The 71928-nt window shown below is 42.3% G+C and overlaps 4 protein-coding genes across 7 annotated transcripts; 2 read left to right on the top strand and 2 right to left on the bottom strand.

The window, feature by feature from the left end:
* The first annotated feature begins 9258 nt into the window (after positions 1-9258).
* On the top strand, positions 9259-19634 carry LOC143336670 (uncharacterized). Its single transcript, XM_076756935.1, has 11 exons — positions 9259-9519; positions 10517-10639; positions 10882-11051; positions 13634-13689; positions 13824-13962; positions 14192-14319; positions 16556-16691; positions 17352-17529; positions 17745-17828; positions 18431-18728; positions 18820-19634. Exons 1-11 carry the CDS (start codon positions 9259-9261, stop codon positions 19632-19634), a joined length of 2388 nt encoding a protein of 795 aa, XP_076613050.1.
* A 9943-nt stretch (positions 19635-29577) lies between these two features.
* On the bottom strand, positions 29578-39000 carry selenoi (selenoprotein I). Its single transcript, XM_076756792.1, has 10 exons — positions 38814-39000; positions 36675-36743; positions 36070-36178; positions 34644-34718; positions 32757-33019; positions 32155-32263; positions 32026-32074; positions 31755-31935; positions 31491-31667; positions 29578-31306 (listed from the first exon to the last, which is right to left on the bottom strand). Exons 1-10 carry the CDS (start codon positions 38868-38870, stop codon positions 31199-31201), a joined length of 1197 nt encoding a protein of 398 aa, XP_076612907.1. The 5' UTR covers positions 38871-39000; the 3' UTR covers positions 29578-31198.
* A 297-nt stretch (positions 39001-39297) lies between these two features.
* ost4 (oligosaccharyltransferase complex subunit 4 (non-catalytic)) lies at positions 39298-40315 on the top strand. Of its 2 annotated transcripts, XR_013078534.1 has the most exons (3): positions 39298-39392; positions 39831-39968; positions 40153-40315. XR_013078534.1 is itself a non-coding variant. In XM_076756741.1 (2 exons), the coding sequence occupies exon 1, from the start codon at positions 39832-39834 to the stop codon at positions 39943-39945; it is 114 nt and encodes a 37-aa protein (XP_076612856.1). In that variant the 3' UTR covers positions 39946-39968; positions 40153-40315. The 2 variants fall into 2 exon arrangements, 1 of the variants encoding a protein (XP_076612856.1); XM_076756741.1 differs by lacking the exon at positions 39298-39392 and having other exon boundaries at positions 39832-39968.
* A 73-nt stretch (positions 40316-40388) lies between these two features.
* Positions 40389-53686, bottom strand: agbl5 (AGBL carboxypeptidase 5). 3 transcript variants are annotated; one of them, XM_076756406.1, is made up of 17 exons: positions 53595-53686; positions 51940-52226; positions 51684-51855; positions 51383-51546; positions 51045-51222; positions 50520-50698; positions 48839-49370; positions 48457-48626; positions 48048-48183; positions 47699-47916; positions 47391-47593; positions 46538-46714; positions 43170-43312; positions 42981-43033; positions 42549-42735; positions 42142-42282; positions 40389-42019 (listed from the first exon to the last, which is right to left on the bottom strand). In XM_076756406.1, the coding sequence occupies exons 2-17, from the start codon at positions 52152-52154 to the stop codon at positions 41942-41944; spliced, it is 2946 nt and encodes a 981-aa protein (XP_076612521.1). In that variant the 5' UTR covers positions 52155-52226; positions 53595-53686; the 3' UTR covers positions 40389-41941. The 3 variants fall into 3 exon arrangements, with proteins under 3 accessions (XP_076612521.1, XP_076612519.1, XP_076612522.1); XM_076756404.1 differs by having other exon boundaries at positions 42142-42275; positions 42542-42735; XM_076756407.1 differs by lacking the exon at positions 46538-46714 and having other exon boundaries at positions 42142-42275; positions 42542-42735.
* Between the last annotated feature and the right edge of the window lie 18242 nt (positions 53687-71928).

Consider the following 71928-nt stretch of genomic DNA (forward strand, 5'->3'; position numbering starts at 1 on the left):
ATCAACATGAACTGATTTTGGCACTGAATGAAATGTAGGCCTGTATGTTGGTAAAAAACTTTACAGGCCCTGTCTTTGTTAACAGTTTGGAGTCCCAGGGACGCAGTTTTCCTTTGAGGACAGTTTTGTTTATTAGATTAAAAAATATAATTTGGTAGGTTCTGCTTCATTGCTGTGACAAACTTCACATGGTTGATGTTTCTCACTTTGTTGCTGCAGCGGTGAATGATCGAGACATTCATGGCTTGCAGAAAAGGAGAGACTCTCCCATCCAGTCCAGGATGGTGACCCACAGTCTGCCTCACGCTTTCCTCCACACGTCTTAATGTATCGATCACAAATTACAATATTATGCCTTCAGCATCACAACAACTTTACATTTTCCATTTGCTTTTGTGTCATTTTTATTCTTATTTTTTCATTTGAAATAATAAATACATGATACATACAGTGAAAAGTTGGTTTAGTATCTATTTAGTTGTGGTTACAGTCCACTTATTGAAATATTTAAACTAATCCTGCCTATATGGGGTGTGTCAGTAATGCCTGTTTTGTGTGACCAGCAAATTCTAATTACCTTTGGAAGGGAACAGTAAGTACTAGAAGGTAAAATGACAGCTGTTTTTGTTCTCTAAATAAATCTCTGCTTTATTTCTGGTGGAGATACCGCCTGTTAGAGTGGATAAGATGTCATGTCAGTGAGAATATTTTAAGCATTTCTATGCATTAAGCATCTAAAGGGCTTTATCCAATTATTGTTATAGAGTGAATCATGTTCAAGGGGAGTTCCACTCTGGGTCTATCGTGTATTTGAAGAAAAAGGAGCTCACAGCCAGCTCTGTACATATCGTCAGCCAGACATATAGCCCTAAACTACTGCACATGCTCCAGCTTCCGACTTTACACACACTAATTAGTTATGGCTCAATCTGGTAAATGAGTTTAATGTTACTTTGCAGTGGAATTTCCCTTTAAGGCTTTAAGTCACATGCGGCGGTCCCTTGCATGTGGCGTGGTCACTGCCAGAGAGCATCTCTCTCAGAGCGGAACCCTAATGCTTCACAGACTTTAGACTGACACAAGCCTGATAAAGTCCTTACCCTCTGCTATTCACAAATGTCTTGCTGTAACCGACTTCATAAAATTTTATCTCTACACTGGCTTCATCATAATTTGTCTCCTGTGATAACATGATCAGAGTCTTATCATGTGTTCTGGTGTCAGTCTCTAGGCTGCTGCCGTTACTTTGCCTTCTCATTGGAGACTAACCAAAGAAAACAAAGAAAATGGCATGGCTGCTATTGTGACAGCTACTGTATGCAACTGCGTCAGTGCTCGTTAAGTAGGAATATGACACGATAGCTAATGTTCCTAACGATTAAGTAAACTTAGACTAAGTAACTAGTCTAGAAGAAAGAAACATTCAGATGCTGCCTGTTCGCTAAGTTATGGCTCTGAGTGACTTTTCATAATAAACTGTGGATAAAAACATCATTCTAAAAAGTCCATGATCAAAAAAGCTGATTGGTAGCAGCTAGTAGGCTAGTCATGCTGCTGCCAACATTTAACAAGGCTGTATTACAGCCATCTACTGGAAAGCGCTCGGCCTTCCCTGCATGTGACGCAAGGGCACAGCAAAAACGCCTCAAAAGAATCCACATAAATAGGTGCTAAGATGACTTACAAATGATGAAAAATGAGGTACAAATATAGATTTCCAGATAAACATTTGTTTGTGAATATTTCTGAGGCTGTTTCAATCCCATATACTGTCCCTGCAGTATACCAGCCTCAGCAGAATCTGCAACACCCCTGCATTATTTCCTCCAGCAGTGACTTCTCAGAAAGCTTTATTTAACTAGCAGAAGGATCAGTGGAAAAGGATCTGATTGTATTTCTAAGTTATAGTCCATGAATCATGCGTATATGAGAACAGAAGGGTTGGAAATATTAAGACATCAGACAGTATGGAGCTGAATATTTTCTTTGTTATTCTAGGCGCCAGGGCTTGCTCCTGGAGGAAGCGGTGGGCATTGTGGTCAGTAGCTGAGTACAGTATGGAATAGACCCAGCGTGTGTGTGTATGTGTGTGTGTGTCCTGAGTGGTGATCGGAGGTGTGGCCATCAGTCTGTCAGGCTTCTTTCTCTCTGTCGTCTCGCTCCTCCTCCCCTTCCCTCACTTTCTACAGCGCTGCACTCTGCAAACGTCCAATTAAAGTAATAAACCACACAGGCCATCCAGCCCCAAAACACAGACTCGCATACATTTCCCAAGCAAACACAAACATGTTGCACACACACACACACATTTGTGCGCACAGGTAAACACACATGCACAAAAAAACACAGCCACAGTTGCCAGTCCCCCTCCTCGCTCTTCCCGCCTGCCCTGGTTAAATATCCCGGTTATTAAACAGAAATGTGCAGCAGATTTCTGAGGCTCTGTGTGCGACACATCTGGCCTGGGCCTTCAGGAAACGACTGGTTCACTTCACTCTTGTCATCACCTTCCAACACGTTTCTTTCACATTTCAATTTGGGAGCGGCGCAGCAGGCAGCTCCATTCACACACACAAACGCACATCTGCACGCACACATGCACGGGCACACACGCGCAGGCACAGAAACACACTGACGCACATCTGCACACACACGGTCCACATTAGCGACAGTGGGAGTGCACTTTTTGGTGTTACAACGCTCTGTTTTCAGCCTCTCAGCTCAAAGGGGTGGGCTCTTTTTCATCCCTTTCTTTCTGTGGGCCTATTTTTCTTCACCCCCTCTCTCTCTCTATCTGTGTGTGTGTCTCTCTCTCTCGCTCGTCAGTGTTTTGTTGACAGTAGAAAACCTCTAAACCACCCGTGACACAAACTCCCATTTCAGGCTTGGTCAGGATTGTGTGGGATTAGCAGAGTGTGATGGACTGAAGCTCTGGGAAAGACATTTTTTATGGATACGTATTGTGAGTTTGTGTGTGTGTTCGCGTGTGTGAGAGTGTGTGTGTTTGATCTTCAATACTCTGCACACAGTGAACATTCACGCAGCACAAAAGGACTTTCACAGCCAGTGAAGCTGAAAACAAAAAGTCAGCTTTTGGTCAAGAACTCAACACCAACAGACAGTTACATAAGAGTTTAGTCATCATTCAGGTTAGCTATCTTCACATTTTACAGATTTTTAAGGCTGATTTTGATTTTCTTTAATTTGAGGATATTGTTTCTAAACTATTTTAGGCAAAACAATGGATTTAAACTGAAGGGATTCAGTTTTTTGCCGTCACAGGTGGGGTTGCACGGCGTGAATTCAGATTAATCTCCTCATTGTTTCTAAAATCCCAGATACGGCCCGGATTACAGTGTTCATCTTCAGCATTACTGCTGTTTCAAAAACATCACTCGGTTGATATACCTCAATGTGTTTCAGCCACAGCTCTTGTGCATTAGAAATGTTGGAAAAGTGATGCTGCAGACACGTTTATCTGATACTTGAAACACTTGAAAAACTCCACGCTGTGTCTAGACTTGAGTTAAGAATTCAAGACAGCCTTAAATCAAAGCAATACTCCTCGTGTTATTTAATTTTTTTGCCCTTTCTTTATTTCAGTTTTTCTTGGCACGTGATGTTTTCATAAAACACACTTCCCATAACTGTTTAGAGAAGCAGTTCAGCACCGTTTCTGCTTGAATTCGGTGTTGAAGGAACCTGATCTCATTGAAATGTTTCTGTGGGCAGCAGTGCTTTGGTCTGTATGCTGTATGCTTGTATAATGTGGAAGACACACAGCTTAAAGTCTTAGAGTGCAGCATGTTGTTTGTCTGTTTAGAACCCATGGAGAACCATTTCCAATCAGCATCACTGAAGCAGAGACCACAGAACATGAGAGGTCTCAACCACAGCAACACGCAGGCGCTGCCTGATGACATGCTAAGCATGCTACGCCGCGCTGACTGATGATGACACGGTGAAGTGACGGCGGGTGTCCCTGACAGATGATGACACGTCAAAGAGTCTGTGGCAGCCAATGAAGTCATCAAGGATTGACAGCCAGCCCCCTCCCCCCACCCCCACCCCACCCCTCCTAATGTCATAACAGGATGAGTGATAATGCAGGAGCAGACAGTGACATCATCTCTACAAGGTCCAATCCTGGAAGGAAGCATTATTTTTTAATATCAGTTCATCAAAAGCATATGACCTGAGCACTCACACTCCTTTTTTCTCTACTCTGACCTTTGTCAGTGTTCTTTACCATTATCAGTTATTCTCCCCACTTTGTAATTCTGCCGCTAGTCCATCCATATGCGTCCTCTCATGCTGTTACACAACACCAGCCTGTGCTATTTACTCCACTGCAGGAGTTATGTTGTGATGACGTGACTCACTCTGCCTCAAGCTGCATTGCTGACTTCAGTTAATTATTTCCTATATTTCCCCAAATCCTTTTCGACAACAACAACCGTTACACAATGAGTGTTAACGTGTCACACACTTGTTTTGCTCCGCTGTGGGTTACGTATGCAGGTGGTGAGAGTGAGGCCTTGTGAGGCCAGAGAGCTACACTGGACAGTTTCCTTGAATTTGAACGAGGCTTTTTGCTGTGGGACTGATACCAAACCTTCCTTGAATGTGTCGCTTAATTAGTCATTTTATAGGATAACTGGAGAAATGTGTGTTCCTCAGAGACACGCAGAAAGAAACAGAGAGCAGAGGAGGGGGGAGTCGGATTATGGCCCCTTTTCTATTCATCTGCTGATAAATTCTTTCCTTTAGTCGAGCTGTTGGATTTAAGAGCGGTGTCCTTGCATCAGTCTGTAATGTCCACTGGAGGGCAGACAGGGACTAATACTAATGTCTGCCTGAGCTGGACAATGACATATTGTAAACATGTCTTAATATTTCAGCTGGGTCATGTTGGACTTGCAGTTTCAAAACCAACTCGATTCCTTTTGAACATGTGGGTCAGTGCTTCTCAACACGTGTTTCCCAGAAAACACCATCAAAACTACTACGACAGGATAAATCATCACCTGGCCCATGTTTTACAACACATCCGTAGCTACTTTGACTCGATCGAGGAAAAGCGATCACTTTATAGACAAAGACATTCATGCAGCTGTGGCTGGCTTGTGATCATTTCATTTAATGTTTTCATCATAAATCTGACCGTTCAGCTTGTTTCTACCCATTAATATCTGCTGTGTGGCCCCTTTCTCTTCGCTTCTTATGTAATGAGTAATGCATCTGACCACAACGGATTCTAATTTGCCAGATTACACACATAGAATTTATAACCGCACGTATATGTATTTATGAGTTCAAGATTTGCATAATGGCCAGAATGTTTGTCACTGACTGCCTTAAATGCAGTAGTTAGGTCATCTTTCTTTCTTTCTTTCGTTCTTTCTTTCTTTCTTTCTTTCTGTATGACAATGCCACTCCTTACAATAGATTTGTCACATTAAAGCTGTGGTTACCAACACCCTGGGCCATGGAGCATTTGCTAATGAGCCCCAAGAAAACTATATGATTTGTCAAGAGGGCAGAATAATAATACTGCAATGCTATAGACTTATATTTTTTTCCAATTATGACTTAGGTCATCCGTACTGTCCAGTATCACCATCTTTCAGCATTCAATGGTACATTAAGTGTGTGTGAGGCTACTCAGAGGGTCTATAGTAAGTAACAGTGAAATGCAGAACACATCCGATCTGCAGCCACACTGTCAACATAGAAACGTAACTTTGCATTTGCAGCAGCAACGTCCAAGTGTCTACCGTAAAATGTTTGAAGACGGGGTAAGAAAAGGTCAATTCTAAGAGAGTCAGTGCTGCTGTCAAGAGTTATAACTCTCATTAAACACTCCAACGGGCTACAAAGTACGACTGTGAAGCACTTCATGCTGTGCCACCAAAAAGATCTCCTTCTAGCATTTAGCTTCATACTCTTTTTTTTTATTTTTTATTTTTTTATGTGTAAGCGCAGATGGAGAAATGAAAGACGCAGAGTAGAAGACAGAGAGAGTGAGAGAGATGGTGAGAGGGTGGGGGTCGCCTGCGTCTGTTCTAGTGTGGTTTTGGGGAGTTATTTGGTGTTAAAATATGCCTTAATGGTTGCTGGGGATCCATTTATTACAGGCAGGAAGCAGAAGGGGGTTTCTCTTCTCATTTAATGTGACCGCCGAGAAGGTCGCCAAGTCCTACAGGCAAGCCAGCATTCCTCTGCGCCAACGCAACACACACACACACACACACACACACACACACACGCACACACTCGACTATGTATACATGCATAATTATACTGTAAGGCATGTAAATGAAGCTTATGTATGCACGTGTGTGCAGATGCAAAGACACAATCTGCAGAGCGTACACACGTCGCAGAGCTTTTCGAAACAGCTTACAAATACGTGTATGCATAAAAGCACTCACACAAATAGACTGTGGTCTCTGGCAGTGAGAATGACCTTTTCTGAACCATGGAAACACACATTAACGCACACACACACACACACACACACACACACACACACACACACACACACACACACACACACGAAAAGCCTCTGCAAAACATTTAAGCATGGCAGTGCCGAGGTTATATAAAAAGCCTCTTGAGGTCTTATTAATTCACATTTGTTTTTCAGTTGTGAAGCTCGGTTTCACTCCTTCTCACTCATCCCGTCTCTCTCTATACTTGTTTGTTTCTCACTCACTTCCTGTCCCCCATCCGTCACTTTGTCAGGCATGGACGCTTCACGCTCTCTCTCTGTCACACTTTCTTTCTTTCTTCCTCTGTATCCGTCCAATACAGAGCCAGATACAGCTTGACACCCTTTCCCCGGTATTAGGGAGGGTGTGTTAACACCTCCTCCCACACACACGCCAGGGCCTTAAGACCCGTTTATGAAGTGTAGGGCTCCTGGCGTATAAGCGCACACACACACGAAGAAGAAGAAAAGAGAGATTAAGATGTGAGATTTGATGTGTGTAGGAAAATTACTGATTTTCTTGAAGGGGTTTGGTTTAGTGTTTCACAGCATTTTGGATTGTACTGATGTGAAACCACTAATGGTGAACTGCTTTATGTTTGGTGGCTCATTTCAGAATATTCTGGAAAAACTGTTGACACCAGTGATGGTAATAGTTACAGTAACGGTGATTTTTAGATTTATGTGTCTTTTTAATCATATCTGTTTGGATCTGAATTGGTCAGCGCTGCTGATTGTATCTCATAAAGAGTTTTTGAAATGTTGGCGTGGTCACCTAAAGGGAGGAAAGTGGTCGACAAAGTGTTTTAATTGTGATTACACTGACTTTAACGGCGCCTGAGTGCACATAAAGGCTAGCAAAACTGTCATGGCTGCCGCAACTGTGTGTGTGTGCTCTGAATGCCAAATCAAATTATACAGTATCAACGTGTTTCAAACAAAATAAGGTAACTCTAGAAGCTTCACTTGGCTACTACAGTCGCTCAGTTAAAGGTTGTGTAAGGGTGTGTGTGTGTGTGTTTGAGAGTGTGTGAGTGTATTGGATTACATGGCGGATATAAGGCTCTATCCCTCCTTTCATCAGCTGAGTGAGGAGGAATCAAGCAGCAACACACTGCAATCTGACCCTGACGTGCGCACACACACACACATACACACACACACACACACACACACACACACACACATACACACACACACACACACACTTTAATACACACAGTAGCAGAAAAGCAGACATACTTCAATGCTGGCCATCACTCATCAGCACAAAACCTCACTGCTGCTTCTGTCATGACACATGCCTCTGGGGCTCTGATCCCTCTTTCCAGTTTTATATCACATCATTGATATCACTTGAAAAACTTCTAACTCCACGTTGGTTTTTTACCTGAAATTATGACCATTATCGCGTAAACTCAGCATTCAAGTAAAATCATGGAAACCATAACTGGCTTTGAAGCAGATTTCCTGGCAATACAGCAGCACATATCTGCCCTGCTGAGGGCTTGTTAAGAAAGACACTGAATCCCCAAGCTGCAGGGGTGCTGATCTGTCGTTGACCCAGACCTCTGACCTCTCCGGGCTAAACAAAGGATAATTACCTTTTAGAGGTCAGAATCAGAATCAGAATCAGAATCAGAAAAAGCTTTATTGCCAAGAATGCTTTTACACATACGAGGAATTTTTTCTGGTGAAATTGGTGCATGACACATCTACTAAAATATGACACATCTACTAAAATAAGAGCATAAAAAATAACAATTTAAATATATATACAGAAGTCTGTTATTGTTAGAAACACAGTACTGTTTTTCAGAAAGAAGTCCCAGTGATGGAGGCAGTAGCTGTAGGGGTAGCATTAGGGAAAGTTTTTGCATTATAACTTAATTGCTCCCGTTATTAAGCCATATTAAGCCATATTTTAATGTGTATATCAACCACTGTATGAAATAATAAAAAATAAATAGGTGCACATTTTGGGAAATGTTGAGAGTTATATTAGAAGAAGATTGATGTCACTCCAACGTGAAGCTACATGCACAACAAAAGGATGGTTATCTTAAGATTAACTAACATGAAGACTGGAAAGACTCTCATCTAATCATCCCCCTCCCCTGTCCTTCTTTACCAGTCCGAATGAGTGTGTCATAACAACCCCGATCTGTCGTCACAGTGAAGGAATGACCGGATTCTGTCAGCAAGAAACTGAAATTAACAGAATTAGAAACTAAGAATTCAAAGGGAACCCAGGAAAGCAAGGTAAGAAAGTTTGAATGGTTACTGTGTAACTGTGAGTATCCTGTGTGTACCTTTAGTGTGTGCAAAGGGGGGGTAATTACGGTGTAGAATGTCCTCCTCATCACTGGAGCTGACCTAAGAACACAACAGTTAATCATCCACTAACCGGCAGAGAGAGACGGAGGGAGAGAAGGTGAGAGGAGCCAGTGCTGCATGCTGCACAGTTGGACTGGAATAGAGACGCTTTGAGGCACTTTGTTTCTTAAAAGGTAAAATACCAAAGAAGAAAAGAGGAATCTTCCCTGCAGACACAGCGGAATAAAGGATATTCGTACCCAAGAGTGGAAGGACAATAATCTGCAGCAGAGGACAAACACCTGCTCCTGAAGAGGGATATTTTAGCAGCATTTTCCCTTCTTCAGCCAACCAATGTGTGCATGTGTGTTCAATGTGGACTGTCCCGCTTTCGGTTTTGATCGTGTGCTTGTGAGAGGCAGCCACATGGGGCCCGGGCCCCGTCCGGGATGCCAGCTGCAGCAGTGAAGCCCGCTCCAGAGGACATGGTGGCGGAAGGAGGGGGCGAAGGAGAGCGCGGCCTGTCCCAGTGGGAGGCCTCGGGGCTGGGCCGGGAGCGGCTGCCTCTGCCCTCCCTGAAGGTCCCCAGGGAGCTGCTGAGGAGCTTCCCCCACTCCAAACGGGTGGGCTCCTATCTGGTGGGGAAAATGATCAACAAGGGGTCGTTTGCCAAAGTGATGGAGGGGCTACACATTGGCACAGGGGAAAAGGTTGGTGCTTCCTCCCTGGTTTGAGAAAAAATGAGCAGACATGAAGTGAGACTGTATGGGAGGCACACTGACTAAGGAAAATATCACACACACATACAAGATTATGATTACATGTTTACAACTTGTGCCTTGTGGACTTCTAACTGATAATTATACTCAGTTGGGTTCGAAGAAGGCAGTGGCCTATTATTATTCTTGTTATGTGTACAAAAACACAGTCGGCCTCATCTGTAATTACTTCATTTCATAACCATGACTCTTAAAGGGATTTTACAGGAACAAGCTTTCCGTTTCTGCTCAGCATAACTGGAATTCTAGAAAAACAAAATGCTGAAAAATCCAATGAGATGTAGTCATGATTACAAAAATGCAATTCTGATCTGTGTTCTCATTAATGTTATGAATATTATGCAAATAAAACTAACACATGTTCAGGCAAATTATACATAATGTTGCCCATAAGCTAAAACACAACCATGCTAATGTTGGTATATATTACTTATCTCATTCTTTATCTGCCTCTGATGCTGTGGCCCTAAATGTGTGCGTGTGCGTGTGTGAGAGAGAGAAAGTAAATGTATGTGTAACTTTCTTTCATCGGTCACTGAGTCTCTGACCCCGGCTCATATGTCCCTGACCTGGTTGCCATAGCAATGACCAAACTCATCTCTGTGGGTGTTTGCTCCTCTTAACCCTTGTTACCCTCTGCAGGTACAACACCTGTGGAGGTCAAGTCTGCAAATGTTTAAACACACACTGTTGTAGACCACAGGATGGTTTTTAGGCAAAGCAGACTCTTAATAAATGAGACAAAATGGTTCTCATTTGACTTTACCTCGATCAGTAAAGATAAAACTATTGTTCAGGGTTCAATACTACCTATTAAAAGTGGTTCAGAGGTTACCAGGCTGGTGAGCACTCTCAGTAAATGTCACCAATGCAACAAATATTAGTTGAGTCCTGTTTTACAGGTGTGTGTTTTTGTGCGTGTGTTTAGGTGGCCATAAAGGTGATTGACAAGAAGAAAGCACGGCAGGACTCCTACGTGCTGAAGAACATGAAGAGAGAACCTCGAATTCATCAGATGGTCCGACATCCTCACATTGTGGTCCTGCTAGAGGTCGAGCAATGATATATTAACACACATGTTCATGTTCTTACTTCAACGCTCACACACGAACCATCAGACATGCATACACAGTCCACATAAAGTGATGGAGTCTCACAACACTACACCTGCTCAGATTTAGGCCCATTAACAAGCGGTATGCTCACTGTAGACTGTAACTAACAGGTTATCATATATCTGCTGCTGTTGAATAAACTTGCTAATGAATACACACATGAATAACTGTGTGTCAGACTTTGGAGACAGAGAACAGCTACTACATGGCCATGGAGCTCTGTGCCGGAGGAGACCTGATGGACAGGATCTGTGAGAGGAAGAGGCTGGAGGAGAGGGAGGTGCGGCGCTACACCCGTCAGATCCTCTCTGCAGTGGAACACCTGCACAAACACGGCATCGTGCACAGGTGAGACTACACACACACACATCCTGCAGTATGTCTGCAGTACTCTTTCTCTCAGGAATCTTCTAACTAATGCTCCTCTCTGTTTAGTCTCCTTTGTGATTGATATATATTCAATCATTTTTTAAACTCTACACAGGATCCATGCCTAATCTTTTGCCCTTGTGCAGCGACCTTATAAAAAAAACAAAAAACATACAGAATAGTTTATATATAATTGACATCCTGCCTATTTTAAGTCTGATTTAATGGTTGAACTCACTGCTGTACCAAACTTTCTACAAGGAGAAAAGAGCAGATCAGGTTTTGGTCTCTGAATGACCTGCTGCCTGTGAAATAACATAGAATTGTACCTTTTTGTTGGTTTGTCATCCAGAAAGTAGTGGATACGGATGGAGTCCGAAGTAATACAGCATATTGTTTTTTTCAAGCATAAATTTCAAACCATTTGCCAACTTCTCAAATGTGAAGCTTTGTTTGTGTGTTACCATTGCATATCATTGTTTCAGTGTTACTTTACTGAGCTACTTGAAGACAGAACTGTGTGCTGTGGTACCTGGTGATGCTCATTGTCATTACAGACTAAATGAATAACTGCATCATTGAGTAAATAGTAAATATAAGTAGGTTATCTGATAATAACAAATGTTGAACTGTTCCTTCATAATCTGTCGGTCAGTGAAGTTTTAAGTTGCACCTGGGCTAAAATTGGTTGAAAGATGAAAGTTTTTAGACATCCAGGCAACATGTAATCATTGTCAAGTCAAGTCAAAGTTTATTATAGCTTATGGTTTATTATAGTTTAGGGCAGACTATGCTGAAAGCTGATGTGAAAGATGTGTGTTGAGTTTACTTCTGACTGGAGTTAGCCTCTTGAATATGGACACGAAGATGATTCTGAAGAAGAGACAAACTGTCCGTACATCATTTAAATGGATATGGATCAAGTCCTTAAGCTGTTGAAACAATAGAAGCCTAGATACCAAAAAAAAGTTATAAAATGATCCAAACTATGATTGCTGGGCTGGTGTAAGAGTCAACCAAACAAGAACATGTGATGCAGAAAGTCTTTCCCAATTAGAGATTTGGCAAAAACAATTAAGTGTAATTAAGAAAACGTTGTCTCAACATGTCACTGACCAGTGTGGCGAGAGAGCCAAACCTACCTGCACACAGTAGCTGTTGCATGGTGGATTTTAAGGTCAGACTTTGTAGATTCACACACACATGCATACACACACAGAGTAGTTTGCAGGGCATTAACAGCCTACAGAGGAGGAAACACTGCAAGAAAGGCAATATGGCACAGAGCAGTGTGGGAGCTGAGTGTTATTTTAGTGGCATTTTAGTATGTGTAGGTGTTGGAGACCCAATACCCACACACACACACAGACACACACACACACAGACACACATACATACACATTTGCTCCACAGCCACACACAATATGCACAGCGCTGGGCTTTGGTTTAAGACCTTGGCTCCTCTGAAGGTGGGAATGTGATTACCAGGCAATGACCTCATCATCCTGCGCCGGCGCCATGATTCACACATCATCACAACATCATGGACTTCCTCTCTAATGAAGTCCCTCAACGATGTCGCTCTCAACCCTTCAATAGCACCTCTCTCTGTCACCCACACACACACCCACGTGCTCACACACATGCACACACTCACTCGCACTCACACTCTGCACCACAGTCCCACACAGAGATGATTAAACTGGAAATAAATGGAAAATTTGCACTTAAATGCACCTCATGCCACCCACATCCAGTAGGTTTACCGCATACATTTTCTCCTTTATGACAATGTCTGCTCTCACTCTCTCTTGCTCTTTTTCCCTCTTTCCTCCCTCCATCTGTCTTTGAACTTTTCTAGGGTCTTTTGGATTTTTGAGAAGCGGAGTGTCTGTTGGTTAGATGAAGGCAGATGAAAGGAACATGGCTGATTCCCAGGCTATAGTTTATAGGGGATCTCTCTCTCTCCTAACCGCAGATTTTCATTTAGCTGGGTAGTTTTCGAGCAGGCCGTGTGGTTGGTGGAGAGGCTGGGGCACTTTCAGGGGAGTCAAGCAACTTTTCCAGGTGAACACAGAGATATTACTTTGGTGGAGGAGAATGAAGTCAAGAAGAGCTCAACTTCAGCCTGAAAATTTTACTTTGGCTTGAATTGAAAATCACGGCGGGTCCAAAAGAAACGAATCCCCCGAATTACCATTAAATGTTCATCCAGAGAAGTTGCAAATAAAACTATTTTTCACCAGTGTTTTTAAAGGTTGAGCTCTACCCAAACCCAAATTTAGTGTTGGTTTTCCTTTGCTTCTGTGGGTCCAGTCTGGTCCCATCTCATCTGGTTCTCCATAAATACACAGAAAAAGCTTTGTAAGGCCAAACACACATTGCAGGAGTTCTTAAATTGACCAACCACCGTAGTGTCTGTCAAGTAAATTGCTCCAAAACATTCATCTTCGAGGAAAAAAATCACTTTTGAAATTCTTGTAGGATTAAGGACAAAACTCGTGAAAATACCACATGCTTCCTTTTGTGACCCAACAGCTCTCTCTTCTTTTCTTCTGCAGAGATTTGAAGATTGAAAACTTCCTGCTGGACGAACATAATAACATAAAGATTGTGGGTATGTTGACATCCCTGCTTTTCCAGTGCTTACTCATACAAAATGTTGGACAGATCAGCGTGATAGAACCTGTCTTAGCGACCTGGTACATCTGTACATGTGCTCCACTGTTAAACTGATGATGTTTCACACAGACTTTGGCCTGAGTAACACTCTGAAGGCTGAATCTTTGTCTATGGAGCTCCTCAACACCCAGTGTGGAAGTCCTGCCTACGCTGCTCCTGAGCTGCTTGCTCACAGGAAGTACGGACCCAAAGTGGACGTCTGGTCGGTGTAAGTGATAATGTCTCAGTGTGTCTGTTGAGGAGGTCTGCTCTCCAGTCTGCTGCAAGCTGCGAGTGGATTTTTGAAAGCTTTTGAAGCTTTTATGTGGTGTGATTTGCTGTTTGAAACAAATTACAGACTGCAGTTCTGTGTATGCATCTTGTAAATGTGTTTATGTTTCTTCACATTTTGCTTGGGTGTGTGTTTTGTGTGTGTGTGTGTGTGTGTGCGTGTGCAGAGGTGTGAGTATGTTTGCCATGCTGACAGGGACTCTGCCCTTCACTGTCGAGCCTTTCAACATCAAACAGCTGCACCAGAAGATGGTCAATGGAGAGATCAGCAGCATCCCCAGTGATGTCAGCAAAGGTAACTCCACATTTTACCTGTCTGCAAAAAGACCGCGTGAACACCACGTCTTTTTGTTTACAGGTGTAGGAGTAAATTTGTTTGGTTAAAGGGGGTAAGTGTGTGCTCTTAGTCCAGATGGAAATGAAACTACTTGCAAGGAAAAACAAAACCACAGAAAAGTAATGATAAACATGGCCAAATGTGGTTAAAATAGCAAAACATTTTTTGTGAACAAAATAAAAAGTCAAAGCTGCAGGACATAATAAAAATGGGACAAATATCAAAGAGCAAATGAAAAGTTCTTCACACTGTTTGGATTTCCATTTGGAAACGTCTCCCTTAGTTACACAGTCAGCACTAGAGTCAGATGTAAATTGAATGTGATATCCTAAACATGCATTAATGTTAATTAGGAGAAATACTTGTCCAGCTTTACTAAACGACTCTTTGCAAACACAAACTGGCATCCAGTCTTCTCTCCACAGACCACAGACCTGTCATAAGAAAGAGAAGTGAAGGAAAAAATGTTTCGCTTATTTCTTACTTCTTCCACTTGTTCTGTACCAAGTACACAGTGGCCTTAGTGTCTGTGTTTCTGCTTTATTTTGGTCTCTCTCACTCCATTACTCTCTGTCATGGCGCCCTGTCACCACAAACAAACATAGCTCCTGTTACTGTGGGCAAAACCAGTCCAGCTCTGATGCTCTGAAACTGTGTCAAGATCAGATTAGTGGTGGTATCGCTGCCGCAGGCGGCATCTGAGACATCACATTGATGTTCAGACTGTATCCTCCCTCTGAATGAGGCTGTTTTTCAAACTCTGCTTCTTCATTTTTACCAATCCAAACCCTCTTTTTCCTCTGCCACAGTAATTCCTGTCAGACTGGTCCATTTGTAATTGTGTCAGCTCATTCATTTGTTATTAGTTATCACTTTAGGCTCTCATCACTGCAAACAAACTGTCCACAGAGACTATTACTGCACACTCTTTTAGATTAAAATCAACAAGTGGTGCGTTTGATTCTATCAGTTGCACACAAACCGAGTTGACCTTGACTGCAACTAGCTGCTTTGACCCCGTCATTGAAAGCGAGGCAACTGATAGCAGCAAATTGAATGGAGCAGTCTTGTCTTATAGCTGTGTGAGTGAACAGGCCATCCTGTCCGAGTCCATCTGCTCCTCCAGACCGTGGAGCTTATCAGGAATCCCCATCTGGAGTCAAACTATCAACCCCGCTTGGCTGTCACAGGACAGCTCCATGTCACAGGCTGACAGGCTGAATTGGTCGTCCTGAAGGGATATCCTGCCTCTCCATGCTGTAGTCCCTGATTCAGTTTCAGTGAGGTCACAGTGAGTGACGTCAGTCTGGCAGGCTGGAGTCTTTGTGCAACCATGGCCCTGCAAGAATAGTACAAACTTAGCGGTGCAGCAAAAAGCATACGTACTTGGTTGGTGGTCCGATTGTAAACCCAATCTGCATGTCAAAGTGCCCTTTAGCCACACAAGACACCGACCCAAAACTGCTGTGTGTGTGGGTGAATATGAAGCATTGTGAAACACTTTATATATAAGTACAGACCGTTTAGAATGACCTCTTCCAAGCACATTTGGGTTTAAATCTTATCACAAGACGGGTGTTGATCAGCAGTTGCTTGATTTTAGAGCACCAACTGTTGCTGTGCGGTCTTGACTGATGTTAATGCTGCAACCCAAGATGAATGCTGACAATTATGTAGTCAGCTTTCTATGCATGGGTTTTACTGATTATAGCATTTAAACCTGTAATAATGAATTATCTGGCCACCTGGGAGCATTTGAAACTAGTTGGGATGCTGTGTAAAATCTAAATACAACAGAATGTGATAATTTGCTAATCCTTTTTGACATATACTCAACTAAAACAGCACAAAGACAAAACATTGAATGTTTCACTGCATAAACTTCACTGCTTTTTGTAAATATATATTTATTCTGAACTTGATGCTAGCAAGATTTTTCAAGCATGTTGGGACAGGAGCAACAAAAGACTGGGAAAGTTGGGGAATGCTCCAAAAACACCTGTTTGGAACATTCCACAGGTAAACAGGTTGATTGGTAACTGGTTGATCATTCCTTGTGGGTTTGTCCTGATGAGCAAACAATTGATCACATTGTTAGAGGTTACACCAAACCAAATGCAGAAATCAGTGAATTGAAAATTCCGAAAATTAAGAAAACAAATGTTACACTCCTGCATCTGTTCTCCTGCGTCAGGTGCGGCAGCATTTGTGTTGTCTCTTCTGGAGCCAGACCCAGCTAAGAGACCCAGTGTCAGAGCTGCGATGGAGGAGAGATGGATCAACGAGGGATATGCCAAGAAACCGCTACACTCACTCTCTCATAAAAACAGGTAGAGGGCTATTGTGTGGCTGTACTTTGACACCACCTGCAAAAATACCTTAAAGCAATTGCAAATAAAATAAAGTGACACATTCTTAATAATAGATCTCGCCAAATTTGCAGTTTTCACACTGTAAAAAGTTAGATCAGTAATTCTAAAAAGATCTAAACATATTGTCATATTTGCTTTTTAATATATTACAATATATTTGCAACTTCATTGTGTATGTTTGTACCATGAGAGCAAAGTGAGACACAAAGACTCTCCTCAGGGAAAGTTCTGCAGCAAGCATTACAATGTGGGCAAAAGAACCAAAGAGGAAATCACTGTGAGCTTTCTAACAAAATGAAAATTTTTGTGGTCAGTCGGGTAACAGCTTTGTATATTATAGCATGACTAAAAGGCTTTTATCACTTTACGCAGTGTGGAAATGCAATCATGTATGGCTCCTCCTGGCAATAATGCATTTTCTGAAATCCACATGAATGAAGCGAGAACTGGTCCAGCTCTGTTCTTCTCACAGTTGAAAATCGTCAAACCAAAATCCTTCATTTACTGGTCAATCCTTACCAACAAATCCTTAATGACCCCTAAAATTTCTCTCTGCTTTACTCTTCACACTCTATCTTTCTAACTGTTTTTCCGTCCCACGCTCAAATTATTCCCCAGGTTGTGTCCAGAGGATCTCAACTCATCTGTGCTGGCATACATGACGGAGACGCTGGGCCACTCCCTCTCTGAAATCATACACACGCTCACCACCAACCGACCTTCCGCCATCATGGCCTCCTATCACCTGCTGCTCAACAAGCTCAGCAGGAGCCAGAAAGGAGCCAAAGCCAGCAAGGTTCACACCTCATTTTCAAGCACACACACACACACACACACACACACACACACACACACACACACACACACACACACATACTGTAGGCCTGCACTTACTGAAATCCTAGTAAACACATGTGGGTCAGTATAACGGTACCTTAAAAAAAGACTGAATACAACCACTCTCATGTTCTGCTGTAAAGTTTTAACAGCTAAAACTGATTGATTTGGCAGAAGCTTGACAGCAATGACTGGAGCCTTCCAAGCAAGAATACATGGAGAGAGAGGAATAACACTGAATCAAAGACGCAGCAACAGGTAATTTAGTAAATGACATCAAGAACACAAATACAACAATCATTTATGAATGTTAAAATACAGTATTCTATAAATGGATGAAGCTGGTGGTATTCTAATCCCATAATGAATGATAAATGATTTAGTCCATTTCAGCACTTTCTGACTTCCCCTGCTCTGTCTGTGGCACTGAGCCCATCACCAAAAATCTGTCAAAAAGATACAGTTTTATTCTAAAAACAGCTGGACACTGCAGTTTTTAGCAAATGTTTCTTAAACAGGAGTAAATGGTATATTTCTTGGCGACTAGTTTCAGCCGTTAAGTCTGCTGGAAGCTGAATGTAAGATTAAAAATTACTGTGCTCTTGTTCATAGTAATGAAGAGTCTGCCCAGTTCAGCAGTGTGGCTGCTGTATCACTGATCTGTTTTTACAGCAGAGAAGCTTTTAATTAACAGAATATCCAAATAAAATGTCTAATCAAAGGTAACCTTTTTGAATCTGGATCCTCTGCTGTTTTATGCAGCTGTACACTGATCAGCCACACATTAAAACCACTGACAGGTTGTGTGAGTGGAAAAAATTGTTGGACCTCCTGACAACTAATCACCACTTGTCCTTTAGAATGAACCGCCCAATGAAAAAAGTGCAAAGCAGTCCAGCAGGCCTCTGAGAGCCCAACAGACAACTGCATGTCAGAGCAACAGGAGGAGGCCCGAGGACCTGCACAGGAAGGACCACCGAGAGGATGCGGAGAACCGTTCACCCTCTCCATCTCTTCCCCAGCTTCCTCAGTCTGCCTCCCCCTCAATACCACCCCGCCTTCCCTCCCCGTCCCCCGTCCATCAGTCTTTAGAGGATGGGGCCACTGATGAGGAGGTCGCCATTACCCTGGACACCAGAGAGAAGCTGTTTCCTGAAGGTACAGATTGTAACATATACAGAGACAAAAGCTGCACACATCCGCAGTTCAATGTGTGACAGTCTATACTCTGACTGTTTGTGTGTTCCAGTGTCTGTGTTTGGGGACAGGGAACTCGTCCATCTTTCTCCCCCTAAAAGCTCTGCATCTCAACTCTGTGACTCCGCCCCTTGCCAAGTCCCATTACCCGCTGAGCCAATCAGAGACAGTAGCACGTTGAGGCCGATCCGACACACACACCTGCTCAGGACAACTCAGTCAGACGGAGCAGCAGACCCTGGGTCAGACTGCTTCCACGAGAACGGGCAGCAGGACGACCACTCTCATCACCTGAGCATCAACGAACGTCTGGAGAAGCTGCAGACATTTTATTCCTCAGAGAAGAATGGCATCTCTCCCAGGATGCTCCTGGAGGCCGACACACACAACACACACTCCTCAGACAGAGACCACCTGGGTGCCATGGAGAGGACACAGACGTCACCCTCTGCCCCGCTGCCCCGCCTGCGTAATGTGGGGCTAAAGGACGGACGAGGCAGGAAGTTGACATGGGGAGGGTTGACCCGACCTGGGCCCCCAGGACTCCTGGTGAATGGGTCTAAACCTCCCGCCTTCCCCTCACAGAGACAACATACTTTGGTCATTAAGAGCCTCAGGCAGGAGAGGGGCAAGAGAAGAGATTTGTCAGCAGCAGGAGGAGGAGGAGGAGGAGGAGGAGGAGGAGGAGGAGGAGGAGGAGGAGAGGGAGGGACGGCAGGAGGAGGGATGAATGGAACAAAGAGGAACTCAGTTCAGTTACGTTCATCTCTCCAGCGCCGGGTGGCGGACCTGAATCTGCCACTGCTTCCTGCAGCCCTGCAGGGGAAGACAGACAGGAAGAACCAGCTACACAGCATGGAGTATTGATACATAGAATAGAAAAAGGCCCAGTGGAAGAGCAGGATAGAACTGTGACACATTTGGAAAACATATTAGCAATTAAAAAATGCAGACCTGCATTGAATCAGGGGAAACATGGATGGTATGAAATACTGACTAAAGATAGGGCCGCAGTTGAGAACTGTGTGCAGACATTTTGAGGAACAGGTGCAAACGGCAGCTACAAGAAGATGCTGAAGCTATTGTTCTCTACTTTTACTGTCCAACTCATGTCCAACAGGATTCTTTCCCAAACAAACATCGTACAGGATGCATCATTTACATGCTGTGGTGCCAAAAATTCTGACTTTGACCAAATGTATACATTTTAATTAGGCCTTTTAAGCTAGTAAGGATGCACAGATACCACTTTTTGTCAGACCATGCTGAAACTGAGACACAGACAGACAGACAGGCAGACAGGCAGGCAGACAGGCAGACAGGCAGGCAGGCAGGCAGGCACATAGACACCTTGGATTGAGTGCAGTTATAATGCAACAGAGTGACTGTTTTCCATGTGAATGAAGCGTCTCTTGAAGGCTGCAGCTATGGTTCCATTCACTGTTTTGATGCCATGGTCCTCATCTGTTTCTCTGGTCAAAAGTCTCTGATGCACAGTCACAGCAGGAATCATATCTGATGCCAAAGCATCAGAGGAGCTTTGCAGGTTAACTCCACAAACAAAGCCAGAACTGTGAGTCTTTTCCAGAAGTGTCCATTGGAAAGTGGTGAGGTTGTCAGGGACTAATATGGGGTCTGTGATGTGGGGATGGCCAGGAATCTCAAACCTCAGCTTCAGTACACTGAGAAGATGACAAAATGCCGTATTATCTACAGCTGGTCATCAAGGGCAATAAACTGGGTAAGAGCTTCTGTTATTTTTACGGCCAGTGGTTTGTCTCTGGACATTTTCTCTTGCTTCTGCAGCATTTGCTGCAAAGTTGGTCGTTGCTGTTTCTCGTTAGAGCAGCGACTTCTCACCTCTCATCTTGACAGTTTAGCAGAGTGTAATTTGCAGTCTGCTCAACCATTGTCATCATCGCTTATCCTAAAATATCTCCAAACTGCTGACATCGCTCCTCCTTTGCCTGCCTGCTCAGCTGACCAGAGGGTAACGCAGTGCTGCCGTAAGGAGGTATCCCAGGCCATAATATTAAAATAGTATTACAACAACATGAGCAAAGTATTGTAGCCGATACCCAATACTGGTATCGATAGCGGGACATCCCTGTTAGCTAGGCTTTGGTCTGGTCAGAGTTAACCATTTTCTTCAACATGCTGATCTCCACCCATTACAATGTGAAGTGCAGAATGCACACAGGCTAATGATCCTCTTTATATTCACTGTTCTTAAATACATTTTTGTACTAATGTTGAAAGTGAAAGTAAAAACATGTCTCAGTTCTATCCTTCATGTTGTTATGTCTTGAATTTTGTTTGCAAAGTTATAACTAAGAATATAATTAAGGCAAAAAATGGGGTATTGACTTGCTGTAGTTGTCTCTCAGCCGATCATGCTCAGGTCTGATATCTTCACTTTAGTGCTAAAGGCAACTCCAGGCTTCCCTGTAATGTTACTGCAGCTACTACAGCTTGTTAATGAGCCAATCATAGTCACCTAGAGGTCACTGTGTTCATGTTGAATCATTTTATTTAAACACTAACTTAAATACTGAGAAAAAAACTAACTAACAATAACTTATTTGTCCTTGTAAAAGATGTAAATAATAATAATAATAATAATAATAATAATAATAATAATAATAATAATAATAATAATAATAATAATACTGACTAAATGGTATTTAGAGGCTGAATTTAATCAGGAATGACTGATTCAGAATGTGTCCCACAGGGAGATTCACAGATCATTAGATACTGTTATCCAGCAGTCTGTTCTCAAGATTTTATATTGAATTGAATTAAATTGATTTTTTTTTAAAATTAATTTTAATCTTTTTTTTTATTTTTTATTTTTTTTAATTTCTTAGTTCTACCACAACTGTTTGTTTGGTAAACTGATGAGCTGACTCTTCTCACATTACAATTTGTAGTGTTTTGTGGTATGGACAAGAGCCAGAATGACCTAACCTAAACTTGCAAACAACTTTGACTAACAGCTTTTCACCCATGAGCCAACCTACAACCACAACCAAGTTTGAAGCTTTATCTTTTACTTGAGCATTTTGTTATGTATTTAGCTTTTCACTGCACAAAGCCAACTCTTCATCAAACCGTTGTGAGGGTGTCAGATGTGCTTGCTAAATTATTTGTCATACTACAGCAAAGCTAATTTATCCCCAAAAATTCAACCTTAACCAGTCTGCCCCCAAAATCTCTGACAGGTGTGTTCTCCCTCATACACCCTTTGTATCTGCACTCTTCTTTCCTCATGTCGCTGGCTCTGGATCATTAATAATGAGATGTGCTGCAAAGAGGTGGAGGAATCTGGTTGCTGCTCTGTGGCGCTCTTCGTGGCTGTTAAATAATTGAAGGGTTGTTACCTGATACTCTCTGCCTGTGTGTGTGTGTGTGTGTTGGAGTGTGGCACATGTTCCGCGTGTGCCCACTGAGGACAGATTGAACCCACTGAGGAGGATACATCCCCCACTCCAGTTACCTGTCTGGCTACTTAACAGTGATATGAACCAGTAAGCTCTGATACTGTATCAGACAAACACACACATTCACAGCGCACAATGGCAATGCACTAAACAAGACTAGCTGCTTAACAGTCAGTTGGACAAGTTAACTGAGCCTAAAGAGGCACAAAGGCACTAAAAAAAATAATCCAGAAACTAATTAAGGTCATTTCAGTGTCATCCAGTGACCAAAGGCTCTTTAAATACATACATACAATACAAAGACCACCACCACCACCACCCCACTGAGAACTGAGCTCAGTTGGGCTGAATCTGAATGGTGCATTTGCGTAAGAATTGCAAAAGTATGGAAAATCGATCAATAATGCATGCTGCACATACGGATGTATCCATGGCTACTGGAACATTGCGTTTGTGTACACGCTACAGTGAACACAGTTCCGTCAGAAGAGCATGTGCCTGTAATGGTAACAGTGACTTAAAGAGGAATGGGCATAAGGATTATTGCCCAGCAGGGGCAGAACAAACACAGGTAGAGATATCTGCGAACCTTTGTGGCTGAAGATGTGTGCTCTGTGTTCATGTGTTTGAGTTTGTGCTATAGAAACAGACAGAAGAGTTCACGCAGAGGTGAAAGGCTTAGACTCAGGCTCCAGTCAGACTCAGGTCAGCAAAAGGAGACTTGGACCTGACTCCTGTAAGACCTCAAAATATTCAAGTCTCAAGGTTTGAGTAACAGTAATGCAGGATGGCCACCCCTCCACCTGGCTAAATGTTTGCTACGGTGTTTGAAGCATCAAGAGTCCAAAGTCAGAGAAAAGATTTCCACACACTTTGATCTATGCAGGATTTCTCTTTTTCTCTACTGTGAGCTTTTGGTCTATTACGCTTTCATCATTCAACAATGGACTGGCAGGTGCAAATAACCAATCCCATTCTAATGTTCAAAACAAAAATAGAACAAGGAAGTACAGAGAGCTATCAAGTGAAGGCCATCATAAACCATCGATTCTACATTAGAAAGGAAGTAAGTAAATAAAAATCCTGGACTAACTGATCAATCAATCTTGTCGATAACTGTATTGTTCCTAAGCAGCAGCAGCAGCACATAGATTGTCCAATCAGAGGCAGAGCTGTTCTCTCTGCACAGTCCAGCCTCAGTGAATTCTACACATTCAGCATCATTGCTCTCTTCTCTCTTCTCTCATGCTGAGAAGCTTTCTCGCGTTTGATCTTTGGCCACGCTGACGTCCTCCCTCCATGCCATTTCCCAAGCTTGTTGTTAGGTAAGATGCTATAGAGACGGCCGTTTGTGGTCAGCAGAGTTAGTCATGCATGTGTGTGTTTAATTGGGTTTGTTGGCATTATTAAAGACACAAAACATGCCTGGACATGTCTACTCGGTTCTTGTCTGCTTGATCTAGTTACTTATTAGCAAAGCCTCAGAACAGACAGACTTAAATTATCCATCTTTCTAATTTCACCTTGGCCTTCAGTAGTTGAAATTGTAGGAGCCTTATAACAAGAAATGTCAAGTGATATGAACTTTTGCCTTATGTCACTTCCAAAAATTTGACCAGACTGTTTGTCTTTATTTGTCCAAAACAGCCAATGTACCGACCGCACAGACGCTATCAAGCTGCAACCTGAAGCCTCTTCATGTTTTGCTGTGCATTGAGCTAGTACATACTAACATCAGCATGCTAAAATGCTTACTATGTTGACCATCTTAGTTTAACATGTTAGCATTTGCTACTTAGCACTAAACGCACAGTACAGTTTGTTTTGCAAGTATTCAGTCAGAAGTATTGGACAAACTGAAACGTTGACCTGACGATGATGGTGTTAGGTGAAAAGTTAAGGGATCAGCAAGGCCGTGACATTGTCTAGAAGATTTGATGGCAATCTTTGCAATAGTTTTTGAGATATTTCAGTCTGGACGAAAGTGGCGGACCGACCAACGTTTCCATCCCTACAGCAAAGAACTGCACTGAAAACTGACATACTCTGATTCCAGACTGAAAGCTGAAACCTTCATTGGATGTGTGTGTGTGAGTGTGTGTGCACACACATTGTGGATGCATGACCATCTCTGCTATCATTTCATGTATTGCAGCTTAATCCCCGTGTTAATGGCCGATGAGAGATAAGTCCTTTGTGTTTGCTTTTTCAGAGAACAAATGGAGGATTAAGAGCCGAGACAGAAGAATGAACGGACAGTGCAGCTGACCCCAACATCAACCTCCAGATGCAATGGGTAGGAATACCATATTGTTATTTTCCAATAAACCAGAACTTATTTACCTGAAAACAAGCAAAAATTCCATGAAATGTAAACAGTTTGGGGTAATTTCATAATTGTATTGATTGTAATTAGCTAATAATGATACTGACATGGACAAAGCATACCGGTGGTCACCTGGAGGCCACAGGGGTTATAGGTGCAGTGGTTATGGAATGAAATGGATGGTGTTACCCCATTAGCACTTCAATAGTCTTGGGTGTCTCTGAGAATAATTGCCGTGCCCATCACGGTGTTTGTGTGTGTGTGTGTGTGTCAGTCTGGGCAAGCCTGTGTTCCGGCGTGTCTGGTTTCTAATGATGCTCATCCATAATTGAGATTCACCTCGCAGGGGGAGCGGTCCAGGGTGGCGTGGTGGTTAACTAGTCTCCGGCTCCTCGCCATGGCAGTGTGCGTGCGCGTGTGTGTGTGTGTATGTGTCACGGGGGTCAGCGGCGCACAAAACGTCCAGCAACGATCAGCAACCCGAGCCGAACGCTGTTTAATTGATGCCACCTCTGATTAACTGTCAGTTCAGGATCAACACCAGCTAATTCACTAAAAGATGCCCTGACCAGAGGGTCACTTTAACCTCAGCACAGGGCAACGCCGCCCTCACAACAGGTTGGCGCTCAAACAGAGGTTGTCAGAAAACATGGACGTTTATTGGGAGTGAAATCTGGTTTTAAGTCGTTTAATAACAAATTCTGCAGTTATGCTTGTGCAAAATACAAAAGTAAGGGGTCATTTAATTTCTCACTTTTTAACAAGCCATCAGCTGAACTTGGTAAGTCATCTGCAGTTATTGTTAATAAGTCATAGAAAAAAGGTTGGGTATTTTTCAAAACTTTGGCCTTTCATCCACACTCAATCGCAGTTGTAGGTCAGGACAGAAAATGGAGCTTTTGGAAAACCTGCTCCAGGGTGAAGATATTTAGAAAATGAGGTGATGTTGTGCAATGGCTGTGGTGGATAAAGTAGTGCCACCAACACTGCTGGTTTTTGGATAAGACTGCCTGGACATCTAGTTTCAGGTAGACTACTGTTTTCAGGCTTCTCATTGGCCAACATGACTTTAGGTTTAGGGTTGTATATATGCGGGCGGCTGTGGCTTAGGAGGTAGAGCAGTCGTCCACCGATCAGGAGGTTGGTGGTTTGATCCCTGGCCTCGGTAGTCCACATGCTGAAGTATCCTTGGGCAAGATACTGAACCCCAAAACTGCCCATGCTGTGCCATGGGTATGTGAATTCATATGTACATCGCTTTGGATAAAAGCCTCTGCCAAATGACTAATTGTAAATTGTATTGCTGTTGCTTTCGACAGCACTTTGATTGTATTTTTGAATTGGGAAATGACCCGTTTTAATAGGAAACTTGCGTATGTGTGAACTCAACATTAGAAGAGGATCCATGACCAATTTACTGACAGTTAAAAAAGTCACTAGTTACATTTTTTAGTTATTAGTTATTCATTAGAAAGTGGTACCAGCTATTTAAAGGAATCTATGGTAGCTTTTGAGAGTCAAAGCTGACGACAGCTATCGCCCTCAGTGAAGGAGAAAGTTACAGCTTTTGATACTAAAAACACAGACTTTTGGTCGAGTATTCCTTTGGCGATAAAAACGTTAACCAAATCAAATTCCTCTAATGTCGATACAGCATGAAAATGTGAATTCTTACAGTTATGTCCTTTAATGTGGGAAGAACAGTGGAAAGAGAGAACCCGAAGTGTCACCACAGCCAGATCTGCTAAAAAGCTCTCATCTGCTTTTCTTTCAGTGCTGTATATTGTATGGTGATCTTAAGTCAAGGAAAACACTTTGAACCCTGCTTCATTTGACTGCTCCCAGACAATGATGTGGATCACATATTTAATGGACGAGCAAACCTCTGGCTTGCTCACAGCACATTGTTTGGATGAATCATTGCTCGACGAGGGTCGTATTTCTGGATGAAAAAGATCCTGTCAAGATAAGCGGCCATGGTGATCGGCTGCCAGCTGTTTTGACAGGCACAACTCAGCACCTACACTTTCACAGTAGAGGGGCCGATCCAAGACCGACATGCTGGGCCTCCACGTTCAGACATAACTGACTCAATGATATACAAGCCAATATTAAAGGAAAACTCTCCTTCTAGTTTCTCCCTTTGATGTTCTTTGGCAGTTTCTCTTAAAGATTACTTGAGGATTTCTGATTGCTTTCCGTTTGAAAGTCGAGGCTCCCTCCCCAACTTCGAACTTCATCCCAAAGATGATAAAAGAACAGAAGCACACGCACAAGCTTTTGCTGCCAGACCAAGTTGCGGGCGAGGAGACAATCAATTACTAATGAAGCCTGTAACAGAAAGCAGCAGCCACATGAGTCAGAGGTGTTAAGTTCAGCACACATGTTGTTCACACCGTGGACTATAAAAATGCCAACTGTTGTTTTACCTGGGAAAGCCATTTTTGAGGGAAATGTGTGCAGAAACTTGCATCATTCAGCTCTCTTAGTCCTAAACCGCTGCAACCATCGTCACACAGCAGAAAATCATTGAACATGTATTGTTCTGCAGCTCCATCTGCTGAAAGAATCCAAGTATTACAGGTTGTTTTGCTATTACAGAATTCTGTAATGCTGCACAATTCTCAAAATATGTACATCTCTGCCAGTTCTACATAACACTTAACACACTTTATCTGCTCTCACTGCAAAACCCAAAAGCATTTAAAAAGCTGACAAAAGCAGTCACATTTCTTAGCACTTATGCCATCATTAATAATATGTTTCCTATAAATAACGTAGATTCATAGCATTCTGATGTATCATTTGTACTACAGTATGGTAGAATGTACCAAGTAAGCAGTGTCAGCAGACTTTTCCTGATGACACTGAGGGAATGATTTCACCTGCCTGCACAGCTGCTGTGATGTAAGCAAAGATGTTGAAGATCAGGCTTTACCCAGAGCTGAGTCACATATTTTTCTAGCTGGGTAGAAGCAACATTGTAGTATAGAGAATATAGAAATATAGGCTACATGAAAGCACACACACACACACACACTAACTGCAATGCTACAAGTACGTAATATCGTTTCAAAGTGTTGACATTTGTCAACATATATGACATAAATAAGACAAAACAATCATTAACCGGTATGTTTTTTATCGTAGATTTTAGCATAGGCATGACTCTTCCACATCAGCCCGTCATGTCTGCTCCGAGTTGAGGATGAACTCGAGGAAGACGAGCGTGAAAGTACATGCAGCAGTGCAATAACACAAATCTTGCTGACTTTGAATGTTTAAATGTTCCTGCATACCCATTTTGACAATCTGAAGAAAGTGAAATCTCACTGGGACCTTATTTTAAGATTCGTCTCTGGAAAGACCAGAAGCATGGCCAGTGCACAGCCATGGCACAGGTCATGTTTACACTGAACAAGCAGAATTACTTGACATGTAAATGCTTTACCAGTCAAGATACTGAGTCTATAAACTGCTCTCTGCTGGTCCCTAGTGGATATTAAAGGAAATCATAAAAGTTCCAGGTTTCTGGCTCCGACACAGTGAGGTGGTTAAAGAAAAGTCATTTTTATTTGTTTCTGGACAGTCCTTTCTTTCACTGGGTTAAATACATCACAAGTAGCCACACTGAAGCCCTGGAGTGTTGGCCAGGGCAGCATTAAACAACAACTTAGTCACAATTTGAACAGCTTGGTTCATTGATCCAGGGGGGATTAAGACCATTTTCCTACAACGTGGTGAATGAAGCTGAGGAGCGCACTACAAAAAAAATGCCCAGAAAATTAAAAAAAAAAAAAAAAAAGCACATTAAACGAACCGATGATGTCACCTGCCGGCTGGATGGGAGTTTCACTTGCTCTATGGTTTGTTCAACATTTTTCTGTTAACATGACATGAAATCCTTCGTTGCATTTAGCATCGTTTGTAGTGTTTGCAGCCTACACCCACATCCAATCAGCTAGTAGAGCAGCAGAGACTGAGTCTAAAAAAAACAAAAAACAAAAACAAACCCTGCCTTGTCTGATCCAGGGACTGCTACATGGACAGATTGGTTGGGAGCGGATGAAAAGAACACTGCTGATTAGCATCATGCTCTGGTCTGAAAAGTGACCTGCCCCATGTTTACAGAAATCGGCCTGCTGGAAAACAAACCCATCTGTAGTTTAAAAAAAAAAAACAAAATAAGAATGAAGAAATAATATATGTATTTACACAGATATCCACACATACACAGTACACAGCCATACATTAACACACTTGTACACAAGGATCTGCACAGAGCCAGACAGTGCATGTCCCCACCAGAACAACAGTCCACTGCTGCGGTGGTGAAATCTCAGTTGTTCTCACATCACTACAATCGATGGTCTCCAAAGTCACAGATGTAGGGCTTCATCAACTACATGTCAAATTAAATTCCAACCATTATAATGTGCTTATGACTGCATACAAGCTTTCCCCATTAGCAGTGCGGAGGTACTGCAAACCCAAACAGCCTACTTCACTGGGTATTTTGGCAGTAGAGATGGATCTTATGTTGTTTCTCCCAGTCATGACAGTACTACAGTGACCCTAAAAGGCTGTGGTCTAAATGTTCAGTGTTGATCAATTACAGTTTATGTACAAAACATCTTGATAAGTGGTAAAAATGATCCACAGAGGTCCAAGTAGATTTTTCCTCCTGTGTATCTAATGTGTCCTATGTACCTTTTAATCATGAAGTGTCATCACACACTCAATCTACTGTATACAAGAGGACAAACATTCAGACTTCATGTTCAGTCACATAACCAAGAAAAAAAAAACAAAACACAACTCCCAGTTGCGCTTGCTGTTCACAAGGCAAGTACTGTAAAAAGCTTTCCCAACATATTTGATATTCTGGTTCATTTTAACCATTTTCCTTCAGAACTACTGAGACCCAGACACCGGGCCGAAGGTTTAGCTGACTGGATCCACCTGTTCCGCCTAAAACCAAAAGTTTAGCCCCAGTGTGGTGGGGCTTTAGATTATGAGTCTGGTTGAGAATTACAGTTAAAAATGTAGATGGAGGAGAAGACAGACCCTTTCGCCTGGTCTCCTCATTGATCACATTGACACTGGAGTCCTGCAAAAGGTCAGGTTATACACAAAAGAACGGATTTCTTCCAAGCTACAACCACACTGATAAACTGTCTATATTGGAAGATGAAGAGAATCAGAGGTGATGCAGATGATAAGCCTTATCAGATCTTAACTGGTGACAAACCAGTTTGATGAGTAACCAAGTCCAGTCTGCAGCCGCTACTGAATATTCATTCACCATAGAAACGTTTGAATCACACAGAGGAACAGTGTTTACCAGACTGAAAAAGAAAAAGAAACTAAAAAAAACAAAACAAAAAAAACAACGTATCTGACAGACAATATAAAAGGTGTGACAGTATGTGAGCAGGAGACTGTGGCGCCAGGCGGCGTTGTGGCGTTTGTGGTGTCCTGTGCGACGGCTTGTTCCCTCAGAGTGAGTCCGCTCCGTTCACGGTTTTTGAACACACTCTTCATTCAAGCGCTGCGCAACTAAACCACAAACCGCTGCCATGGCCACGGACAAACAAAATGATACCAAACATGTATATATAAAAACCGAGTAAAAAATAAAAACTGAACGAATCAGCGTGAAGACACGACACCTCAGAGGGGAGGGAGAGCCGGGAGGCCAGTGCTCAGACAGAGGTCAGAGTGGAGGGTTAGTAGAGGTCACCCTGGTCAGTTCTTGCCCTGGTTAGTCAAAATCCAACTCACTTACTTGTGACAACCGTCACCACACAGCGGAGTGTGGAGTTAATTAGAGGGAAATGTATACAATGTTTTACAGGAGTAATCATCATTTTTTTTTAAAGTTTGAAAATAAATTGCCCCAAACCCCTTCACACATACAGTATAGATATATATATCCATATATAGAGATATATAGATATATAGCTATTAACATTTATCACTGGCTGAAAATCAGCCGATGATAAAGAGGTGACTGAACCTTTAAACTGGACGCAGCTGTGGATGTATGAGCCACATCTGGCCAGAACTGAGAGATTTGGTCACGTTTGAAACGACACTTCTTCAGGCATTCCTCTTAATATAATAAAACTGAAAAGGTGTTTCCCCAAGGCATATCATACATTCATAATACTGTGAGTGCGACTGCTTGTGTGTGTTTGTGTGCGTGTGTGGCTGTGTTTGTATTTGAAATACCTGCCACGAGATATAAATGATCTGCACGAAAGCAGAATAATGTATGTACGTGTACGTGTGTGTGTGTGTGTGTGTGTGTGTGTGTGTGTGTGTGTGTGTGTTTTTGCATGGCTCCTGTCCTCATGACTGAAGCACATTTCCGTAGGAAACAATTGCACCTCATTGGCTCAACCAAGTTAGCCAATCACCAACGTCGGAAGCCAGAGCCCCTGGGCCCGCCCCATTGCAGAGACCAGAGTTTGGTTGGTTGGTTAGGAACGTGTGCGAGTGTGTGTGTGTGTGTGTCTGTGTGTGAGTGTCTGAGGACAGTGGGGGGAAAAAAGGGCTGTAGTCCATTCCACTTGCAGTGTCCTCTTGGATGGAGGGGAGGGGATGCGGTTTCCGTGGTGATGAGAGTGAAGTGTCGATAAGCCGAGGAGGGGAGGAGCCTAAACCTCTGCTTCTTTCAAGCCGATTCGTTCCTCCTCCTGTCAGTCACTGTTGGGCTTTTTCAGGGAGAAGGCGAGGATGTTGAAGTGGCCGCTGAGCTGTTGTACCTAGCAGAGGAAAAAAAAGACCATTTATTTATATAAGACCATTATTTTGATCCTAAATTCTGTCTTAACTCCAACTCTAAACTGGCAACCAGCAGAGGCTCCAGTAAGTTACCACTGAGAGCAAATAACCCAAACCCTAAAACAGCAAATTGAGAACTGAAACTGTGTGTGTGTGCGCTCTTACCACTGATACGCCGTAGTGTATGTGTGCTAGTATGACAGCAGCTGTCCACACATAGAGCAGTAGGGTCTCGTTGATGAACCCGCTCACCGCTAACACCACCACCAGCATCATAGGCAGCAACAGCCAGCTCAGCGCCTGGCAGCGTGTGTTACTCATCTGACACACAATCAGCTTACACTGCAAGGTAAATGCAGACATTCGCACATGGATGATTGCACATTAACACCCGAGTACACACATTCATGTACTGTGTGGCTCGCTCACCGTGACATTGGCGAAGGCTGTCCCCACCATGAGGTAGAAGATCCTGGGCTGCAGCTCCAGGACATTGGATGGAGAGTAGACCACCCATATTGTGGACAAGACAAAGAGGAGGACGGGAGACAGGAAGGGCAGGAAGGCTTCGTACAGGCTGCTGTGCTTCAGAGTGTTACTGCGGTGACCTCTGCAAAACCACAGAGGGCGAAGAGTTCAGAGCACCGTGTGAAGTAATAAAACTACAACATACTGACGCTCTAATGAAAAGTTGACTCACTTCAGGACATTGTAGAGGCTCATGGGTAATGTCACAGTGAAGGAACAGGCTGGGGAGCAAAAGACAGCGATTATTGTAGCTGCTGCAGCTCGTGAACGAATGCGTACAGTGTGACCGGTCACAGCTCACCGATGATCATGAAGGTGAAAAGGTCTCTGTAGAGGAAGTGCCACAGGATTGGCTGGTACCACGTTTCCACGCCGACCACAGCAGTGACCAAGTAAACGAGGGAGATGGTCTGGAAGGAGGTGACACACAAAATCATCAGGAGTGATACTCCATATAAAATGACTTGGGATGGCCGTATGTTTGACAGTATGTTCTTCTGCTCTTAACCTCAGCAGATTTAGCCTCAGTCTTTTACCATAGTATCATGTATGCAGCCATATGCAGTGAATGTTTCAGATCCCTTTTGAAAAGTTCTTATTTTAAAATTTGTCAGCTGGAATAAACAAGTTCAACAACTCGTGAAGCTAACATTAGCTCGCTAGCTACAGCTGATAAAAGATGTGAGCAACAAGTGTCATTTCAGCCGACAAAAATCGTTGGATGGATAGTTAGGAATGAGAAGCCTGGTTTTGTGCCTTGGTTTTGTGCTTTTTTTTTTAAAAAAAATCCTAGGACTTTTGATGTTCAATCTTACACTTCTTGTTGTAAACTGTTTATGTGCCGAGCGGCCGCTTAGCTAGCTGTGCATTTAAGCCCACGTGTGTGCGTTTGTGTGTCCTTACCACTTGGCTTATGTCGTATCCCCAAGGCAAAAACAAGATGCCAGTGTTGTATTTCTCCCAGTGAGACAGAATGAACGAGAACAGCACCACCCACAGGATGTAATACAATGTGGCAACGCCGACGCCACTTTCCCCACGCCCAAATATGGAGTAGACGGTGGCCACAAAGAAGATGCAGGCCCAACTGTCCAGCCCGTGGTCAAACAGCTCCCCTAGTGGCGTGGAAGAGTTGGTGCGACGAGCCTGCTTACCATCAACACCATCTACACATGAGAAAAAAAAAGAGACAGATCATTACATAGAGTACATGTGTATGTGATCATTACTACAGGAACACATAAACATACAAAGTGCTAAAGATTTCTTTTATATCTCCCATTTCCAGTGAGCCAAAGCTGCTGCCCCCGCTCACATAACTGTACAGTCTTTGAAAACAGCCACATTCCTTCTTCCCACCACTGAATTCACTGTCACACCAACTGAAACTGCACTTCATTCATTTCATCCACACATGGAAGTGTTCTGCAAACGCTTCCCCGTAAGAAACACCATATGGAAAGTTGCTTTATTTTAAGGTTTCACAATATGGTCAAAAAGACTTTAAATGGACCTTAGTCTGGTTCACAGGGTACACATCGACACACGAACAAACACACAAACAGAGAAGGAATTTGACCATAAAATAAATCTGTATTTACTAGACTGTAGAAGGAGTCACTGCCCAGGGGGAAATCTGAGGGCATCTATATGACTAAGTGACCTCGGCACTCTCAGTGAATGAACTATGAATAAGTATAAAAGATCAAATTCAGTTTGCCCCTCTGGCACTTTTATTATAAGCCCTCTGAGCTTTGAAGGTTTAGTTAATATTTGTGATGCAATGCTATAAACTGCAACTGCCTGCTGATGAGAGGGTTTATTCAGGTGCTCTTGGTTTGAAAAGGTTTGGAAGACATGTCCAAAACATTCATCATGCTTAATGTTGCACCTTGCAGATACCGCCCTGTTGCTGTGACTAATCCTGCTCGGAGGGTTGGGGTGGATCCTAATTCCTGGAGCGCAATCGCCTCAGTTGCACATCCAATTAAAAGTGCATTAACTGAGCATCACCTCTCATCAGCTCCTTTCACATTGCACACATTCATCACATCCACTGTTGATATGTAAAGAATATTGATTGGTGCAGTTTTTTTTTTTTTTACAAAAAATGTGGATGTGCATTCATGTTGAGCTAATGGTGGTTCAGGATTCTATGAATGCTGTGATCATACTCCACATTAACAGCTTGAAAAGTCTTGATTAAAGGCACATGAACAGCTGTTGGAACACAGTGTATAATAAGCTTCCCAGTGATGCTTCTCCCACCTTGTTTCTAGTGTGACATTCACTTAAAGTGACCTTTTCTGAATGCTGGCCAACCACACTGCTGTCAGACAATATCACTAAAAAATCCCATCTGAATTTTGGGAATTGACTTTAGTATTATGATTGCTACAACACTAAATACAGACTAGAAGTCAGTTTCTTCAATACAAAATCTCTTCGCAAACAAGTTTAGTCCAATGATAATCCTGCTGATTGCTAATGTGGAATCCTTTATATTAGTATCTGTATTTACCTGAGGCAAGAAGTTCAGGATTATATATCTGCAATCACATTTCAACACACAGTCCTTTGATTATCTAAAGGAAAACATGATGAAACTAAGTATATCCAAACCTCGGCTGCAGTATATTAGCAGACTAGGACACCCTCTCCTCATACTGGTTATGCACAAAGTTCCAGAGTCACTGTGCAGAGTGCATTCCATTAGGAAGAAGTCCCTCTGAGCCTCACAAAAAGCCAGAGAAACAACAACACACAGGGGTTGAAGGGGTTAGCACGTACCGAGTGTATAGGCCAAGAAGTTGAAGATCCCTGCAGCAACCCAGACCCAGCTAGGCACGTGTTCATGTCCTGCAGCTGAGACACAGATAATGCGTAAATATGCAGCGTACCACACAGACAGTCACAGATTAGCAGAATGAATTCTCACTTCTCTCACTTTCCTCAAATTTCCTCAGGGATCGGTATAAACCTGTCTAATCTAAAATGGAGAGGAATTCACAAACAACTCTACGCAGTAAGAACTGCTAAGTAGCATATTCTTAGGTGAACCATTAACATGTGTGCATCATTTGAGTAAGCTATTCTTGTGAGGACGCTTGGATTGGTCATTGAATGCACTCTGAGGTTAGTACAAGTCTGCCTGTGTTTGCATTTTATTTGTGTACCGATCTGTACGTTAAAGCTCAAAGGTTTGGAATGGCCTGCCACAAAAGGTTGATTCGATACAGTCAGAGGACGACTCAATATTTTTGAATGCTCTTTCATGCTGTTAGGTTGAAAGGGTTTGTATAAAAACTAATGTTTTGTATATGGAGAACAAAACGCTTACTGACAAGTGAAAGGGCAGAAAGAGACAAAGACACCTGAGCAACAGGTAAACAAGAATATAGGAAATGAGCAGTCATTGGTAAAAGAAGCTTAGCATCAAAATCTGTGAAGATTTAAACAGGAACAGGTTTCAGTGTGACGTGCACAATAATGCCTAAAACAAGCTGGAATTAACAGGCGTGTTGCTTCAGCAAAGCTACTCTTAAAACTTCACAATAAAACAGAAGGTTAGTCCAGAGTCAGCACTGCAGGAAGTGGATGATGGAGAATCAGCTGAGCAAACTATGGACTGACAAATCACAGTCTGAACATATTCAATCTAACCCCTCGACCAAATGGAGGTTTAAATCATTTAATTATTCTTCTAAAACTATTTCAATGTAAATAATAGTAAAGCCATTATTATTTGGTGTCTGAATGACACTCCTTTTACCTGTTAAAATAGCCATTATTGAAGAAAAGAAGAAAAACATCAATAAAACAGGTGATTCCAAACTTCTGAACAGTGGTGTATGTATGCCAAAGGTGAGCAGTCAGCATCTTATCTGTTACCTTTACAGAGCAGTGTGTCGGCCTTTGTTTATGTTCTGGGGATACTGTTGTGTTTGTTAACAGTAGTGGCTCAGTGTGTGTGTGAGTGTGTGTTTGTAGGGTGTAATGGGTTAGTGATTACCCTAAGCCACCATAGACTGTCATGTTTTACTGAGTGATGGACTTTGCCTTTCATAAACCAACTCACCAACACACACACACCTGGTTTTCTTCCCATCTTTTTTTAACAGATGAGGTCATTGCAGAATGATGCTAAATAAACTGAACAGTCCCTCTCGCGCACATTCAAACACGAGGGCAAAAAGAAGAAGCGCAGAGGACCTACCAGAGGCATTGAAGTCAAAGTCGTAGAAGGCCAACATGAGGAAATTCAACACAAGGAACATAAAGCCTGTAAAAGTAATGAGGTTTGGAGCCAACCATGTGGGTAGAAACTGTAGAGAAAGAGACAGACAAAAAGATAGTGAGTAACATGTCCCTTGGCTCTTAAAAAGAGTCTTCTCATCATAATATTGACACAGATTTAAACATCCTGACAGTAATTATTGTTGTCATACTTTACAGACAGTTACATCACCGCTAGGCAGACACTCTTTAAGGGACAGGGATGTGAGCATTGTAAAATGAATATCAGGCTGCAGTCAAGCAGAGATTAATATCAAAATAAAGGCTTGATGTAGGGAAGTAGATAAATGTGTCAGTGCCTTAACATACTGCTCCTTTTACCAGGTACATGAGCGCAGTCAAAGCAACACAGTGTCCCCAAGACCAGAAAAACACTGTGACAACCAGACACTGATGTGCTCTGACACGACATTCAGTATTGTTACTGTATCACAGCAGACAGTTGGAAAGCTCATTAATGATGTACACACACACACACACACACACACACACACACACACACACAGCTGAATAGGTCTTTCTCACCTTCACCACAAAGTTCCAGAAAGGGTGCATGACGTAGACAGACAGGGGATTCGAGTCCACCGCGCTGTACTGCAAAGAGACACAATTTTATCAGACAGGATGCCATTGTCAAACACGAACAGCTGCATTTTTTTATACTGGATTCATTTCATCTCACTGCAAGTGAAGTAAGGTTTGTAAAAAAAATAAAAAAAAGAGCCCATGTGGCCTCACGTGTAACTTGCTGACTGGGTAATATTGGTAGCCTGTCATCATGCAGGTCAAAACAAACCTGATTCCAGTCTCTGTCACTTTATCCAGGCATGACGAATACGTGTGCGTGCTACAGCGTAATGTAACCTCCCTCGAGTACATACCATTTAAGAAGCGTGTGAGGCTGCTTTCTCACAAGAGCAGCAGACTCTCTGGAGCTCACTACAAATATGTGTTAATACAACAACAGCCAAGCAAGGACACAGACTAATGCTCCTACACAGCACTCTCTCATACAGAATGTACACAAGCTCGCACTGGGCTGGCACAATTAATCATCTAATCTATTATAAAAACTGTGCTGTCACATTAACAACACTCAAACACTGGTGGATAAAGTAATGATGATGTGTTACGTCAAAACAGTGCGTTCCTCTAATCAACAAGAGCAACGAATGTGCCCAATCATCACCACATATGCAAAGGCAGACACTGCAACCACAAGTGTGACAATGATGGCAGAAAGATGGACGATGGCATGAAAGACAAGATCTGTGGAACAAGCTTTCGCTTTCATGTGCTTTCGGCATGCACGCTTGTGTCTGTGCACTGTCCAAGAATACAAACACTGCGAGCCACAGTCCTCTCCTTCACTCACACGTGTCATCTCTCGCTCCGGGAGCCTCTTAAAGGCAATTATTGGAAAAGGCTCTCTCATGAAAAACAGCTCAGGGGAGCAGTTTCACCCAGTAATCAAAAGAGGAGGCATTAGGGACAGAGCCTCAATTTAAGGACGAAGGACATGACCAGGTAAACACAAAACTAAAGACTTGTTGCAAAACACACAGGTTTAAATGAGAATTTTGACTGCATTGTTATTGCCTCTTGTCTGTAAGCGTCTGGCATTCACAGTGTGTCATTCTGATCATCAACTAACACATGTGCAGTGTCCAAGTCAAATTATATCCCCTTCATCAAAACTGAATTGTCTTGTGTTTGAATAACTGTCCTGTTTTTTATTGTCCTCATCAGGCAGTGACAAGACAATTGAGTCCTTGTGTCTGTGTTGCCACACTGATATCCATCTTTATGTGAATTCACTAACACTGGAAGGTTTGTGTGGCATGCAGAAAGGCTGTGACTGTTTTAAACCGTTTAACACGGTCCTGTGGTCACTGTTCAAGTTGTGTGTATTCCTCTGACTTATCCATTACTGCAGCAACTTGGTTGCTTATTTCCTCTGTGGTTGCAATATTAACAAACATTTTAAAAAAGTGGCCTTCCATACGTAGAGGGGACGGGCAGTGGGTGTGTGAAATTAGTGAAAACACAAAGTAATTCATTCATTTCATAGCCCACCACCGTCGCAGAGAAAGAGGAGCTAGCTATTAGCACGTCTGCGCAACGCGACTTCCGGCCATCACTTTCAAAATGAAACAAAAAAGAAAAAAAAGAAGAAAAAAAGAAATCGCTCTAACATTTAAGAAGTATCTTTGAAATATGGGAGTATTTTTTTTGTTTTGTTTCATTCACCGGGCTTACGATAGCATGCAATGCTCAGATTTAGAGGGCAGAAAGTCAACCTTGTAATTGGAGATAAGTGTTCTAACACCACTGATGAAAGTGTAATCAATACGTAGTGAGGACAGCTACATACATAACAAATGTGTGGTCATAGCAGCATGTAGGATAACATCAAAATTGACGTGAGCAGATCACATTGTAGTTATAACTAACTTATTACAACACTACGCTTTTACTTTCTAGGGGACACTTGACCAGCATCTGGTATGATTCTGCCTAGCTAACTCTGGTTATCTTCACGCACTTTTTTTTCCGCCTGGGAAGCACCCTGCAGATCGTGACAGCTAGCTGTTAAACACCCCCACACACACTGTTGGATCAATGGCTAGCCACTAGCAGGCTATTGCTATCTAATAATCATACCTTGTATTTGTCGAAGCCCGCAAGCTGCTCCTGAGTGACATATTCATAAAGAGCCATGGTGGTACAGTCTGGCTCCACAATGAGATGAATGGATATCTCTTCTTGGAAATGCAAATCCCCAACGTTAGCTGCCGAGTCGAAGTACCATCTAGCTCGGCCGGTCACTGTCTTTCACGCCGGGTGAGGTGATGTCGAAACATTCGGGCCACTCCTACAGGGGGACAAACATCCTGCTCACTACAGCTCACTATCTCCCCCTGTGGCCTGGATGACAGCGATAAAAGAATAAGGAAAAACATACTGAAATTTTTTGGAGTGGTCCAAAATGACATGATTTTAAAAAGTTAATATATTACTAGAGAAAACAAAGACGGATAACGATTATTGATGCATCGCATCTTGACTTTATGTTTGTTAATTGATCATTGAGGTCTGCTCTATTAAGACAATTTCTATGGCGCTCTTAAGCGTGACGTGGCTTTCCCCTCCAACCGGAAGAGAGAGATAGATCAGCTTGTTTGCTGCCGAGCGGCTGAACCGTCACTGGGAACGAGAGAAAAAAACAATTTAAGCGATAATGTAAGTAATAACATCAGTTACACAACATTGCAATATGTTTTAATTTGTAATTTTATTGGAGCTTCATGCGGAGCTCCCCCTGTATTGGTTAATTTAGCCAGTATTTGTTCTACGAGTTAGCTACCTAGCTAGGCTAACGTTACACTGATTTATGTTCCAGTCTGAAAATGTACCATAATTTGACGTACCGATTTAACGTTACAATCAAAGAATTTAAACCTGAACATTTTGCTTACTACCATTGTGAATACGGTAATATATCCACTTAGTCAAGTGGATGGCTTCACTGAAATGAATGTAAATAAGTGGTTGAAAGGCTAAATGCTAAATCATGCAAAAACAAATGTATGAGCCTTCGCTGTTTGCCACTGAGGCGTAACATGCTCTGAATTGAAGACTAAGCAGCTTTCTTACACCAGCACATCTCTTTCTTCGCAGAATGGTGACGGACGTGCAGCTGGCCATATTTGCCAACATGCTTGGCGTGTCATTGTTCCTGCTCGTTGTGCTATATCACTATGTTGCTGTCAATAATCCCAAGAAGCAGGAGTAGAGTCTGTCAGTGTGATTGGAGAGGTGAGTGCAGTTGTGTTTGTCCAAAATATGGTTTTGAGATATGGTTTTGTGGTAGCCACTGTCAGTCATGTTGAGTTGACACTTGATCCCTGAGCATCAGCAAAAAAATGTAGAGTAACCATTGTTTTTTTCTTTCCAATGTTTAACACATGTGAAGCCGCTTAAAGTCTTTTTCTCCCCACAGGTGAGATGGGACCCCCACCACCATGGAAACAACATTCCCCTCTTCCAGGCCTCTTTCCAAGAAATGAATTTCTTTGTACGATTGCACAGTAGTGTTTTTTTTTTTCTAATAAAAATATGTGAAAGTCATTTGCATTAACGTTTGAATAAATTCCTCAAGTTGTTCTGTGTGCATGCATTAGATTCTGTGGGCATGAAGATATGATATTGCAAAAAGCAACAAACATGGGAGCTTTTCCTCAAGTTCATTTATTTATACTTGAAGTTTGTTTCAACACAGTATTATACCAGTCACAGTATAGTTTGGTAAAAGTTAGTCACTGGGTTAAAGATATGCTTATTACAACTCCTGTAACCGTTCACCTTACACAAAATAGTTATATGAATATATATTTATATATATTAATGAAAGGATATGTTCCCATATTGGTGTGATGTGGAGCAAAACACTCTAAAGGAATGTGACAGGGAAATTAGGTTCAACACAGACCTAAAAGTATTTACCCACCCTTTGGACCTTATCACTAGAGTCTCAACATTACTAAGTTTTAAACAAAGTAAAAGAATCTCTTCGATTCACTATGACAGGTATTTCAGGCCATTACCGTTTCAGGTCTGACTTTGGCCACTGCCCTGTGTAATACATTTTCCACCTAATAGTTCCGTGGTAGCCTACAGCTGATTCTTCCTCCAGGACTTCACTGTATTTTGCTCCATTAATTTGACCCTCACAAGCCCTTCCAGACATGCTGCTGCTGCTGCTGCTGCTGCCAGGCTTCATGGGATCTGCTTTACTCTCTCACCTTCTCACATTGATGATCAGATTTCCCAAGGGTGGTCAGCTGTAGGCTCCAAGATACATTCAGAACCTTGGAATATTTATATTATGTCACTGTAACTGGTACTTTTCAGTAACCTCGTTGTCTTTTCTAACTAGTTGTATTTCCTCTAAAATCATTTGCAACACATGACTCACAATTCCATAAAGAATTATCTGCACCAGTGATAATTTAAGTGTTATAACTGAACAGCATGATTGAGTACTTGTGCAGTTAATTACTGTTTAATATTTGCACTTAACTGTGCTAATTTCTGATCTTACATCTTAGTTCCTTTGCTGTTGATGAGTGTCAAAAACTGCAAAAATCCATTGGGGGGGTGAATACCTTTCATAGGCACTATGTGCAAAGCCCAAAGAACTTCTGGAATAATAACATTAAATACACACTTCACTCACACATTTATCTCTAAACTCACAATGGAAATGAGGAGGTTATAAAGGTGCTGCCGTGCTCATCCGCCTGTGAAAATCAACCGTTTGGCTGACTGTGAATACTTATCAGTGCATAACAGTGTTGGTCCGAGAGGACAGCAGGAAGAAAGGACTAAAATTACAAAAACAGATATGTGAGGTACAGTAATGGTAACTGAAATGTTAACAAATAATTCAAGTTTATGGATTCTAATTTAGTTGAAAAGTCTGTATGTCCCCCTTAGCTCAGCCACTGCTGTGGTTTCATTGAGCAAGGCACTTACGCCCCAAGCTGCTCAGTGGTTATACCGGACAGCTCCTAGGTCTGACATGTTGAACAGCACTGGTAGAAAACACCATGCGTCCTCTGGACAATCTAGATACATGTTTAAAAAGTTGTATTGCACATGAAGATAGCCCAAGTAATCCTCCTGTGATGACAATGTTCCCTCCTGGCTCCTAATGCTCTCAGTCACAGTTACACTCACATTAAGCAAATACAGACATTTACACGAGGGCCTCCTCTTCTGTGCAGTTCCTATGCTTCTCCACACAGGGTCACTGTCTCACACATGTTCACAGTCTCAGGCAGAGGCATCGCCGGAGTTTCCTCAACCTTAAAGGACGACATCAGACAGCCTGGTCAAGTTTCACAAATTTGATTCATTCATGTTCAGTTTCTCTCTCAGTGTACTTTAATGCTACTTGGCACACCGTGTGTATCTGTGTGTGCTTCACCTGTTGCAGGGTTTCATCCGTTTCTGCTGTGGTTTCTATTATAGTATTTCCTTTGTAGTGGAGGCTCCTGTCTGTGCTCTTCTTCATCAGCGCTTTAGAGGCCAACTGAATGGCCCCTTCTCTCCCCGATACACCTGTAGAGTGAAGTAAAAGGGATGTTAACTGACTATATGTACAGTTTGCACACTGGTAAGAGGAAAATGTCATGCAGCACTTACAAAAATATGGAGCAAAGGGAAATATATTCTGTGATGTTTTGATGCTTGTATGGGAAAACATATTGAAGCCAGTTCATTTAAAGAAGACTAAAAGCCACCAACCATGCCAGCAGTGCTGTGAGGCACAGCGGTGCTTTGAGCTAAATGCTAGCATCAGCGTGTGTATGTGTATGTCTACATGCCTGACAGTGACAGGTGTCGGCGGAGGCCAGGTCTAAGCAGCTTCCAGACCTTCATGGTGGCTGACTCATCCTTATCTCCAGAAGACAACGGGCTAGTGCTGCTAGGGGATGTTTTACTGTCATGTGTGGGAGGGGTTTCAGTTGACCCCACCCGTCGAATGGGGATGCGACTCATATGAGGTTGCAGCTCACACCTGGGCAGGCAACAGAGAAGTTAATATTTATCACCACTCATTGGTAAAGCATAGCAGGGATGAGGCTAATGTGTGTAACAGTATTTAATGATGACAGTGCAGATGTGGAACCTTTTTATCATAACCTCATTCATTACTGAGGGATGTTTTCTACATGGGTTTCATTCCATTTGCAAATTCCAACCCTTGTTTCACTTATTTAGCTTCAAAAGTTCTCCAAGACACTTAGATATGATTAGACTCACTTGCTAAATTTGATGGAGGAAAGGATATGTTCAGGCCCCAAGTCTTTAGCAGCCTGTGACAAATAGAGACATTAAAGTGATACTTCAAAAACCTTGTGTGTATATGTTTTATATAGGATGCACAGTACCGTAGAAATACTATAAGAAATGAGGAGAATTTGCTGAGTGAGCTGGCAAGGGTCAGCTAACCTCTGTGAGGGCCTCTGTGGAATGATGAGTGATTGTAAGAGTTCGGCATCCTCTCCCCACACGCCCGGGACGCATGGGGAAAGGCATTCTGGACCAACTCGCTGAACTGGGACCACCAGCCTGAAAGTCTGGGCAGCTGAGGCCTGTTAACCAGATGAAGGGACATCAATACAAGGAACAGAGAGAGGAAACCTACATACACTGTTTGCTGAATGTATCAGTGGCCATAGGCGGACAGATCAGGCCTGTAGCTATACTGGAGTTATGTACCTACAGCAGATCCTTCCCTTTATCTGACATTATTGACCCGTTTGTGACCAACTACAGTTTACATGGAAGCTGAAATATCACAAACACACAGAGGCAAGAGAGAGTAGAGGACCCACACACAGCAGTTGCTTCACAAAGGGGTAGTTTTTATTCCAGAGGTTAAACGGAGAGGCGGTAAAAGACAGCAGCACATTCAAGAACAAGATACTGGTAAAGATGTTGCACAGACAAACACTTAACCGTAGTCCGGTATAGAAGGTTAGCACCACATTGAAGGAAATGGCACAATTCTCATAAGGAGTGTAAAGCAGAAAGACCTAGTGAGAATGTGACTATGCATACAGTGTGTTTCTGCCTAAAGCTTTTGTCATTCTGGATGAAGATATACAGTATATATAAGCTTTAGGGCTGAAACAACCGGGAAACAAGACATCAAGGTTCACAGTGAGAAAGAATAAAACTACAGTACACTCTCCCCATTTTTCAGGGCACTGATCGTAAGTAAAAGCTCAAAACAGAGGCTACATGGAAATCACTGTCAACTTGCAGAGGTCTGCCAGACACTGGCATCACATTTTTGTTTGATATCTGCTCTAATTAGCTAGCTTTTTCTTTTGTGAAAAGGTCAACAATGGTCCTAAACATACCCCTTTAACTTTATGTTAAAACAGCAGCAGTTACTTATATGTATTTTCTTTAGCCATAGTGTTTTAGGTCTGTATACTCAAAAAGCCACTGAATTATAAATAAATCCTCCCCAATTTTTCCCTCTTTGTTGCAAAGTGGGGCAAATTTCTTCAAAGTCAGATCACAATATAATCCAACAGTTGTGGTAGAAAAGAAGGAGCAGAGCCTCCAAAAACCTACTGCTTACAACAGACACCAGAGGAAGGCACACCATCACTACAATTTCGCACAGCACTGGAACAGAACGAGAGCTACGGCAAATCAAGGCCAGATGTTCTGAAGGCTATTTCCATCCAATCAATCAATGATCTGGTTTATTTGCTGCTCATACAACCCCAGGTCTCACACGCTCTGCCTCTGCATCTTCAGAGCATCTAAACCAGCTGGTCCTGAAACACGGACCATCGTCAAGTACTAAGATGACAGCACACGAAACTGAATTACAGACGAAATATTAGAATTCCACAACTTATCTATGAAGCTTACATAAACACCAAGACACAAGATAATTCTCATCTCTGCTGCTAACCACAAAATATATTAACTTTGACTGTCAACAGCCTACTACATACCTGCCAAGTTTCATTTACGCGAGGAAACACACAAATGTGCTTGAATACATCATGATCAATATTTTCTTCACCAGTTTGATGAAACATGTCATGAAATTAAAAAACAAAAACTACACTTTATTTACACTAAAATCAGTGCTGGAATCTTGTTATAAAATTAGAAACACTTGCCAACTTTGACTTAGTCAAACTGCTTCGAACACAGAACAAAGTGTTTTTATATGATATTGCTTGTTAGCAAACAGCTCCTTAAAGCCTCCATAACTCTTTTGATGCCACTTAAGGTTTCACCATTCACGAGGATTTAATCCAGCGATGGTCCACATGAGGTCTCTGGCAGTAGGCTATACTGTGAACATCATAATGTCAAGACCAGGACTGGACTGACACTGGAATGATACAGGTTTTATAATTATTAAAGAAATGAATCAAAAACTAAATCACAGTCCTTTTAACACTAGAAATTAAATACAGTCCATAGAATGCTCATCTAAGTCTGAACTGACTCCAAATAGGACTTTAAGTGGATGGTGTGATCAGACGGTTTCACATAATCATTACAGAGCGAAATAGAAACACACTGAAAAAAAGAAAGAAAAGATCAGAAGGTGCTTAAAAAGATTTTACAGAAACAGAAGCCACTCTACATTCAGTCTAATTCTGCAAACTTAATTTCTCAAAAATAAAATAAAAAACCAACAAATAATTAAAAAAAAGGAAGTGCAATATAGCAAAAGCAAAAGTATATAAATCATACTGCAGCTATGATGAAGAGCTCCCACTAAAAGAAGAAGAAGAAGAAGAAGAAGAAGAAGAAGAAGAAGAAGAAAGCCCTGGCTATTTCCAACACCAGGACAGTAAAGTGGTAATTCTTCTCATCTTATTACTTGTATACAGACTGAAAAAGAGATAGATTCAATGTAATGTGATCCATTCATATAATAGTTCATATATTAATGTATATTCCAAGTATCTAGTGTATATTATGAAAGTCCTAGGGAACAATGGAGATTATGTAGCCAAGCTTGTTAAATATGTTGGATCCCTAATTATTGATAATTTGTCAATCTCAGCAGGTGGGCAGAGTGAAACTTTGTGCAGGAACAATTTAGGAAACTTGGGCTACTGATACCATTTTACACCTTAACAATACAATAGCTGTTTCCTTTTGGCTCGTGGCCCACCATTAAGATCCACTTTTGCTGTGCTTGGTGAAGAACATCCACAAGAACTACATAAGCAATGCTTGATTCAAGGCTGGTAACAAAATGAAAAACATCTCTAGACACACTTCAGTCATATTTGAGATCTGAGGAATCCCTACACTCTCAAGTGTATGGTTCATCCCAAGTCTAACACTGTAGATACATGTAATTACACAGATATAGGCAGACGGAAAAACAATATTTGAGGAAAATTTAGAAGAACTAGCACCAATAATGTTTCAGACACACACACACACACACACACACACACACACACACACACACACACGATCAAACAGTGGTGATTAGCACTTGTTTTGACCTACATGGAGTGCCAAGCAGGTGCAGGTTTCTGTGAGGACAGTCTCTTGATATAACTTAAAACGCTGCTTGTCTGGTACTCCAAGCAACTTTAAGAGCTTCCACTCACTCAGTTCCACCCACACACACACACCTAAGCCCAAGCTCTCACAGACTTAGATTTAGTCCTTGCTGGACCCAGTTGAAGCGTTGGTGGCTGGCGGCAGGCCCTGAAGGAGCAGGGGGCTCAGTTTGGAGAGAAGCCCGGGGCGGGGCAGAGCCTGCAGGGAGGGGAGCAAGGTGGAGAGGCTGGGGGACTGGAGGGAGTACAGACCTGTCATACTGACGGAAGCCGGGAGGGGACAGGAGCCCACTGCGCACACTGAGGAAGACGAGGAGGAGGAGGAGGAAGGGGGTGAGAGTGGGGGGCGGGAGGGTGTGTGGCTGTTGCTGGGAGACCGTAGGATGGAGCGGTGGTGGGGGGGGCGTCTCTTCTCCTGAGGCTTAGGGTCTACAGAGAAGGAGACACAAGGACACACACACACCAACTCAAAGACATGCGGGGATTGTGTGGACACACAAACATAAAGTGGCCACCAGTTGAAGCTGTCCTTCACAAGAGCCACGTACTGAGAGAACGATGTTCAGGTGCTCTAAGCGAGAAACCTGACGAGGCGTGATGAGAATTATGCGAGTGTGTTTCTACCCAAAATAATCAATTTGGTCTTGGCGCCTTGAACAGGGCTCATGTGGTTCCATCTTCAGGCTGGGATAAAACTGATCTTCAGAGGTGACGAAATGCATGCACAGACTGTAGCAGCAGGAAGGGTCATGCTAAGGTCATGCTTAGGTCATGCAGGGGTCATTCTGATGTTCCACACATCCATGACGTGGATCCATTTGTTCATGTCTCGAATATCAAGCTAACCCCAAACCAGGGACCCATTTTACATCACCATCACAATAAACCTGAAGCCAGCTGTCACACAGACACATCAACCACCCACCAGCCTTTCTTCACAACATCAACAGCAGAAAGAGAGGATGGCAGCATGAAAGAGAGAAACTAGACCACAGAATGTGGGATATTTAGAGAGAAACAGAGAATAGAGAAGAGGTACTCCCAGGGAGAGGTGACAGAAAGTATCAGCCAGCAACACGAGTAGAAGGTTGAGAGATCAGCTTACCCCTGACTGGCCCGAGTGTCTTGTTCCCTCCGCATCCGCTGGCATGGGTGCTGTTGTGCTGTGCGTGAGTTCGGGGTGGGGGGCAGCCAAAAGTAAAGCTTGGGGAGCTGTGCATCTTCGGGGAGGGTGTCTGGCTACTGCTGCTGTGGCTGTTGCAGCGCACGCGACTGAGGGTGTTCTCCGAAGCTGAGCCGGACAGACAGCTGCTCGGGAGATCAAGACAAACGCAGAAATGCATGACGCGAGTGTTACATGTGACAAAGAAACTAAACTTTTTGGCTTTAAATAAGAGATGTGTGTAAACTCACTTGTTGAAGCTCTTGGGCGGTGATGCCTTGCTGCCATTGAGGTGTATTCTTGGTGGAGGATGAGCGTGGATGTGTGCGTTCAGGCCTTTGGTGTTGCGGACATGCTTGAGGATCCAAGCTCGAAGGTTCGTCAGGCAGCTGTGCTCAGACAGCACAAGCCGCGGCCAGGGGTTGCACTCGGCCATATCCAGGGCTGAGACAGCCACGGCCCGCCCCACCTGACACACATCAATTGGTTTTCTTTAGAAGTGCCTTGTCTTTTAAGGTGAATTTGGTTTGAAGACTAGCATGGAAACATATTCCTGTGAGTGAGGAGGAACATTTGTGCAGAAACCACTCGTTTTCCTACCTGTTCAAAAATTTCTGGAGTGTATTTGGGAGGGAATGATGGAGGTGGAGGTGGGGTTGCTCGTCCGTTGTCATGGCAAGCAGGTGGGATGGTGTTCATGGTTTTCCCCGTGTTGTAGTTGCACTCCAAAGTGTAGCTGGTGGGAACCCGATAACAGAAGCATGTTAAAAACTAGACATATACAGCTTGACAAAAAAAAAAAGGAATAAATGAGTTTACATCAGTTTTATTTTGGCAAAGCATGAGAAAAAAACTGATCAACACTGGACAAAACTAATTTCTCTTGGTTCCAGGAAAGCTTTACACTCTCCACAACAAAAAGAGTGTTCAAAATAGATGAAGAAGTTGCCGTGTGCTATTTGAGCTGACTACACTGAACATCAACTGTTGCAGTTTCGTGAAATCCGACCTGTGCAGCAGCCCGATGGCCTTGTGAATGGCCACCCGCCCACTGCCCTCTTTAGACTGGCCATCTCTCTTGTCACGTGCGTACATGTTTTTCTCCGAGAAGTTGCAGCCCAGGAAATCAAAGTGGGCAGAGTTCACAGCGATCAGCCTCGGATACAACATGTTCTCTACCTGCAGACACAGAATACGACAGATGTATGTAACAACAAGTATTAGTGCCTCGTTTGCTGCGGCTGCTGCATGGGGATAAACAAACATGTCAAGGACACAATTCAAAACAACTTTATTACTGTGACTGAAATGAAAGAAACTCATTGCTGAAGAACTATAATGAATGTCATTTGACAATATTCAAAGAATGCAAAGAATGTAATGACTTCCACCTGCTGGCTCTCGTCAGGAAGGTTATTTCCATACATGAAGCATCCCCGCTTAGAAGCATGGCCATGCAAGTCCACATAATATGCCACACCTCCCTCCTGGGGTGGAATGGATTCCTGTTCCTCCACCTGTGGTACTGTTACCTCTACAGTAACAGGAGCTACAGTCTCTGAGGAGCTTGACGAGCTGTTCTGGTCCCCTTTCCCCATCTCTGTGCTGACCCAGGCGTTTTCCTCCATCACCATGGGAACCTCTGACAGCGAGGGGTTTGCATCCTTCTCTGCATTGCGTTGGTTCAAGCTTACTTCCAGGGCAGTGAAGGGGGGAGGCTGATGCTGAGTGACGGTTTTGACATTAAGGGGAGTGGTCTGTGTGTGTGAGGAGCTGTTAGAGCGAGTGCTGGACTGGGGACTGTGCAGGCGGTTGTGTGTGTGGTGGTAGAGCAACAGTGTTTTGGCTGCATAGATGGAAGGGTGCAGCTCAGGACTGGGGTTCAGGTACTGTCTGTTCAGGTTCACACCCCTGGAATCAGTCCTGCAAAAAAAGAGACAGGCTACTATTAACTTGAAAACAGCTTTTTAACAGTGTTGACAGAACACAACACAAGCCCCTCAATACAGACACACTGATGAAGCAGTGTCACTGCTCCTGATACGCCTGATACATCATTGTCTGTGATGCAGGATGAACCTGTGACTCTGAAGTTACTTGTGAAGTGACTCTGGTTTAACCTGAATCTGCTGAAATGGTCAACATTTGACATCCGACCTGTCTCTCCTAACCTCCAACTGGCCAGCAGGGTGTTTACATGCACTTGAGTTACTTGGTTACAGTTGGCTCTCTGTAGTAACCTGGTTTCTTAAATGCCATGTATATGAGAACACCAGCTTCCACAGTCGGAGCAGAGTCTTTGAAACCAGATTTCTCCAGCTTGTTTTCTCCTTGAAAAAGGAGACATAGACTTTAGATAGAGACAAACATCACTGAGACAGCAGAGTGGCAGGATGAAAGGAGAGAGAGTCAACAATTGGCAATAGATCCTCATACTCAAAATAATTACATCCAAAGTCATCTAAGTAAGTCAGTTTCCACCACTGAACATTTGAATGTTTGTAAAACTCATGAACATTTGCATTGTAGGGAGAAACTGTGCTCTCGCTACAGCATGTCCTCACACACACACACACACACAAAATCCCTCTATGTCACTGTGTGCATGAAATAAAAGTAATGCTTCCAAAATAAGACTGGGTGTAGGGGGTCTAATTATAACAGCAAGGGTGCATGTAATCTCGAATTTCCTGCACAACCTGACTGTGTCTAAAGCTATGACAAAAAAAAGACTCCAGATCAATTCAAAACAAGCAACTGTTAACTGCTGAAACCGCAACTGAACATGAATGTAGGCCTGCAACACACTGAGCCACGTGATGAGATGAAGCAAACTATCATTGTGACAACAATGGCGTGTCATTGCAGCATGACAATACATGTTGTCTGAGGTCTATTAATAGAACCTTTCAAAGCACATTACCAGAGAAAGAGAAAACTCTTCAGATACAAATAACACACCAAACACTTAAAAGTAACAACAAGAGCTTATACGATACCAATCACTGAGTCAAAAGATGTTTACAATGTTGCTGTAAGGATGGTGCATGCGACTGCATGAGCAGTTCTTACCTGTAGTGCCCACGAATAACCCCGTCTGGGTTGAGCATGGGAATGAGCTTGAACACGAACATGTTTCGAAGCGCATGAGCACGGGGGTCATCTCTTCTTAAGATAAAGTTAAGGAAACCGTTAAACACAAAGGATGAAGGAGTCTCCCCGGGGTGCACTCGACTGCTGAGGAAAAACACCTGCAGACACACAAGGGTCGAGGGTCAGTGTCACGGCTCGGACAGTATTCAGTGACTCCACATTAGCTTCAGCCGTAAGCGTTGCCATTAAAAGCCAATAAAGGTGTAATGTTACCAATTCAGATTCAGATTCAGAAAAACTTTATTGATCCCTGCAGGGAAATTTCTCTGTTGCAGCACAAGTTGCTGAACACAAAGTTGGATAAAATACTTCAAAAGGATAAAAAAAAACTACAGTTACAAACTGCTATAAAGATGACATAGTTTTATTACGAGTATTAAAGCTCATAATAATTGTAAAAATGAAGCAAATATTATTATATCATTAAGTGTGACTCAGTGATACCCTTTTTCCAGGGAAGCGGTGTGCTCTTGGAGTGTTGGTGTCAGGAAACAGCTTAGGCAGACGTGGTTCTCTCTCCTCTTGCATCCCGCTGCAGTTGGTCACAGTGAGCAGGTCCACCCTGTTGCCATCTAGAGAGTTGCACAGCAACTCCCTGTGGTAGTATACACTGCCCGGCGCACTGACAGTGAGAGAAGAGGAGGATGGAGATTGGTGGGGGACAAAGTCAGACATTGTACAGATTAGTGTGGCAGAGAAAAAAGAAAACAGACAATTATGGAATTTCAGTATCAAAAAAGTTTCAAACAGCATGTGTTATGTGTATATGTCTTTTGTTTTACCTGCTTGGACTGAGCTGAGCATTGGGGTAGCTCTTGTCAAACTGCTGCAGCATCTCCTGGCACTCACTGTAAGAGAACGGGTAGCAGAACGAGAAGTACGTGGTCGCCCCTCGAACTTCCAACAGTCGGTGGGTGAACGAGAGGATGAATTGGTTGTCGACAATCTGGAAAGTGACAAGGGAAAGACATATTATTAGAAAGATAATAATAGCTGTCAGGAAGGCAGACTGACAGCGCTCTGCCTCACTGGCTACTGATGCCCACACATGCTGCCTGACAGCCTCAGAGTATGTGTATATACCTCAGATGTAGGTCTGTCCCGGATCCGTTCCCACCGGTTCTTGCCAGGTAAAGTGCGTACTAGAGGAGCCATGCCCTGGCTGTAAAGCTTCCTCTGGTTGTTCATGTTCATCACATTGATCTTCAGTATCTTCCCAGGAGCTGCACCCCGCACACTGAAGAAAAACCATGATCTGAAACACAAGAACATGATTTGGGATGCCATAAGTAACATTAGTAACATAAAACACTTGCTACAAAAGCGGAAGTTTTGTTACCTGTTTCCATTCTCATGTTCTGTGCCGCCGCAGTCTGGCTGCGTCCACACATTGAACTCATAGTCGGGGCTAAGGTTTGACCCTGAGGGGCCACTGCCGCTGGGAGCTGTATCGGTAGGAGGGCTCGAGCTGCCCTTCTCCACCTTCTCCACGCGTGCCAGGTTCCCTGAGTCAAACTTGGAGCTGAACACAATATTACCAAAGCGAGCCTCCATGGTTCTGAACTCCGGCCTCTTCTCCCCTCAGGTTCCTCGTGAAGTGCCAGTCCGAGGTCTGACACAAGCAGCCTGTTAGGAATTCAGACAAATTACACTGAGAAAAAATACAAAGGAGGAAAAAGGTGTGCTTTTGGTGGAACATCATGTGAAATAAACTAAACTAGGGGTGATATGTGGGTCCAACAAACCCAAACAGCCCCTCGGTTTTACCTGGTTTTAGCCATGTAATGCAGTGACACAGTGGCACCGCTGTGAAAGACATTTCTAAGCTAACCAAGGAACCTTAATCATATTTCTAAACTGGTTCTGGTGGGTCTATCTCAGCAGTGATCTCAGTACCAATGATGCACTACATAAAAAATTGGCCATCCTGCTTGCTTAAGTGCTCTCCAAACACAAGTCATCATTTATTCAGTCACTGACACCCTAAGAGCATGCACTTTACTGGATGCCACACAGAGGATATTAAATGATTAGTCATACAGTAAATATCATTAAAGGGACTGTGAGAAGTAAAAAGTCACATTTCATGTCTACACTGGTTTTGATCTGCCAGTTCTTAATATTTATATTTGGAGTTTGAATGAATATTTTCAATGTGGTAGCAAAATCTTTGTTTTGAATATCCAAAAAGGATCTGAGTTTGGTATCTCTTAACATTAGTTAGGGAAATAAATACACCTTTAATTTGGATTATGACGTACTTATAACAATGTAGCTATCTTGGATTCACATTTCAGAGAGTCAATCTTGATTAGTAACTTCATAAGTGACTTCAGTCTTCCTAGTCAAGATGTGGTTAGAGATCTCTTTTAAATGAAGAAGCTGATGTATTGACTTGCTGTGATGCAAGTAAACACTTAACAGCGACAACCTGAGGCCACTGAAGAAAGTACAACTATGGCCAAACTACACGATATTTTCTAGTTTTAACCCAATGTTCGCTAGATTCATGTATTCATTGTACCAATGATAAAAACAAATTGCTGCACGGTTGCTTGCTCGTCATTATGACATGACTGCACCGTTATCCTGCGAGTTAAAACAATGGCTGCTATTTGATGTCCTTTACGGAGCAATAACAACACCAGCTGACCGACATATAGCAAGGAGTAAGGGGGGGGTGAAGTGACGGCTGAACGCATTACTGTCGGTTCACAAGATGCTTTCGTTTACAACTATTTAAATGAGCACATGCTAGCTAATGTTTACAGCCATGCTAATCTTAGTGGTCAATGTCAAACCATTAATGTTACACACAGCTAATAACGCTAGCATATGTTTCTAAGCTACCGAGGCTAACTTAGCTACCAGACTAGCAGTCGGTGGTCGAAAACGACAGTCTTTTAGCGCATACACGGTTTTTCGTCGTCACATTATCGGTACATTTTAGCTGCGAGTATGCTTTAACACGAGACAATGAGTTTTCAATCTTACTAGGCTATTTTCGATCGATGTCCATTTTTGTTTTCATCGTCCTTCTCAAGCCTCAATTCATTTCTCTGGGTGCTGCGTTCAAGTCCTTCCGTAAAAATGAAAGCTAACTGGAAATTTCGTTGTCGCTTAGCGTTTACAGCAACAAGTAGCGGGATGTTTATAGATATTCACCTGCTCAGATCTGGAGAGAGTTACAGTAGTAAAAGAAGCTGCAGAAGTATTTCGATGTTGGCAGTGTATAATAACAACCATAGTTACATTCCATTCGCGCGCGCGCACACACACACACACACACACACACATGCAGTCACACAATTTTACACTGATCAACTGATGTTGTGACACTATATCGACCCATTTGGTGGACCTGCGGTGCAAAATAGAACCAGTCTTGCAGAAAACAAATGCACAAGAGCAAAAACAACACCAAACTGTAAAAAATGAATAAAGCAATTAAACTAAGCAGAAATTTCAACAATAATGTAGAATACACATGTTTCTGGTCCAGGAGGCAGGACGTTTGAGGAAATACCTGAGGACGAGTTTGACAGAAAAGTCAGATCTGGACAGCATTCCTGCACATTACCGCCTGGGGACTTTGGTAAAAAGGCTGTAGTAACAGAAACAGACTTCAAGTCATTATTTACTCAACATCTAAGAAAAATGAAAGAATAACATTATTCAGCCTGTTGGATGATCCATAACCCTCTTTGTGGTCTTTCAAATGCGCTAAGGCAGATGTGACAGATGTGTGATTGTTTGCTTATATAATCATACATGGTGGGAAATACATAGACATTAATGTATTGATCAGAGCATGAGACTCTAAGGCCTTACATGTACATCAGTGCATGACAACAAACAAGCTGTAAACACAGTACTGACCCATGATATGATGAACTTCTTAGCAAACTGTTGTCTGTATACATCCAGCAGACATGAAGCAACATTTGCATTAACTTAAGTCATCACTCTGGTCACCTGGCAAATGTAAGTCCATTCACTCTCTTTTTAATGCATTCTTTCTGCTAAGAAAAACATGTGGCTCTTTAGCTGCTGAATGCTCTATGCTCTACATTTCCTCTTCAGTCACTAAGTTTATCTGTCTGTGTGTGGTGGGCACGGTGCATTCAGTGGGGCTTTCACTGAAAACAGCTGCATGCTTCTGCCCAAAACAGCGCTTCAGGGAGACTGAACCATCTTTTTATCCCGTCATCTCAAGTTCACAAGTGAGGTGTCACATGATCTCAGGGTAACAAATTAGTTTTTCTTGTGACAACAGCTCAATTATCATGAGAAAACAAACACTGTTTTCCTGTAATTAGAAGTCTAATTCCAAGCAATTGCATTGTCTAATTTCTAGAAATTATAATCACAGCAATGATTTCAGTTTTAGTTTTGTTTCTGTGATTTCTTGATAGAGCAAGTGGCTCACCTGCCTACTGTCCGTTTCTGACAGACTCATGAAACTTTTGCATTAGTTAATACAGGGTTGGCAATGAATGGCCTTAAAAATGAACAGAGGCAGATGTAGCATCTTGTACATATGCCATACCAACAGATTTGGTTCACACTTATTTCTGTTTGCTACTCAGATGATGGTGAGACCTCAACTTAGAAAAGAACAGACTGATCAGTGATCAGTTGAAATCTCTGATCACTTAAAAACTACGTGTGCAGCAGCAAGTTCAGCTTAAACTTTAAACCATCTGGCACCACGATGATACACAGTCAGATGTACTTTTTCTTTGAAGAAAGTTCAACATTACACTCTTAAATATGAAGAGGTGAAGCCAAAAACAAATGGACTGTTCTTTTATTGTTAACATCTTTTACAAAAAGTGCAAGAGGAGAGGTCACCTTCCCACCGAGGTGTCTTGATATGGCTGTGCAATTTTTGTCATGACTAATGCGCTAACAAGCACATTTCCCTTTTAGTCCAATTAAGAACCAAGCACCACCATTCCCAGACATCCCCGCATGGTATGGGATCACTCGTCCTGCCTGTTTTAACAGGACATTTTCTCTCCATTGCAAGTGACTGGCCATATTGTTGCCTTTAGGCCATTAAAGAGATGCCTGTCCCAGTCATGAAACTGTCCTTTGATGGGATTGAGGAGAAAATCAGCTCAGCTGTCTGCCATCTGCCTCAGTTTGAGTTTTGTTTGTATGTTTCTTAATCCTGGTTTTTGTGCTCCTGTTATTTTCTCGGTTGACTCCGTCTTTGCCTGAGTGGCACAGAGGAGCGTTCCTAACAATCTGGATCTTCTCAATGACAACTTGTTGAAGAACGTAGATAAACGCTGCATCAGGAGTCTCAGTGGTGAGCGTCAGATTAAAGAACACAGCTGCTCGTAAATCCTGCAGTATTAGGACCTGACAGCTGTACACTGTGTGCTACATTTTGCTAAAAATCACACAACACAGTACTTTTAATAGATGTAAATTACAGTTAAGTGAACACTGAAACTGTTACTTCTGTCTCAGTTTAGTCTTCGCTGTGAATACTACCAGAGGTTTCTGAAGAGCCAGTGTGAAGCTCTCTATCAGTCCTCTGTTCTCATCTGTAAAAACCAAGTGAAGACAGCATGTTTCTCAATGGAATGATTCCCTTGATTCATGCATGTCAATAGTGATGTCATCGAGTTTTGCCAGAAAATACTCTTTATACTTTCTATGAAAGTGTTTAATGCATTCATTAGATGAGTCTGGACAGACATGGATGTAACCTGCAGCTTGACTAGTTGAAGGAGGCGTGAGGCCGTAATTCAAATTCTTTCTTCTTTAGCATGGCTCATGTCTTTCATTGTCTCTTGTTGCCATGGATATTTTGTCTGTCTTGACTACCATGTGACCACATCCCAAGAGCTAGTTTGCAGAAATAAACAATGCACAGGTTTACTTTGCTGTGCAGCCAGCGCCTGTCTCACAAAGGAGTCTGAAAAGACGCTTGTTCAGGTGTCTGTGGAGAGTCATCTCACAGTAAATGTAACTTACTGTACTGCTGAAATGAAACTGATCACTCTTCCATAGAGCTAAGGACATCTCGTGGGGCTCTCCTGAATGAAAGGTGTATATCTTTGTAAGACAGAGCCATAGACTTGTGTTATTATCTAATATCCTTCACCACATGTTTGTATTCATTTTCCTCCAACTTTACATCATTGTTCAAACTGTAGCAGCAGGAAACAGTAGTAATGTGAAATAAGACAGAGGTGACCAACCGTGAAAACATAATAAAAGCTCTTTTTTATTTAAGAAACAATGTGCATTTACATGTTAAGTACAGTGATTTCAGTACTGGTAATGTACCTGCATGTGAATGCTTTATAAAAGTTGTAGATGAGGATCAGTTGTCAGGGACTCACCAATCCCCATTTGCTTGAGGAGGGTTCAGCACTGCTGCTTCAACCATCCTTTCTGGGATCCCAGGGTAAGACCTCGGCAGAATGGTTTGAAATACCAGCCTTTTTTGGAAGTACAAATATGTATCAAGCTTGCCCAAAGATGAAAATGTGGCTTGCCATATTCAAAATACACTCACATGTTTATTATTTTTATATTTTAAACACATACCACTGTTTTCCAGATAAAACTGTGAAGTATTCTTCTTAGCCTTAAGCCCTTTCTAACGATTTAATTATCCCTCAAAAGAAATCAGAGCTTTGTATTCAATGTTTGTTTTTTTTCTCTTAATGAAGATATATGTGCACTTGGTTGTAAAATTAGTAAAACTTTGAAAATGCTCTCATTCCTTCACTCCCATATCCCATTTTATCACAAACAAATGATTTAGTTCACATTTTGTATTATTTATGCACTGTACTGTGTATTTTACTCTGAATTATGTGTACTTAATTTGTTTTTACACATTATGCTGCATAGTTTGTGAATTGATTTTTGCTTAAATGAAGCAGAGTCTTTGTACATAATGTAACTGATGTGGTTTTGTGGTGTAAATTGACCATGTTTTGTACCTTACATGGATTCTTGAACGCCTATTATGTAATGAATGTGCTAAAAACAATTTTTCTATTTGCTGTTATTGCCATTGCTGTTATGATCTTTTTATTTAAATCAGTCCTTGATTATAATTGTTGAATGTCATTTTAATGAAGGTGCAGACTGGGTTTTGTTGCTTGCTCTTATTAACTGAAAATGTAGACAGACGTTTGTTTAAGAAGACGTAGATCATCTGTTTGTGTCTGTGTGGATTTCTAGATTTTTTTTGTTAAACCTATAAACCACTGTTGGACTTAACTTTGTACCTAAATGTAACAGCTGAATGCTCAATCCTCAAACCAGGTTTTATTGGTCATTGTTATTATTTCAAAACATGCACTGAAGCTTGCTTAAGTTATTGAAGTTGTTGATTGTTGGAGATTTTAATTAGTTTTTAAGCCGTTCATATGTGCTGTCTGACTTAAATCTGTCGTTCCTGGACCTGTTTCTATTGCATTTCTTATATTGTCCGGCCACTTAAATTGTAACTCAGTCAACATAGGTTTTGTCTTTTTTGATTGTTATTTTTAAAGTTTCCAATGATGTAATGAAGACTTGTACCCATCTTTTTTTAGTGATGTTACCCATTGAGCTGTAGCTCAGCCTGCTTTAAATATTGATCAGAAGTTCCCACAACTTTGACTATTGGTAAAATGTGATTAATGCAGCAAGATTCCAGCCTGTACACCAAGGCACAATGCTGTGTCATTATTCTGTCTCTTATGTGCCAAAGCATTATTCTGCTGCAAGCACCTTCAGCGACCGAGCAGCAGCATCTTGAGTGGTGAGTACACAAAGCAAAGACAATGAGAAGCCAAGTTTGAGTCAAACAGGAACCAATGTAGACAGTTTCGGTAGACAATCTTATATATTTCTTATTAATGCCTGTGGTTCTCTTTGACAGAGAAAACTGCTTTAATATTTTATTTCCACCTACTGTAGTGCTTTCCTCTTTCTGAAAATTGAGTTTTGTTCACTTCGTCAGGGTTGGAGTCTAAAATCAGGCTCCTGGAGGGAAATCTGGAAACAAATGTGCACATTTCCCTGGCCCATGTCAATCAACAGTCCTTCACTGGACCTTCAAAGGGCAATGACCACTAAGGACACATGATGTTATGGTTGTGTTTTAATCGTGGCAGGAGTTCTCTTGAGCATAAGCCTTTCTTCTCTAATACGTTACCCTTCTTTATTCTCTTTACTGTTTTTTGTTCTTACGCTGTATGTTAACTTTCAGTTTGCAGTAAAAAGTATGGCCGACAGCCACAAAGTGAAAAGGCTGGTCCGATTCTGAGATGTCAGCTAAGAGGTTCAAAGCTAGCAAAGTATGCCAAAAAAAATTCCATACTTTTGTTGATGAGAAAACATATTAGTTCAACCAGTTTTCAGTGCTCTTCTAATGTCACAAATATTTTAAAGGAGTGGCTCCACGTTTTGGGAAGTATGCTTGTCTACTTTCTTGCCAAGAAGATTGATGAGTGAGGCCACTTCCTGCAGTCTCCACCAAATGCCTGGCAACCTCACTGTGACTCCAGGAAGTTATTGTGCCCAACCAAGAAATGGTCTCTAACATAACTACAGAGAGTACCCCACTGAGACATTTTCACACTTCTGTTTCTGTACATATTAAACATTTTTGAACTGATTACTACTGAACAGAGCCTGGCTGATTGTTTTTATTGCACAAATGAGAGTGGTATCAATCTTTTCATCTAAAATCAAAAACCACATTTCCTATCCTTTAACATGCATTACTTGGTGGTAAGACCTGCTTTGAACAGTCCTCCACAGGCTCAATACCAGTCCATCTCCCAGTGTGAGCCCACAAAAGACTAAGAAACCCAAAAAATTCAAACTTGACCTTGACCTAAACTGTCTTCGAAGGTGTTCCATTTAGTTGGCATAGACTATTAAACTTAAAACTGATCTAAAGATATTCTGTGACTAACCTCACTGTCTGTTCCTTCCCTCTCAGAGTCCGCCCACTGTCAAGCTCTCTGACTTGCCTCCAAGACCCACCAAGCCCATCACAGCTGTGACACCCGCCGTCAGATGTCAGCTGCTCAGGTACAGAATTAAGAAAATAAACTTCTGAGTTCCCAGCTTCTTCTCTTTCCTACCTTGTAATGTGCCCCATGCGACAGTCATCCTCCCGCAGCCTTCAAGGTGAGGCATGGAAGGCCTGTTGTATGACAGACTAGAGCTGGATGAATGTCACATCTTTTCACCACAAGAGGGCAATGAAGCCTTTCTGCTGGCCTCTTCCTCAGCCACAGCAAGTGGATCGGGTCCACAGGCACAGTTCAAAGACTAGTCACTTGGTGACAGCAAAACCTGATGCATAGTAGAGTTAAGGGAGCATCTTTACCCCCAGTAATCTTTTTATAAATGGTCGAGTCTTCACGGAGAGACAATAAGGATTTGAACGCTTGCATTTTTCACCTTAATGCGTTGATTTGCAAGGCAGATAATAGTAGTGAGTTGTTGATTAATAATTTTTCTGAAGCGTTTGTTAGGATGATCTATCATGTTGCGCTTAAAAAAAAAAAAAAAAAAAAAAATCCTGTGCTGTTGTTTGATGATTTTTTCTGGGAGTGCTGTACCCTGAAGATAATGCTCTGTCAGTTGACCTCTGTGAGCTCTTTGCAGAGTGCTGCTTTTAAGTCATCTGCTTCTTTGATTAATTGTAATTAATGACAGGGAGAAACAAACATCACTCATTATTGAACGGTAATTGTTTTTAGGCCCTTTTGAATGAAGAGCAAGTATACTTAAGACTTGAGTGGCGCAAAAATCACACTCAATCTAACACTGTTAAATACACGCACTGTGGTGCAGACGGCAAGATGGAACTCGTGCATTAAAGTGTCTAGAGCCAAGCTTTGGATGATACAGTCCTCTGCAGCATATGAAACTAACATCCTCAGAAGAAAATATAACAGAATGCTTCACTGCCTTATGAGGCAGTTTTATTTTGACCACATTTCCACCCTCTTCACTGGTTTTGCGATTTTTATCTTCACCAAATGTAACATTTCTGACATTCAGGAATCCCACCATGCAAATTCGTGGACAGGACTCACCAATTAATTACATCTTTAATGCACCTCAGCCATCAGAGTTTTCTAATCAACTGAAAATGTGAAATGGTTTCTGAGTGCTGGAGGGAGAGCAGGAATTAGATAGATGAGCTGACCAGTTCTTGACCTTTGAAGTAAGTATCCATCGCACATTAACTTGTACAACTGTCTTGAACATTTTTTAAAACTGATCTTAAACAGTGCTTTTTGTGTGAAAAGTAAGGCAGGACCTTTACCTTTGATGGATGCTGGAACATTAATTATATGGCTAATAATCATTCATGTAACTGAACTGACAGACTACTAAAAAGGGTTGAGATTTGGTGTAGCAACATACCACCAGCTTGCTTCTATTCTCTTTATTGTCTTTTGTTGAAATACAGTATGTATCATTAGTTGGAGGATTTCTGCCAGACGAGACACCCAGATACTCAGCCATAGGGAGCAGACTCATAACATGGCCTAGTTAAAGGTTTTCTGTTGTTTGCATCCCAATCCGGTCAAAATTTCCCAAGATGTAGCTTGTAAGAGCGTGTATGTTGTTGCTTAGGAACAATTTCTCCTGTGCCCCCAGTAGGTGGTCTCTTTATGAATATCATTACATATCCCTATTCAGGGGAGGCAAGACATCTTTATCCCTTGCAGACCATGTTTATCGCTATTTTCACTCCTAAATTTGGGACGGACATTTATGCTCACTGTGGTTTTAGACTTTTATATATTTACTGATAGATGCAGTTGTGATGCAAAGTGATTGCTGACATAAAGGAGAAGCTGTATAGGGACACAATCTGTGTTTTGAAACTTTTAAATAGTTATCCAGTGGGCTAAATCAAAAGCAAGCCTATTTTCTCACACAGCAGTAACGGCATACATTTGTCTCTAATTAATCATGGACAACATTAGGACTTCATCCAGAGGTGTATCCACAGGAGGTGCAGTCTAGGGTATGGGGGCCCCCCTATAGTTGTGGCCCCTCTTTCTCCTGCCGCGTGCACTCTGTGTGGGGCACAGGCTCAGGGCATGGCCCCCTGTCTTCCTGCTGGGTCTCCATCTGCTGTGGAGGTGGTTAGGTCCCCGGATTGATGGCAAGACAATGAGTTTATGACATGTGTCGTCGTGAGTGACAGAGGGTCTCGTCCCAACTGGGCCTCCTGACGACCACGGATCTCACATTTGTTGTCGGCACTATGCCAAGGCTAATGGGAGGAGTGATCCTCCTGCTGTGGAGTGGGACTTGTAGTTTACAGCTGGCTGGTAATTCAGGACAAGGAGCAAATCTCTACGGCTTCTGTCTTAAGACTCTTCGGTGGCACGTTATCAAGCCTTACATTATGTGGCTAAATCTGAGCAAACAGTAATGGATGATAAAAGCATGTGCAGGCATCCATAGAAAGTAGCCTTCAATGCTAACATCTGAGGTGTACATGAGCGTTAATACTTGCTCTGTTGCCAGGGAGGCAATTGCTCCTCCTCTTCGGAGAGACTTTATGAAGCCTTCTAAACTGGTCTCTGAAGTTCCCCAGTTGACCCAGCAGTACTACTTTCATACGCCTGTCAACATGCTGTTTCTTTCCACTTTGGTGGGTCCAAGTTAAAAAGAATTTGCTTCCTTCATCTCCCACTCCTCTCCTCCGTGCCCAAACAGGATGATAAAAGCTCGAGTTTCACATCTGAGAAACTGCAACAATTCTACTGTACCTTCAAAGGGGGAGATGCCACATTGTGAGATGACAGGGCATTGATATGAAAGTGCTGTCTCGTTTCTGGGAGAGATGAGAGGAGGCCCAGTAGATGTGTACTGTTATGTTCCTCTGAGTGATCTGGCCAGCGTGGTGGAGAGGTGTCATGGCGGACCAACTTACCGGGTTGTGTGTTTGTGTGAGTTTTTCCTTGAAGGAATTTGGTGTACTGCACTTGGAAAAGGCCTCTAGCTGTCAGGATTTTTTTTTATTTTGTTGACTATACTGATTATCAGATGATGCTGTAAATTAGTTTTAATTCCTGCCAATGGTAACATTTTTGCTTACTTGCTTATTGTGTGTATGTATTGTTTTGCATTGCAACTAATTTTTAAATAACTGTAAATGCACTATAGACCTCGATTGCACTGCAAATGTTCTGTTGTCGTGTTGTAATATTTAAGCTGGTCAGGGCTTGATTTGAGGAGAGAACGTCACCCTCTCTGATGGAAAACTTTAAGTAAAGCTTAAAACAAATTACACCTCACCCTGCAAACTTTGAATAAAAGTTGCCAGATCTGCAAGGTTACCGGTACTGGGTAATTTCAGTGTAATTCAGTGTCGTTCAACAACACAAAGAGACTTCAATTTAGCAAAAAAGCAACAAAAATACTATAAAAAGACAAAAAAGAAAAAAGATGACGACAGCTGATCAAGGTAAACAAATGCTTTTTCTCGTGCTGATCTTGTATGGAAACTTGATGAGTCCCTTGCCTGCAGTCTCCCTGGGCTTCTGTGAGTCTGTCTTATAAATAACAAATAGCTTCTGTATTGTGCTACCTGGCAGCAAGGTAGTCCCTAAACCGCAACCCACAAAGTATTTAGGAAGATATAAGAAAACCTGACCTGGATGTCCATCTGTCAACACTGACTCATGTGATAGAGTGAAGCCTTAAAGACAGAGTGAAGGAGGACAAACAGAAAAAGACTGTTTGTAAGAAACAAAGCATAGGTTCATGAGCTGAAAACAAAAATATTAGCTCTGTGATTCTGACACTTAAAATATAGCCTATGCATCAGCTCTACAGCACGACCTGCCAAAAGGTGTCTGGACCTGTGGATCTTCCAAATTAGTCCATCAGCACAGCATAAACAAAGCCTACAGAGGGAATGCAGACATTTTTAAAGATTCCGCATTAATTTGCACGTTAGTCATTTTTCATATTCCCCTTCTAACATAACAGTTTGTCCATGTGTTCAGATGTAAATGTTCCCTTTAAAGTACTTGATAAGACTTTGAATTGAGAGATGCAAATGATCAAACAAGTGACTGGATTGAACCAAGATTTGATTGACAGGTGTAAATCACTTGTGCTCTTTCTGGAGAAAATCATCTAATTTGTGTTACTGTAAACATGCAGTAATTAGTCAACAGTGAGGAGAGGAAACTGGCACAAAACACCACAACCATAATCCCATCATGTACACCTTTAATAACCTGCTCAACAATAAGATGCCCAGCAAAGTGCAGTGATGTGGTCACCTGTGGCTGGCCTAGATCGCCTTCTTCATTCATAAGCTTGCTTTCACATAATTTTAGCATGTGAAAGCATCAAATACCAAAGAGTCTTCAATGGACTGGGGCTCAGATCAAATGATAGGTAGGTATACATCATCATTTAAGTGGTCTCTGCAGTGGCGGCAGACAAATGCAGTCTATTTCTTTTCCTCCTCACTGTTGTTGCAACCAGCTCAGTTTGCCATTGCATTAAAAACAAAGCTAGCCAAGTTAGCAGCAGCCACAAATGAATCAGTATCCCGAGTCAAGCACTTAAGTATGTAAGCAGGAAACGTTGTGCTCAGAGCAAAGCACTGAACCCAGCTGAAATGCTCCAAATTTAAAACCAACCTAAAGGATGTAACTGAGGCCTACAGACACCATAAGCACAACATGGAAGAACACCTGTTCCTGGATGGCACCCTGCCACTGCTCTCTGTCTGCCTGCTGTGGAGGCTAGCTACCCACTGATGAGGAATTAGAAAGTCATTAAGGAACACAAATAGCAGGATGGCACAGTCGCAACCAACTCCAGACTAAATTTATGTCTTCATTTATAGATTCATGGGAAGTCTCAGATTCTCTCTTTAGGCAAGACATTTCTTTCATTAAATCTTATTTAATTTAGTAGTTGCTTTTTGAAAGGTCTACTTGAATTCATGTTGGTTAAAGATGCCAAAAAAAAAATATATATATATATATATCATATATAATTCTCTACACTTCATATCTCCAGGATCTCACATGAAAGGCAACCAGGGCCTGAGGACAAGGTAGAAGCGAGAGAGAGAGATAGATAGATAGATAGATAGAGAGCAGGAGGGTCTTTAAAACTTAGACTAATTGAGACACAGACTGAAGGAGGAACCATTCAGTGGTGCAGGGCTGCATTCAAATAATGCTGTTAAATAAGAAAAGACTCATCCACAGCCATGCTAGCTGCTCTGTGAGGCTGTACTTAGCAAAAGCAGTGCTTTGAGCTAATTGCTAATGTCAGAGGGTGAGCGTGCTTACATTGAGGTTTAGCAGGTATAATCTGTGTCCTGTTCACACACCCACCCACGCACACACACACAGCCATCCCAGTAACACTATACTGTACATGAATGCTTATGTGAATGTTTCCTGAATGGTACAGGCGTTTCCTGCCTTTGCAGTGCACAGTGCATGTCAGAATGAGGTATTGGCCCTTCAGGTTCACCTCAGAAGCTCTTTCTCTCTCCTTGAGACACAGGTCACACACTATCATATCATTAACTTCTTTATAGGTCACACATTAAGGCCAGAGTGGGGCAGCAAGTCACTTGAGCCAGTCCAAGGAAATCCAGCTTGAGATGCATTTCATTATATTTCACAGACATTTTGTTTTAGCCCCCACTGATGCTCTTGGTATCAAAAGCTGCTTCATTTTGCGACTTCGAGCTGCTTTTTCACAGCAGACCATTTGTTTGTTCTAGCAGGGAAAGCTCAGGTGTAGTTAACATTAAAGCTAAGCTAATTTCTGGGTCTTGCTATTGTGCATGCTGGGACACCTGAAAGAACTGAGCCATTGTTTGTTTCACCTGTGCTTTTTCCTGCAATGACAAGTCATGACATTGCTACACCACTAGCATGGCTGAAAAGTAATGCTTTCATTTCTTTAAAATGAACAATTTAAGATAGATTATTGATATGACATGCCTCACTGGGGTCATGTGGAAAATGTATTACTGTTTCCCTGGTGCCATCTGTCTGGTGCTCACTGGTCACATTATCCCTGTACAAGTGCTTTTGGTACCTAATTAAAGGCTTCAAATGAAGTTGCAAATTAAGTTTTTCAGGTGTCTCCACAGCTGGCAAGGCTGGCAGTACTGACTCTAGAGGTTCAACTGAAGGGCAATGAGGCCCAGGGTTGCCAGTGACAGGTTAGGAACAAGTCTCTAAAAGTTTGGCCTGCAGCCGCATGGATCTGTCCGCGGTGTTTTGGATGGGACAAATGGCTGTAGGTTCTTTCAGGGAATGGAGGAAGAAAGTGGCAAAAAGGTACCTGATATGGTGTCAGATAACACATGGAAATAGGAACTCGTTATGACCACAAACCATTGCAACATCTTCTGTCCAGTTTCCTATGGGCCATGCACTTAAAGGGAACACATTTATAAGACTTTGACGTGTTATACACATTCTTTATTTTCATTTTGGACAGCCGACATCCACAAACACTGACTAACTGCCTGCCAATAAAATGGAAATCACAGAATCAAGCCTTGACTTTCATGACATGACATAATTTCTAGGAGGTGGCACATCGACACTGAATTAGCGACTGACTCCATGGCCTCGTAGAGTGTTTGAGATTTTACATCAAAATGAGTTTTATTTGACTGTTGGACTTACAGCTGTGAATAATAAAATGTCTATATATCCAGCAAAATCACCACAGGGGCTGTGCCAGTGGCCTTGCAGTTGTTCAATTATTCACCGCCTATGGTGCAGCTCAATTGGATTCTTTTCAGTTTGACATTACAGCTGTAGTCTTGTCTGTCAGCTGTTCAGCTTAAGGAGAGACTTGTCTATATTTACATATTAAACCTGAGCCTGACCATATTATTGAGATAACACATGTAATTCAATATTTTTTGATGGGGTTTCCCTGTAACTCTTTACTCTGCCAGACAGTAGAGTAGCTTTAAATGGAGCCATTCCACTTAAATCTGCGCTAATCAGTATTTTCATACCAACAGTGGATCAAATGACCATGTGTAATGTGAAAGGGGTTGACTGTAGTGGTGCACCTACAGAAAATGATCACACAACTCTGCAGTCCTCTTCAGCTCTACGGAGGGTTTTACCCCCTTTCAGCTCATTGTTTTGTATTTTACAGCCCACAACTTTAATGTTTTGGCTCACTCTCTCTTTAACCTTGTTTAAAGATGCAGCAAGCAGCTGCATTCAGTGAAAAAGCTCTGATAAACCCATTGTACCCTACTTGCCAGCACCAAAATGGCACACGTAAAAAGTTAACGACTAGCTAGTGTGCATAGAGGAGCGTTTAGCAGCTAAAGTGGAGGAGTTGCTGAACAAGAAAACAGCGCCGAAAGGGTAGTGAATATTTGACATACATCAGGTGGCCAGAAACATGACTTCAAATGAATGCTAATGTTGCTCTGTGGCAACTGTTTGCTAACATGTTAGCCATATTAACTTTGCAAGGTCGTAAAGATGTCACTTCTGTATGTATAGCTGGATCTGCAGGCTGCAAGTAGTCAACAAAATTGATTAATTCCACATTAAATGAACTAGTTTCTTCTCAAAATAAAGCTCTGAAAACAGTACAATATTGAATTCTCATTTGCACTGAGTACAAATAAAGTGAGAATGCTTGGATCAAAATTTAGACCATAGCTTGAAGCTGAGAATTACTACTGCCTGCATATGCAGCTTTAAAGCTGGGTCTTTAGACCTCACTGTTTGGTCAAGATCACTCTCATCAGATCAGCGGTGGCATCTGTGATTCATATGGACCACATGTCCAGTACCTTCAGCGGCCTGTGTCCGATCACTACATGATGAATGTCTGTTTCACTGAAGCCCTCAAATGCATCAAGTGTATTAAAGCCCAATTCGGGCTGCACTGCTTGAGAGGTCAAGGCATATGAGAATCTGACAGATATCATGAACACGGCTATAACTCCTCTCTTTTACACTTAAATTCTGGAGCCATAATGCATTGTACTTCGCGAGTTACCCCAAGGCTCACTAGCCGTCTGAGTCATTGACACACCAGTGACTGCGACTGCACAGTCAATTACCCATCTACCTTTCATGGGCCAGGAGTAGGAGACAGGGAATGAGTTCATCCATGCATTCAACCTACGCCAGCCATGCTTCTACCAGAGGTGAAACCCATATGCAGACGAGAGAGACGAGAGGATATTGGGTTAGTTTTTTTTTTCTATGCGGAGAATAAAGGTTAATAACAGTCCTTTCCTGTGTCATATTTGACATGACCAGTCATCGCAGTAATTACAATCATTACACTCCAAAGGATGTCTAGTTATCCCTCTTAAACACAGGCCGCACAAAGGAAATCAATTATTCAATCAGAGCTCTCCCATTCATCCCTGCCTGAGTTCACTTAATTTTGGGCCTGGGTGAATCTGCCGCAAATAAACCCCACGACCGGAGAAGAAAAGACGAACAGGCCCCTAATTTGTACCCTTTCAGACGGTCAATCACTTTTCAAAGGAATGCAAGCTTATTCTGACAATCAGGCCGACGTGAATGGGAATGGGTTTCATCTGCTACTTTACATAAGTTATCTGGTGATAAAGAGGGCAGAAGAAGAGAAGGAAGGAGGGAGGGGGGCTTTCTCTCGAAGTATAGCCTGTGGCCCCCTCCGCTGTTACTCTCAGCCCCCTCTCTCCTTTCTCTCATCCCCCTTTCACCTCATCTCTCACCCATCCTCCGCTCCTCATCTTGCCCGTGCCCACTAGGATTGGCAGCATGTAATTTAAGAGCATGGGCACAAAGACCAAATGCCAAGCCCATAATGGAAGCTGGATGTGTTCTGATTTAAATGGGCTTCTGTGCACAGGGCCCAGGGCCTGTAATTAAGATCACTGGGACAAAGGCGTGGAGACAGTCTCACAATGCAGTCGGGACCTGGTTGAAGAAGCAGGAGAGAAAATATCAGCTCCTTGCACCCAAATATGGAAAGGGTTTTTTTTGTAAATGGACACTACAAGAGGAAGTTAAAGTGAGAAACACACGGCTACAAATGCAATCTGTTTGTTGTTACTTGCCTGTGATGATCTGATGAATTTACTTGTGCTCGTCGTGTCCATTCACCAAAATGACAGCTTGGACGCGTAGTTGAAATTAGTCTCGGCTAACTTTCAAGGATCCACCACAGTACATGCATCTCTTTGATTGCTTATGAAGTATGACACGTTGCAAAGAGCAGCTTAACTTCAGAGAGAATTACTATTACAGTACCAAGTACTGACTCCATCAGCATTCCTGTAGGGGTATTTGATCAATCTGAATGATGAAAAGACTACGAGAGGCCTTCATATCCGGATAGAGGGCTGGAAGTCTCGTCCTCCATATCCATACACCCTCCATCACTCTCTCCTGAGCATTTTTTGTTCCAGAGGACACACTCTAGCTCCTAGTGCTCTGGGTGGTTGTGTGTTCAGACCTTTTTCCGTTTAATTAGATTTGTTAAAACAATTTTTGGAGTGCTTTATTCGGTAAAAGCTCTCAGGGGTTAATATCCGCAGAACACTTCTGTTCAGCTTCTTTTCACCAATGGAGCATAAATTATTTAAATTATTCAGAATTGTGCGACCTTTTATCTCACCCCCTTTGAAGGCAGCAAATTAAAAATGCAAATGGGCTAACTAATTAATATGCAAATGCATTCATTCCCAGTTAACAATTAGCAATTAAACCTGCAGTGTCTAGAAAGAGCACTGACAAAATTAGCAACTTATTTTTTCATTTGAAAAATAGTCAGTCCGAAAAAAATTGATTGACGAAATGACTTTTACTGACAACCACCTGCCTCGATATAAACAAAATTAATAGGATGTCATGTAGGAGACACAGAAATCTGAGTAGAGTCATGTCACAAACAACAGAAACGTATGTCATTTTGTCATGGTTTGGCTGCAAGACTTGTATATTTCATAATTCAATCAAACCTTAATTGAAACATGAAAGTCTGCAAGGGATTCTACTATGTGTGCGAGGGATTACATTTAGGGCAGGCAAGACAAAACGCACAGGCAGCCAAAAAGTGAGGCAGACACGGATACAGAGGAGGAAGGAGTTAATGCATTGCATAACACAAATTAATAGCAGGTCTTTGTTTTTATAGCTATGGTCAGATATCCAGAACGGAAAAAAGACCAGCAGGAAACCATAAAACACCAAGAGCTGTCAAACAGTTTCCTATTTCCTTCAACACGCTCAAATGCAATCTAACACTTAACGCTATCTCCTATATTACACCTTATGATACCTAATGTTGCAAACTCGACATCAATCATGCATGCCAAGCCCTGACTGTCTCTCCAGTGACTGAATTTAACCACATCCAGATCCTTTGATGTGATAGCGGGAAGGTGCGGGGGACGGGAGGCGTGAACTACACCTCCTTGTAAAGGTTATCTGTGATACACACACCCGGGGGCACCTGCCTCATGCAGAGTTCATGCACGTCGCCACTATTCAGCCGAGAACATACAAAGTGATGTATGTGTGGAGATCACTGTCAGCTGTGGAGCTATGACAATAGAGGTCAGTCAGTCAGTCAGTCAATCAGAGAAACAGGAAGCGAGGGGGAAAGAGAACAAGAAGGATTTGTCTTTTTTTAACATCATTTTTATTAACATCCCCAGCTCATATACTGATAATCACTGTCAGTGTTCAACTTGATCTCTTGTCAGCCTGCAACTTCTGCCAGAGGGCTCAGCAACACGATCATAACCTTTCGACAAATGCTCGGTGATTGCCGTGCCTTTAAACATGATTCTTGTGTTTCATTAACTTGCATTAAGTGCCCACGTCCCCTGACGCTTGAATGTTATATTGCCAAAGAAGGTTCATATTTTATTTATTGCAGTTTAATATTGTTTTTGAATATTTGCGGTGCCTTTAGGCCTGGCTTGCAGTCACATTATGCTCTTTAATTTCTCTTCGGAATTGATTTTCTATTGCTAGGAGTGACGTTTGATTAAAAACATTTTCTTGCATAAAAATGTAAACGAACACAAAGTTGTTCTCCATACCGCAGCTGCTTGCTACAATATCTTTAGATTACGCTCCCATTTTTATTTAATGCACTCTTTAATTGAATTGTTTCTTGTTTACATTGCACAATCTGAGAAAGATTGGGCACCGTTTAAGAGCGTCTCACCTTGCTGACCATTTATGCCGATGACACCCTGCAGCTCTAATTTATTCGCTGGTTTTCATATACGTACTGGTAATATACTAGCAACAGTATAATTACTGCACTCCACACAAGACACTCCACATGCATCTCTTTATCCGCTCACTCATGGAATAAATAGAACTAAAACACAAGAAATGCAGCAAAGAGCCTCTTTCAAGTAAATAGGCTGGGGGTGGGGTAGATAATTAATTCTGAGATTAATGTACTGTAGCAGTGGTGTGTTATTAAAACGCTATTTTTAAATTACAGCTCAGAAAGCACCCCCTTGGGATTAAGAGTGTTAGCCACTGATCTCTGCTTAAGTTATGGATGGAAAGGGATGGGGTGGGGGTCTGTTTTACATGCCTAGGTCCCGTCTTATAGCTCATGCTGTGGGCTGACACCGAGAATCTTTTTGGTGTTTGCTTGCCTCGGTGGCTCACTGAAAAGCCTTTGGTCCCTTTATCAATGGAGTCGGAACTTGTGCTTTTCAGTAAGTATATAGTGTTTGATAGGCAAAAGCCGCTGCTGGCGTACACATAGCATTTGATTAATGGATCATGCTGTGTCTATTGTAAAACACTTGTTTGCAGAGTAAGGGAATGCTGGGAGGTTGGAAGATTTTGTTTAAATATGCTAGTTGAAATGTACACAGTTAAAAGCAAGAACTGTACAGCTGATAGGATGAAACCAGTTTAACACAACTTAGGTCCTTTTTTTCAGGCTCACCTGGAGTTTGTTTAAAACAGTATTAACTGATTTTTTTTTTTTTTTTTGCTTGCTTGCTTGGGGGCGAGGGAATAAGCTGAACACACAACAGTTACACAGTAATACCTTATAGATAGGCGGATATATTAGCAAACAACTACCTTATCCAGCACACATAGCATTTATGTGGAGTCATGTTTCGGTTCACCTGACAAGCTTACATTTGCAGTCTCCCTCTAGCCATGTTTCAGTTGTCCTTCCAGGTTGTTAAAGCAAAACAATGAGCTGAAAGATGCTAAAACATGTCATAGAACTGAGGGGAACTGTAAAGTGGGAGCACAGCTTTAAAACCTCTATGATCTTGTTGCATCTGACTTCGTCTTAG

The sequence above is a fragment of the Chaetodon auriga genome, chromosome 18 (genome assembly GCF_051107435.1).
Source record: "Chaetodon auriga isolate fChaAug3 chromosome 18, fChaAug3.hap1, whole genome shotgun sequence".
In the NCBI taxonomy this organism is placed as follows: Eukaryota; Metazoa; Chordata; class Actinopteri; order Chaetodontiformes; family Chaetodontidae; genus Chaetodon; species Chaetodon auriga.

Coding starts and splice junctions, on each gene's coding strand:
- LOC143336670 (XM_076756935.1), top strand. CDS start 9,259: ATGCCAGCTGCAGCAGTGAAGCCCGCTCCAGAGGACATGGTGGCGGAA. Junction 11,052..13,633: donor AAACACGGCATCGTGCACAG/GTGAGACTACAC, acceptor TTTCTTCTGCAG/AGATTTGAAGATTGAAAACT. Junction 13,690..13,823: donor TAATAACATAAAGATTGTGG/GTATGTTGACAT, acceptor TGTTTCACACAG/ACTTTGGCCTGAGTAACACT.
- ost4 (XM_076756741.1), top strand. CDS start 39,832: ATGGTGACGGACGTGCAGCTGGCCATATTTGCCAACATGCTTGGCGTG.
- agbl5 (XM_076756406.1), bottom strand. CDS start 52,154: ATGGAGGCTCGCTTTGGTAATATTGTGTTCAGCTCCAAGTTTGACTCA. Junction 50,699..51,044: donor ACCGCTTCCCTGGAAAAAGG/GTATCACTGAGT, acceptor GTGTGTCTGCAG/GTGTTTTTCCTCAGCAGTCG. Junction 42,736..42,980: donor TCCTCCATCAAATTTAGCAA/GTGAGTCTAATC, acceptor TTGCCTGCCCAG/GTGTGAGCTGCAACCTCATA.